The sequence below is a fragment of the Neltuma alba genome, unplaced genomic scaffold (assembly GCF_004799145.2).
Source record: "Neltuma alba isolate B1F8T4 unplaced genomic scaffold, ASM479914v2 tig00011396_pilon, whole genome shotgun sequence".
Lineage (NCBI taxonomy): Eukaryota > Viridiplantae > Streptophyta > Magnoliopsida > Fabales > Fabaceae > Neltuma > Neltuma alba.
The window spans coordinates 1723541-1795629 of NW_021636085.1; the positions used below are offsets into that span (position 1 = coordinate 1723541).

Consider the following 72089-nt stretch of genomic DNA (forward strand, 5'->3'; position numbering starts at 1 on the left):
ACAGACGAAGTGGGAAATGAGTGAAGATGATGAAGAGAAGCAGATGGAGAAGATGAAGGATATGAATATGAAGCTACCAAATCGAATTCGCGCAGCGTTTGCAAGATAAGGGTGATGGTGGTTGTCATTGTGGCTTCATTGGCTTTGACGGTGTTTGGATATGTGGGGGCTGTGCTGGGAAAAAGTCCCATTTTGAGATCATATGTGAGGATTGTGTCTGGAGGATTGGTAGCTTTGGGCATCACTTTTGTGCTAACCAAGTTACTGGACTCTTGTGGATTGCAGCTCTATGAATGAATTGTGATCACCCCATTCCCCTAGTTTCACTGAATAAGATTAGTTTCTCATAATGAGAATCTAACCAAGTTATGTTGTGTTCTTTTCCTGTTACTTGTCATTGAATTATTTTTCATCTACACAACAAGTGTTGATCATTGCCTGATCATTTGCTGATAAAGGGTTGATGTCTTTGAAAGATTACATCTTTGATGATTATTCAGTCTCTTAATGTAATGCTGCGACATACAAATTCACTTTCCCCTCTCATGATAGAATGCATCCCCCCACCCTCCTCCTGAGAAATAGAATTATAATGGGTGTTAAAGTGAACAGAGAAGTCATTATTTCAATGACCAGAGATAAAGAAAATCAAAGGAATGTGCCCAAAAAAAAAAAGGCCTCCCTTGGGTGACCGATATTTAGCATATAATTGTCCTCATTTGTAGTTGTCTTCATTTCTCATTTCTCAAGTATGTGGAAATCAAAAATCCTTATAGAAAAATTAAAATAGGTTTGTATGTATGTAATGTCCAGACTCACACATATAACTCAGACACTATAGGACATGGAAGTGAAAGATTGCAGTAGCTTTGCAAATCAAATATCATAGATGCTCTTGAAAACTTTCAAGTACGGTCAAGTACGGCTCCTTGAAACAGATGTATGAAGAAATTAATGGTCTCCAGAAAATTTAGAGCATTAAGCAGTCTTCATTTAGTATTCAAATAGAATTTTTTTCCCTGTGCGATGCACAGGATGGTACATATTGAAATAGTTGATACTATTGAAAAATATTTTATTATATTTTTCCCCTTTCAATCTATTGTAAAGAAGATTTATTTTTTGTTATTTACTCCCTCCAATTCAGGATATAATATAAAATTTATCTCCTTATTTATCGAGAAATTCGTTAAAATCAGTTTATAAAATAATAAATATATAAGACATGTTTTCCCCCCTAAATATGCCCTTACTAATAAAAAGAATAAGTAAAAGATGTAATAAATGAATCAAAAAGGAAAAAAAATACGTGTGAGTAAAATTAAAAAAACTCATTAAATGCCTAGACAAAAATAAATATTATCTTATTAAGAAAACCAAACCCTTCTAACAAAGTTTAGGTTATATTTTGAAACAGAGGAAGTATTTTTAAAAATATTATTTTTCTTATATATGAATTAGACAATAAAATATAAGATTCAAGTATTTAATGTTGACAATTTTACTACAATACTGATTGCACATAAAAATTTTCAGTAAAACTACCTATAATATTGTTATCCTTGATAAAACATCAATGTTTAGTTTCAAAGAAACCTGAAAAATGCAGCCACAATTATTGTGTCATTAAAATCAGATGTTAATAAATTCTGTAAATAATTTGTTTATGAAACTCTATTTCCGTTTTTTCTAATAGCGTTTGTAGAGCCTCTGTACTATCGGTATCATAATATTAACGATCAATTAAGTAGCCATTCAACTGCTTAACCTGACCCGTTTTGACATCATCGGGTATTACAAGATTTTATATATAAAGTAGATGAGACTATTTTTAGTGGGATCATGGCATGCAAAACAGCAAAAGAAGTTTGGGAGAAGTTGAAGTCAGAATTTCAAGGAAATGAAAAGACAAAGATCTTCAGTTTGAGGAAGGAGTTTGAACTTCTCAAGATAAAAGAGACTGAGAATGTTAATCAAGTAAGGCTGATGGTATAAAGTGAAACCTTTTATATAGTTCTCATCCCATTTTACTTTACTTGTGAAGACACACACGCTAAGATATGGATGAGGAAGATTACATAAGCATTGTAAATGAAATGTCATAATCACTCTTCAATATATTCAAATGGGCTCCTTGAAACAGATCTTTTCATTTTTGGTAAATAATGGCTCTGCATACCGTCCTTAAGAAGTCAATTAGAAACTGTAAGAGTTTAAGCAGTTATGCAACTGCACCTAATTAGTTATCAGTTCTACTCTGTAGTTATCAATACAACACATCATTTCAACCCACTCCTTCTCTCCCTCTCTCTATAGATATATAACTTTTACTGACAATCTATCTTGCTCCTCAAAACCTGTAGAGATAATGAGATTGCACCTATCGCTCATGGGTTGACTTTGGAACTGCATCTTCAGTGATTTAGAGTAGACCCGCCCTATTTTTGTCTCTCGTAAGGAAGTTACGGACCAAAGCTGGTTTGGGAGAGCAGTCAACTACTCGCACCCTTTAATGATGACCCTTTATGGAAAATTTCTGTTATTAAATTAGTAATAGATCAGTGAAGGAATAAAATTCTGTTACTAATTAAACTCCATTACAAGTCCATCGCTGATTCTGTCTTCAATGATGAGTGACAGAAATTCCGTCACTAATTTCTGTCAATGTTCTGTCACTAACTCCCATCATAAAATTTTTTGTTACAAAGTTAGTGACTAAATTCTTTTGTTACTAATTTCCATTGCAATTCCATCACTAATCAATTACAAAAAAATATAACATAAATATATAATAATTAATTTTTAAACTTATTATTAAAATAAAAAGATAATATATCATAATTTTTAAATAATATATTATACAAAAATTAAAAATATAAATATTATTAAAAAAAGTAAAAATATATAATATATAACATACTTGTTATTTCATTAAATATTTGAATGAAAATATAAATTATTAGAAATTTTTTTACTGAAATACAAAAATTAAATTCAAATAAATAATAAGGGTTAAAGTGCGCCCAACACTCCAAACTATTTTCCCATGTGCGCCCAGTGTTCTAAAATAATTTTTGGTGCATCCAATGTCCCAAACTAATTAAAATGGTGCATCTATATCCCGGGCTAACAAAAAAATTAAGTTTGACCGTTATCTTGCTGACTCAGCCGAAGGTTGACAGAAAAATCCTAAGTGGTAGACACGCAGGCATCTAATGTGTATTATTTTGATAGGTTACGATGCACCTAGCACCCCGAATTATTTTTCCAAGCGCGTCCAATGTCCTAAAGTAATTTTTAGTGCATCCAGTGTCCCAAACTAATTAAAACGGTGCATCCACATCCCAGGCTAACAGAAAAGTCTCGTTTGACCGTTACCTTACTAATTCAGCTGAAGGTTGATCGAAAAATCCTACATGCCGGACACACAGGCATCTGATGTGTATTATTTTGACTAAAAATTCAATTTATTTCCTTCTCTTCTAACATTTATCTTCTACCAATTTTTAAACTTAAAAAAAAAAAAGACCATCGATCCACCATCTTAAAGCTTGGTACATGTACCATCCATTCAATCCCATCCTCGTCTTTAAAATTTTATCTCATTTCTTCCACCACTCCAATTTGAAACCGCAACCACTGTCACAACACACTTCCATCTCCATCTCTGTCAACTCCTCATCCAACTCGCATTTGCTTTCCTCCTTGTAGAACACAGTTAACTTCCCCTTAGTCACTCTGTCGACATAGCCGTCGCCCCCTAAGAAAGCACCCACTGCCACCGGGCTCATCTCTGGAGCTTTAGTCAAAATAATACACATCAAACGCCTGTGTGTCTGTCATGTAGAATTTTTTGATCAACCTTCAGCTGAATTAGCAAGGTAACAGTCAAACGAGACTTTTCTATTAGCCTGGGATGTAGACGCACTGTTTTAATTAGTTTGGGACACTGGATGCACCCAAAGTTATTTTAAAACACTAGGCGCACTTGAAAAAATAATTTAGGGTGCTGGGCGCACCTCAACTTGTCAAAATAATACACATCAGATGCCTGTGTGTCCGCCACGTAGGATTTTCAATCAGTCTTCAGCTGAGTCAACAAGGTAGCAGTCAAACTTAATTTTTTTGTTAGCCTAGGATATGGATGCACCTTTTTAATTAGTTTGGGACACTAGATGGATTGAAAATTACTTTAGGACACTGGGCACCCATGGAAAAATAGTTCGAGGTGCTGGGCACACCTTAACTCTAAATAATAATATGTTAAATTATATAATATATATTAAATTATGTATATAATATTTATTATATATATTTGTTTTTTTTATTAGAAATATTATATATATTTATTTTTGCATAACAATTTCATAGGTATTTCTCAACTTAACTAGCAAAGGCTTTAGTATGCATGGAGGAAGTCTTTGGTTTGAACCAGCACTCCTTCACAAACTGAGCCAATTTGTCACATGGCGGATCACAATGATGGACACATGGTAATGATGTAGATGATTGGATGATGTGGCTCCATGGAAGAGAGGAGGAGTTGAGGTGGCAATCAATGATGACATGGCAAATCACAATGATGGACACATGGCAATAATATGGACAAAGAGATAACGTGGCAACATGGGAGAGAGAGGACAATTAAAATAAAAAAAATTGGCACAAATCCATCACTATTTTTTAACAGAATTTTTGTGGGATATCAGTCACTAATTAGCGACAAATTAGTGATGAAAAACTTCTGTTATTAATTTCTACCATTACTCTATCGCTAATTAGTTATGTAATTTTGAATTCCATCACTGAATAATTCGTGATAGTGGAATTAGTGACGAAAAAAATCCTGTCACCAACAAAATTCCGTCACTAATCCGTTGGTAGTTTTTTTATGAAAATTCCGTTACTAAATTCTATCGTTAATTTGATTTTTTTTTTTTTGTAGTGGTATTGCACTTCCATAAGGTTGCCTCAGAGACTAAAGGTCAAGACTTTACTGGCTTTTACTGTTGCTACTGCCTTGGTTCAGTTTAACAAATGTTTTGGAGTAACCGGCTGGCCCAAATTTTGTTTAAAATAACAGTCACCGGAGACAAAGAAGAAAGAGGAGAGAAGAGAAAGAAAACGTAGCACAAAAGAAGAAAGTACCAAACCCATTTACTGATTATTGTGGGTGAGTTTATCTTTTTTGAAAACTCGAAACACGTGTCGTCATTAAAAAAATAATATATTAATATTATCCGCGTTTTCACTGGGCAAAATGTGTTTTTAACCTTTTTTTTTTCATATTTGTTTTCTTACCACGATCATCTTTGCTTTCTTCACTCCCATGATTTTATGATATCTTTTTACAATAGGTTATTCTCACACATGCTAATATATTTGAAGTGCTAAACATTTTTAATACTATCTCATTTTTTTTATTTTACATAAGTTACAATATAATTATAATTATAAACCAGTCATTAAGTATACAAAAATATTTTTTATTTAATTATTATGTTACCAATTTGACTACCAATCTGACTGATCCGACCGAACGAGGTTTTTCTTGGTTTAACCTTTTGAGTGAAAGATATAAAAGAATGGTATAGTGGGATCTGAAAATGACAAAAGAAGCGTGTGGCTCCACTATACATATACCAGGCATGAAGTAAGGAAGAAGACTTTGAGAGAGAAGACTTCCTGTTGCTTCTCAAAGTTTAATGTGTATCTTGCATTCACTTCCTGTTTCCTTCTGTTTTCTTGTGTTTCTTTATTCAGGCCATCGAGTATATTTAAAAGTATCGCCTTGGGACAATGCTTTGGGTATTGTTCGCTGTTTAAATTGCATTTTCTTCTGGGAAAGAAATCCACAAATTCGCTTTTTATTTGAATCTTTCATTATATTGTTAACTTTTGAATTTATTGACTCCAACATCCATTAAAAGTTTACCCAATTCTTTAGTAATGTTATTCTTTTCGCTTTGTTGTTTCTTTTGTGAATTTCTTTTTCTTTTTTTTTTTCCGGTAAGATTTCTCCCACGTGCCTGCGGCGACAAATATTGGGTCAATATTTTATTGTTTTTTATTTTTGCTTTTGATAAAGAGGAGGAATGACGTGTGCGGTGTATGACGTGTGCGGGGTGATGAGAAAATAGTCGCTTTTGGTTGTAGAGTGTGCTGGCGGTTAAATGGTACCCTCTCCATATCTCCATAATTAATTTATAAATATTAAAAAGTTTATTTAATTAGGAGCAATTACAAAAACTCCTGAATATGTAAAATTATGATTTGGAACTATAAATTTGAAAAATAACAAATAAAGATCCGATGTCATTTTTGCAAATATAAAATGTGGATGAAATATTTGAAATGCCTTTCAGTCAAATTGTGATTTGGTCTATTAAAATTGTCATTCGCTAAAGTGAACTTGTTATTTCTCGTAATCAACTTGCTATTTGACATACCTTCAGCTAAGTTGTAATTTGGTTTACTAAAGTTGTCATTTGTTAGCGTAAACTTGTCATTTAGTTGAAGGACATTTCAAATATTTCACCACGATTTCATATTTACAAAAGTGAGACCGAGTCCTTATTTGGTATTTTTCAAATTGAGAGTCTGAAATCACAATTTTACATATTTGGCGGTTTTTATTTGTAATTTTTCTTTAAATTATTTATTTGTTAACTATTACTCTGGCCCTAAATATAAGACCATTTTTATAGTGTAATTTACATTATAAAAAAGATCTTATATTTAGAATGGGAGAAATATTAGATTTTATCAGTATTTAATTGCATAGTCATCACTTAAGTCTAATGAGGACACAGTTTTTTTTTTTGGTTAGATAAAACTAATGGCATTTAGACTTAAGGACAAAAAATGCACTTTATAAATTTCAGGAACTAAAATAAAATTTGATGCAAATACAAAGGATCAAATATAAACTTTAACTAATAAAAAATATAAAAGGAAAAAAATATTTCAGCGATAATAAGAGAAATATAGTAAATATTATGTCTATATCCCAAGCTGCATATCCGGAACAATTACATACAGTTTAAACTAAATGGGCATAGGTTTTTTTGAAAAAAAAAACTAAATGGGCATAAATTAAAAACAAGGCTTTCAAAATAATATGGTTTTACGATGACCCGAACAATACGGAAGAAAATTATTGGATATATATATATATATATATATATATATATATATATAACATTGGACAGCTATATATAGGCTACCATCCAAGAGGTTCAACAAATATTGAAATTCATTATAATAATAAATATTATATTTGAAATTAGGCAGAAAATGAAATTCAAATTGTAAATTCTTTTTAAAAAGCTACAGTGATTAAAAATTAGGTAAAAACATAAGGACATGTTAAAAAATACAAAGACATGATTATCAATCGACTAAAATTATAGAGTGTTGCATTGGTTCCATAGGTAAGGGAATTGCATCTTCTTAGATGGTGTTTGGGAATAAGCAAAAGTACCTTAAAAAAGTTTTAATATAAGTTGAGACAAAATTTCTCTTATATACTTATTTCATATACTAAAAATTAATTTTAAAATTATAGTTTCATTTCTACCCAAACACTTTTTAATAAAAAAACCTCGAGTTTATACTTGAAAATGCTCCAAGGCAAGTGGTTTGGCTCGATTTAGATTAGTCTAAGGTTCAATAAAGTCTTCAATTGTGAGGCAGGCTTCGGATATTGAGTGTTCAAAGATTAAGTTGATTATATTCAATGCAACTTAATTTTTATACTTTAATCATTTAAAATATTAGTTTTAATGTTTTAGAAAATAAAATTATACATGTTATGAAATTAGGAACTAAATTTTAAATTAAATGATCAAAACTGTAGAAAATAAATTACATTAAGTCAAAATTTAAGGTTACAATAGAGTCAGAACTAATATATATATATATATATATATATATTAATCTTCCCAAGTTTCTACCGGTGAAGGATAATATGGGGGAGCATATTGGTGATGGTTTCATCCGGACTTAATATAACTGGAGGGACAGAGACCTCAGCAGTAGCAGTGGAATGGGCAATGTCGGAGTTTCTGAGAAAGCCGGCCGGAGATATTCACGAAGGCAACGGAGGAGCAGTACAGCGTGATCATCGGAAGAGAGCGGTGGGTGGAAGAAAAAGACATCCTCAACTTACTAGAGAGTTGAGCAAAACATTGTTGAGTGTTAATAATAGAAATATAATATACTTCTCTGGTCCTTAACGCAGGACCCAATTATTAAGTTGGTTTTAGTTCTAAATATAAGGCTCATTTCTCATATTTATCAATTTTCTCTAAATTACCCCTGTGGATACTCTCTCAACCATAATCAAGTAGAAGAGGGAGAGGGGATATTAAGAAAGATGATTATGATATTTTATGAAAAATGTGTCACTTTTTTTATAATTAACTAACTTACCTAACTTCTTTAATCTAATCAAATTAGTTAAATGAGTCTTATATTAAGGACCGGAGGAGTATTTTTATATCTCAATTTGTGTCCGATAGATCAAAAGGAACAATTCGGGGTAAGTTAAACTACAGAAAATTATAATAAGACTTTAAGAAAAGAAAATAATTATCAATACCAAGTGAGTGGTTATCATTTTCTATTATGAAATTTGTTATTACAAACTGTTTTGCTATTATTAAAATCTTTTAATAATTATGTTGCTTATTTATGTTTTCATAACAATTCTCCTTTTAAACTATTGGCATAACTTTTCTTTTTGGAAGGAAAAAAAAGGAGCTTACAAAATAATATATTGTTACGATCACAATGCAGCTAGATAACGTAACGGTAGAAGGAACAATGGGAATAAAACTATGGAATATATGCATGCGCACAAAATTCAAGTTGCTCAGCAAATATTGAAATTTATTGTAATAATAAATATTACATTGGAAATTAAATAGAGAAATGAAATTGAAATTTATAAATTATAAGTCTCTTTGGAAAACTATAAAGACCTGACAGGTGAAACTTATAAGTGCATATTAAAAAAAAAAAAAGATGAAGACTTGATAAAAAAATTTGGATAAAATTTTAGAAACTTATATATTGATTTTCCCAATAAATTATTAGTCATAAAAAGGAACGCACAATAGGATACTTTTTTGTGGGGGAGGGGGGTTATCAACTTCCGAAATTAATGCAGCCTTTAATCATCATAAAAATGAACAGGATACATCTGAAAAGATGCTCCATGTACCATTACATTGTTTTTTAATCCTAAAAAGGACAAGTAATGAATGTTAAAAAAACATTAACTGAGGTTAACATTACATTTTCTTTATATCTTTTCTTAAACATAATTCTTTTTTTTTTCTTTGCTAGACACAACAAGTTACTCATTTGGTCCTAAATATAAGACTCTTATAATAAGGGTTTTATATTTAGAATCAGAAGAGTATCTTTTTATTGGAAGTAATTCTAATCAAAACACTGATAGCTGCCAGGCACTAAAATGTCAGCATTTCTCCAAATTAGAACTAGAATTATCCGGACATTAGTTTACTATGTTGTTAGGAATTATCTCATCACTAAGATATTGGGTGCTCACCAAAAAGGAAAAAAAAAGAAAGAGTCCTTTGCTTTCGCAAGTCAAGGTCGTGTTTTCATGGCATATAAATATACCCTTTGATTGGCCCACACAAAATCACTTCATCCACACTTCACATTCATACAAATCATCACTAACCATATGGCAATGTAATCGGGGGGCCTTCCAGCGGCAGCCGCATGGCTGGCAACCTTGGCCGTACACCTCCTCTTCGGCCGCCACCTCCGCCGCCGAAAATACACCCTGCCACCAGGCCCAACGCCCTGGCCCGTCATTGGCAACCTCAACCTCATAGGCCCCCTGCCCCATCGATCCATCCACGCCCTCTCACAAAAATACGGCCCCATCATGCAGCTCTGGTTCGGATCCAAGCTGGTCGTGGTCGGCTCCTCCGTGAAACTGGCCAGAGAGTTCCTCAAAACACACGACGCCGCCTTGGCCGGCCGACCCAAGTTCGTCGCCGGCAAGTACACCACCTACAACTATTCCGATATCACGTGGTCCCAGTACGGCCCATACTGGCGACAAGCTCGCAAAATGTGCCTCACAGAACTGTTCAGTGCGAAACGCTTAGAATCCTACGAGTACATCATAAGAGAAGAACTAAAAGATTTTCTGAAAGAACTTTACGATTCAGCGAACAAAGCCATCGTACTGAAAGACCACCTTTCTACTCTGAGCCTGAACGTGATAAGCAGGATGGTGCTGGGGAAGAAGTACCTGATAGAGAAGAAGAGCCAAACAACCGTGGTTTCGCCGGAGGAGTTCAGGAAGATGCTGGACGAGCTGTTCTTGTTGAACGGAGTGTTGAATATCGGAGACTTCATTCCATGGATCAATTTCCTGGACTTGCAAGGTTATATCAACAGGATGAAGGCTGTGAGCAAGAAGTTCGATAGATTCATGGAACATTTTTGGATGAACATAAAGAAAGAAGAAGAGGGAATCCAGATTATGAAGCTAAACATATGGTGGATGTGCTTCTTCCGCTTGCCAATGATTCCTAAGCTCGACGTCAAGTTTGAGAGGCATGGAATCAAAGCATTTACTCAGGTCTTTTTTTTTTTTTTTTTAAATTATTCTTCATTTAATTTTTTAACCAAAATTAGTACTCTATGTCACTTGTATGTCGTAAGGAAGAAAAAACAGGTGAAGGTGACCAAGAATTTGAGAGATGGATCGACTAAGTTTGTTTGTTTGTTTGTTTTTTTTTTTTTGGGGATACCGACTAAGTTATTAAAGGATACGGTATAGAGCTAGTAACGTACGTGTTGATGGTTATTAATTGATATTCCCTCGCTCCCTTTTTTAGTTTTTACAACAAATATTTGATCAAATCATGAGAGTTAAAAAAATTGGTTAAAATTGATTAAAAAATAAATATGTAAAAATTGTAAGTTTTTTTCCTCAAAAATATCTTTATTTATGGGGTGGCAGGAGGTATAAGAGAAAGAATTAAAAAAAAAAAAGGAATGAATACTATTTTTGACAACAAATATATTGATAAAATAATTAATTAATGGGAGCAAAATAGGAAACTAGTCAAAAAAAATTTGAGACATTTTGCTAATATTTCTTATAAACAGGAACAAGATATAGGGATGGCATAATAACGTACAAAGAATGTGCTAATGTCTTATTCTTTTTTAGTAGATATTTAAATATCAATTGAGCCATGTGATCGGTGGCCTTCTTAAAATGATTGCTTGCTACACAATGACCAGCATAAGATAAAAAATATTTTTCTAGCGGTTTTTTTTAATACGGATTAATTGTTACAAGAGCTACAAATATGGTTTGACATTATTGATCAACACGTATATATCAATGTATCATTTTGATCCGTTTTATTTGCTTCTGTTCTACGAATTAATGGCCTTTTCTTCACTATTTGATTGTATAATACTTCTCTTTTAATTTTAAATATAAAACTCATTTTATAGTATAATTTATATTAGAAAATGAGTGTTACGTTTAGAAAAGAAAGAGTAATAATAATCATTACGTGTTTGAAAATAAAAGGGAGGCCATAGTATGATGCAAATGTCTGAGACACTGTACGCTGGCTAGGGCTCAGGATTTTATTAAATAAAGAATGTTATATACAAGAGGACAAATTAGTTTGTTACAAAACAGGACACATTGTCTTTAGGATAAGGAAGAATCTGAGAAAGCTTCCTGTTTGCTAATTACAATTATGCTCTAACATTTGAGAAATTAAAGGATCCTCGTGGAAAGACGTACGGCTTGTTAGAATATGATCTCTAGCTCATTAGTACCTTGAATGAACAATTATCTGGGCAGTTTGCGACCTGGGACATTTTGATGATGATGATGATATACTCCTTTGGTCTTTAATATAAGACCCATTTAACTAATTTGATTAGATTAAGGAAGTTAGGTAAGTTAGTTAATTATAAGAAATGTGACACGTTTTTCCTAAAATACTATAATCATCTTTTTTAATACCTCATTTTCCTCTTCTACTTGATTATGATTGAGGAAGCATGCATAGGGTATTTTAGAAAAATTGATAAATATGAGAAATGGGTCTTATATTTAGAACCAAAACCAACTCAATAATTGGGTCCTATATTAAGGACCGGAGGAGTATGTCAGGACTTAATAGCTGGAGGTACAGAGAGCTCACCAGTAACACTGGAATGGGCGACGTCGAAGCTTCTGAGAAAGCCGGAAATATTCACGAAAGCGACGGAGGAACTGGACAGAGTGATCGGAAGAGAGCGGTGGGTGGAAGGAAAAGACATTCCCAACCTTCCCTACGTCAACGCCATTGCCAAAGAGACCATGAGGCTCTTCAGTGATTCAGAGGGCCCTGCTACTTGTTCCTCTCATAGGGAAGTTAAGGACCAGAGCTTGTCAGGGAGAGCAGTCACCTTCTCGCACTCTTTAATGATCAAACATCTGAGACATGGCATTACATCTTTACCTAATTCCTAGTGATAAAGCTTCTCCAGATCTTGCATCTGAAATACCTCTAGTTCGGGGAACCCATTAATGCAACAAAGCTCTAACTCAGGCCTTGAGGCTTTCGTAAACTCACAATAACTTAGTTTCAAAATTCTAAGGTTGGTAAGACTCCCCAAAGTGCTCATGACATCGTTATTTAAGTTGGTGCTTGAGATTGTTCGCTTGGTAAGGTTGAAAAGAAAGGCATTAGCAGTAGTTGGAATATTAGGAAAGTCATAAATTTTCAATGCATTCAAATGATTTAGGTTTGAAAGGTTTTCCCACACTTGGCCAACCCCTGTTTATGCTTGTCATCCTTATTTGCAAAACCAATCTCCTAAGTTTTGCTTACAGCAACACAATATAGGGATTATAGATTCCAAATGATGTTACTCTCTACATCTGGAAACTCAGGAAAAATCACAGGTCCAGCTGTATGAAGATGCCTCAATCTTTTGAGCTTCCACATCCCACTAGAGAAGGATACGGATATTCTAAATTCAATATGCCCCAAGTTCATCGTTTCCAGATTTCAAAGATTGCATGAAATTTAGGAATTAGTCTAACGAATCCTCCACAAAAGCTTGTTCGCAGATCTATTCTTAAGTACCTTAAATGCACTAACATGTTTAACTTTATTATGAATCCAAGCTCTATACAAGAATCTGAAACAAGTCACTCTGTTAATTTATGCCGATAGTTCGATGAATAAATATATACTCCTCCGGTCCTAATTATAAGACCCAATTGACTTATTTGAGGAGATTAAGGAAGTAAGTTAAATTGGTTATTTATAATAAATAAGTGTTGTCATTCCTAAAATATCCTTGCTAATTAAGTATATTGGCTAAAACTATCATTATTAGAAGGATTATCTTGGAAAAAATGCATAAATATAAGAGACAAAATGGATTGGGGTCTTATAATTAGGACCAAATAAAAAGTCAAATGGGATTTTATAATAAAGACCGGAGGAGTATATATATATAGTTCCTTGAAATCTCCGACGAGTTCATGAACTTGCTTGGTTCTTTACCACTAAAACAAATGTGCATATTTATAGCTTCTGACAGTCATAAAGGCCATTGGTGTAAGATGTCCAGCCAGAAAGATAGAAATGAAAAAGATGCTTAACAGTATTCCTTCCGATTTTATATATAAGCTTCAAGTTACCAAATTGTTAAGGAACTAGTAGTTAAAATTAGTTAAAAATAATAAATATGTTAGAAATGTATTTTTCTCCTCAAATTTGCCTTTATCTATTAAAAGAGTAAACGAGAGAGGCAATAAATAAAAAAATAATGAAAGAAAATATATGAGGGGTAATATTAATGAGAGAGGAGGCACTAAATAAGTCAACTAAGGGTAAAACAAGAGGTAAAAAAGTAATAAACGCTCAGACAAACTCAAAAATAAAGCTTATATTTTGGACCACAACCCCTCTCTAAAAATGAAGCTTATATTAATCATATTCTTTTATCTTATTTTCTATGCAATTATATCATTGTAAATGATTAAAGCTATATTTAGTGATTCTATCGACTCTGGAGAAAATCAAAAGATGATTTATTTTTTCAATTTCAAGAATCAAATTCACCTCTTCTATAAAAAGTTTACTTTCAAGGTGCTTTTTTTATTTGTCATTTGTACTAAACCTTTTTTTTTGTGTTTAAAATGAATGATTATTCAAACAAATTGAAAGCTTTATTTCTTTATTTTTTTCATTTTTTTTTCAATTTTGGTTTTGAAACCCTCATCAATATAGGATTTTGATTCTCGGGTGAGTGATGATTTTGTGATGTGTGTTGGCATAACGGAAGAAGGCAGGAGGCAGGAACCTAAGACAGAAGAGGCCAAAACAGAGGAGGGGAAGCCTCAAGAAGCAGAAAAGTCCAAAACAGATGAAGCAGAGGAAGCAAAGGAAGAGAGAAAACCAGAGTGATGAAGATGATACTGGAAATTTTATAGGCCACAAGGTTAAATCAATCAGTTGACGTAAAACCTAAAAGAGTTCTTTTTATTTCTTTCTCTGTTTCTTTTTTTGATTCTTCAACCTTCGGTCTTGTCTTTTTTCATCTGGATGGAATTTGCATGAAAATTTGGAGATTTCAATATCGGGGTCATGAGCATTTGTTCTTGGGGTAATAGTAATGAACAATGAATGCAACAAAATTCCGCAAAATTGATCTGTTTTGATCCGCAGAGAGGTAACTATTTTGTCTTAATTGTTTTATAATTTATTATACGCATTAGGATTTCTTCTGTCTCTTCAAGAAGTGCACCGGAAAAACGATGGCGGTTTGTCACTTTTTGATCAAGTTTTGGTCTCTGCCTTGTTAAGTACCTTCAAAGCTCTATATAGGACTCATTTGAAATGGCTTATAAATAGTTTTTAGTTATGATTTACAAAATAGAAGATAAGCATGTGAGAAAAATTTTGTCTCGACTCACGTGAAATATGTTTATAAGTAATTTCAATCATGATGACATGATCATAATCTAGTTCAATTAGCTCTGTCGCTTGCAAATTTTATTAGTGGTTTTTTATCACACAAATCAAAGCATGACCTGAATTTGTTATGGGGCAAAAAGAATACTACTTCTAAATTTTGTTAACACCTAAAAATTCAGACCAAAAAAATTAAAATTACGAGAAATTTTATGGTTACATCAACGACATAATAACTTAATTTCTCTACCGCCTCCTTTCTTGGGTGTAATAATTTGTTTCTTGCGCTTTGGTCTTCGCTATGTTTGAGATCGATATGTTTTATTTTGAGGAATATATAGTAGCACAAGTATAATGCATTTTCTCACTTTTCTAATATTACTTCTAATTGGAAATTAATTTGGTTCTAAATATAATATCTTAAGGGATAATTAATATCTGGATCCTTATAGTTTTATCTAATTTTTAATCAGGTTCCTATAAAATTTTTTCTTTTTATTAGATTCTTTTACTTTCATGTGTTTTTAATTAGGCCCCTCTACTTTTTTTTTTCCTTTTTACCATATCAGGTCCTTATAGTTTCACTTATTTTTTAATTAGGTCCTTTGTAGTTTTAAAAAAATTATTTATTAACTTTATTCTTTAAAATTAATTTCATTTTTAAATTAATAATTATATAATTGGACAAAATAATTAATATAATCATTTATTAATTAATGATTAATCATAATAATCAATTATACTTAATGATAAATTGTTTATAATTATATTCTAATTTTAGAAAAATTTTATTATTATAATTTGAATTTTATAATTATAAAATTAGAATTGAAAATAAATAATGTATTGTTTAACTAAAAATTTAAAAGAATATTAACATAAGATTATTATAATAATTTATTATTTATAGAATAAAGAATAAAAAATATAAGGATCTAATTAAAAATAAGGTAAAACAATAAGGACCTCATAAAAAAATTATAAGGACTTGATTAAAACATGTGAAATTATAATGACCTGATAAAAGAAAAAAAATTATAGGGACCTGATTAAAAACCAGCTGAAACTATAAGGACTTGCATATTAATTATTCCATATCTCAATATATTCTTTTTTTTTTATACATCATTTTCTTCAAACTAATTTATTTAATTTATAAATTGATATTAATATGCCCCAAATCATTTAAGTGCCTTATACATTAAGGATTAGAGGAGTAGGGTTTTAAGATAGTTTTATTTTCACAAGACTAAGATCATTTGAGACTTCAACTTCTCAATAGATATATTATTGGTGAATCACTTGGAGATTGAATTTACGTTTAATGAAGGGTATTTGTGTATCTAACCTTTTATAAAAACAAAAACATGATCGATGTTAACAAAAAAACTTCAAATTCATGTTATTATGTGTGTTTATCTGTGAGATTGTCACAGACATCCACATAAATACAAGGGTTAGAAGATACTTTCTGCGCGCACACGACACACGTACATATGGATAAATCGTGCGGTCTTGATAGTTAAATATTTATATACAGGTTTTCTACATAGATATAAAAGAAGTGGAACGTTCAATGTTGGACAACAATCACTACTACAAAAAACACATATAACGTTGGAGAACAACAGCGGTTAAAAGGAAAAATGTCATGAAAAAATAGGCAGTAGTATTTTTGTAAATAAAATCCATGACCGTTAACTTTTCATAGTGGTTATTAAAAAAACCGCTGTGGAAAGTACTTTTAATGGCGGTTATGAGCAATAACATCCGTTAAAAGTACTTTCCATAGCAGTTTTCTTAATAACCGCCTGGAAAGTTTAAAACTTAACCTTATCGTGCATTCTGTTTTTCACATTTTCACAGCTTCACAGTGCGCCGTGATCCCCCTCTATCCCACCACAGAATTGCAATACTGGCAAATCTCCACCGTTTCCTGTCATTTTTTTCCTTCCATTTCACTCGTGGTGTTGTTCCGTCGTGTCCGCCGTCTTCCGATGCCACTGTTGCATCTTCCTTCTTTTTAATCTTCTCCACTGAGTGAGTTTCCTGTTCTTTCATTATTTTTTTTTTCTTGGTGTCTTGGATGTTTTGATAATAGGATTCTGTGGTATTTCAAATGGGTTGATTAGTTTTACATTTTGGATGTCATGCATTGTTTATTTTGTGTTTCTTATATGCTTGAAGGATTGGTTGGTGACATTTGGAGTTAGAAAACTTCAATTATTTCCTATACACAGTATTAGAAACATGTTTAAATATTCAAAGTTGATTGGTTCTTAAGTTTTTAATTTTTTTAATAATTATATTTATTTTGAATTTTTGTCTATTTTTTGTAACAAATTTGAGAATTTTCTAATAAATAATATGTTGAGTGTTTTGGCCTTTTTTTTTTTTTCGTTATGAACTTTGATTGAAGATAAAGTGTTATGTAAAATTTTATGGCAAATGAATATCATTTGTGTTTCCGTTTTAGATTTAGAAGTTTTAGCTTAAAAAATATTTATTCATTGAATTGGTTTGAGATTGAATTGTTACTTTTGTTTTGTTAGTTATAGTTCTTCAAATTTATCTTGTATTTGTTTATTATATTGTTGGTTTGTTAATTGATTGATTTGTTTATTTTTAAAATAATTTTGGATTTGTTATATTTAAGGAAAAATTCTGTCAAAATTTTATAAAAATAAAAAAGATATTCCCTTTAATTTGACTAACACTTAATTATTTTATTTATTTGAAAATTTGAATTAAGCGGTTAGAATTGAGCCTGACAATACAACCATGCTTATTGACTCTATAGAATAATGGATCGTAATTGGATGAAAGCTAAGAGAATTAGCAAAGAATATAAGGATTGTGTTGAAAAGTTTCTTGATTCTACTTAGAGAAATGCCCCTAGTAAAAGAGATGGCTTGTATTGTTGTCCTTGTGTCAAATGCTTGTTGGAAAGCCAGTAGATAAGAAAGTGACAGCAAAGAAGGCGACGAAGACCGTAAATCCTGTCCTCCAACCTCTTCCTGATCATATTAGGGTTATGTATGGAAGTTTTGCTTCTCTTTATTCCATAGTAGAAAACATGGAGAACCCTTTTACTTTCAAGATGCTGCTGGGGATTGTGGGTTCAGATGTAACATATGACTTCACTATTGACAAGAAGGATCTCATTCAGTTCCTCGACTTTGAGGAGCTGGATATAGTCTTTATGCAGCTGTCTATTTTGTAAGTTACAATATCATTTTCTTATTTCATGTTATACTTATACATGTCTTAATATTTCTTATTTGAACAACAAGCACTTTACTTGAGTTTGTTGGCAGAGAGGACTTAAGGGCACATATGGCTTTATGTGTCCTCAAAAGGTGCAAAAAATAGTGGAAGCGAGGTCGATCTATATGATGACCACAATGACTCATATAAAAAAATAATTATATTTTACACCTTATGTGGAAGGGTAAGTATATTATTATATTTGAGATACACAAGTTATATATACAGGATTATGATTAATATGGTTCGTATTATGCAATTATCATTGGACCATAATTGTTTGTAACCCCTTTGATAACAAAGTCTACTGATTCGATTTCTTCTGTGGAGGTCCAATAGAAGAAACCAAAGATGTCATTGACACGTGAATTTAAGTTTATATATTTATTACATGTAAAGTTTATAAAAACGTGCTCTAATATCATTTTTTTATTGTTGATAGGGCTTTTCATAGTTTTGATGTTGTGGCCAAGCAGCAAAATAAGCAACTACCGACATGGATTCTCCCACAACTATGTTGTTTTGAGCTAAATATATGCTTATAAATCTTTTCAATAATCAAAGTTAATGTTTATAAATTCTTTTTAGATAATCAAAGTCAGATCTTCAATTTTATATTTTATTTTGTTAGTACCGTTGTCAATCCAGGGGTGTTGAATGTGGATATTATGTCATCCGCTATATGAATGACATCATTGAGACAAGAGTGACTGAGAAATTAAACAAGGTAAATATAGATTATATTGCATGTAATTCTTCAATTCTTTTCACATATTTGATCAAGTTGACTAATGACTATGTTATTTTTAATTTACAGGCATTCTAAGATAATGTGCCATATGACATGGAGGAAATCAAGTTCATGAGAGATACTTTGTCAACAATATTGTTAGAGAATTTTGAAAATGTGAAATAGTTAAGTCATTCATCATATTTTAGTTCATTGTTTGATTATTAACTAGTTGAGTATTTGTTGATTATGATGTGTAAGTGATTGAATAAAAATTGGATGTTAGTGTTAGGATAAACGTATTGAAATGGTTCTGCATATTTTTCTGCTTTGCTAGTTGTATTTGGGTCTGTAAATTTTAGGAAGGTTGTAAAGGAAATTCACACAGAATGTAAACAAAAAAAACTATTGTTTTTAACAGCAGTTATTTGTATAACAGCCGTTAAAAGTATTTTTAACAAAATAACCGCTGTTAACATTTGACTCTCCACAGCGGTTTTTTTTTAATAAAACCGCTGTGAAAAGTTCATTTTCCACTGCATTTTAAGAATAGAACTGCCATGGAAAGTTGTTTTTCACAGCTGTTATAAACCGTCATGTTTTATTTTCCTTTCAATGTCGAAGGAATTCACTTCGCCTCCGAAACTGCCATAGAAAGCTCATTTTAACCACCGTTAAAGACCATTTTTCTAGTAGTGAATTATGTGCAGAAGCAAAGGGATTTAGAGGAAATTATTAAATAGATTACGTCCTCTGATCCATTAACACAGCCTACTTAGGTTTTGCCATATATAACTTTCTTCCTTGTTTTGTCCGCTTTTAGTGACTGTTTGGAGTTAATATATGAATGTCAATGTAAGTGGAAATAGAAATCCCCTCACATATTTAGTCTGTAGTTCATAAATCACGATTAAAAAGTTACTGTCTCTTATCCTAAATATAAGATTTAATTTGCAATGCAATATATTTAGAACTGGCCGTAGTGCTAAAAAGCTGCTGTTAAAGGTAAATTGTCATTCCAAACAAGTCTTCTAATTAGCTTTCAACTTTGTTTATCACCTTATAGTTTAGATGCATGAAAATTTTCTTGCAAGAGGTATTGTTGAACCACTAAATGTTACTTCTCATGTTCTTAATGTAAGACCTAATTAACCAATGAGTAGATTAAGTATATTAGTTAAATTAGTTAATATGGTATGTTTTTCCTCCAAAACACCCTAATCATCTTCTTTAATTCCCTCCCTTCCTATCCCATTTGATTATCATTGAGAGAATAACAATAGGGTTAATTTGGAAAAAAAATTGATAACTATATGAAATAAGTCTTACATATAGGACCAAGATCAACTTTCAAATTAAGTCTTGCATTAAAGACTGTAAGAGTATTACTCCTCCGGTCCTTAATATAAGACCCATTTAACTAATTTGATTAGATTAAGGAAGTTAGGTAAGTTAGTTAATTGTAAGAAAAGTGACATTTTTCCTAAAATACCATAATCATCTTTCTTAATACTCCTCTCTCTCTTCTATTGATTATAGTTGAGGAAATATCTATAGGGGTAATTTAGAGAAAATTGATAAATATGAGAAATGGGTCTTATATTTAGGATCAAAACCAACTCACTAATTGGGTCTTATATTAAGGACCGGAGGAGTACTTTTTTTGTAATGGGAATTACCACATTATAATAGATTAGGCATTTCCGCTATACCCAACTTTCATAAGACATTAGTATATGATCACTATATGTGAATTTTATATGATTGTTGTTTTTTTTTTTTTTAACAGTGAGCAGTTCGATCTTCCGAAAAGATTGCAAACCAAAATTTGGGACATTATGTATGTACGTGTGTGTTTAAAATTTTATCTTTTCAGAAATTTATTTATGAAAACTTAAAATATGTGAACAAAAATATTTAAGCGACAATGAGTACCACTCAGTTTTTTATTATAGGTCACTTGTATCCCAAAAGTTTGTTTCAAAATATAAGTTACTTGTAGTATAATTAATGATCTTTGCCCAATTTTACCCCTATTAATTTAATAAAAAATTAACTAATTTAAGTTTGAAGCAATGGCTCCTCAAAACACGTCCATTTCCCTCTCCCTCTCCTTCTCCATCTTTTTCTCAACTTTTAATTTCCTATGCAGTCTGTTCGAATATCTAAGACAATACCACGTAAAACACATTTTTAAATATCTTTATTTAATAAGGATAAATGAGAAAAATGGTTAATTTAATATTTTTTAGTTTGCGATTTGAGATACAAGTAACTTATAATAAAGAATAGAGTGGTATATTCATTGAAGCCAGCCATCATCAACAAGGTCGGAGTCGTAGATAAATATTTTGAGTACTCTCTCTCTCTATACATCTATAAGCCGACGGACGTCTGATAAACTTACACATGCATCATTATGTGGACGGTGTGTGGCAGATGATGATCGATGATGGAAAGAGAAAGGATGAAGAAAGTGAGGAATGTGGTGAACGAGATGAAGGTGCCGCTGACAATGACGGCGGTGACGGCGGTTACGGCGGTTACGGCATCGTTTGCTGCGGCGGCGATTCTGTGCAAGATCGTCACTGAAGATGGCATGAACTTGGTTGGGCTCCATGCTTATCGTTTCATCCTCTCCACCGCCTTCCTGCTTCCTCTCTCTCTCCTCACTGACAGGTCACACATCATAATCTCGCCTTTCAATTCTCTCCTCTGTTTTTTTTTTGGTCAAAATCTTTCAATTCTCTTCTCAATAAACAAAGAGAATAACATGCACAAATTAAATAAAATTATACCCTCTTAGGTTCAACTAAGTTGGATAGATAAAAAATGTTAAATAAATTATTTAATTTTAATAAACATGACATTATCTTTTTAAAATACCCATACATAATATTAGATTATACATACATTTATAAGCCAGGCAAATTAATTTAAAGAGAAAATAATAAATATGAAAGATAAAATAAAAACTAAAGCATACATTTAATCTTTTAATTTTATGTAAGATTTTACTTTGGTCCTTTAACTTTAAAAAGTATATTTTTAGTTCTTTAATTTCAAAATTATTAGTCTTAAATGATGATTTTTTTAATAACAATTATGGTTGTTTTGAATATTAAATTTCATACGTTAGTATTTAGTCATGTTTTATCAGTATTCAAAAGCTCAATATTATAATTTTTATTAATGGTTTTAGGTGTAGAGAACTAAAAATTTACTTTTTAAAATTAAGGGACTAAAATGAAACTCTGTGCAAAATTAAAGGACTAAAAGTATACTTTAGCCTACAATAAATTAAGGTTTTACAATTAGAATCAAAACTATCTAATTAGGGACAAGAGGAATATATTTGAAATTTGAGGAGTATATTTGAAATTTGGTTTTTGTTGTTGTTGTGATTCTTGTAATCACTTTGTTAATGTAATTATTTATTTATTTATTTATTTTTTGGTTATGACAGGAAACCAAAACTGAGTTGGAAGGTATTTTTCATGACATTTATATGTGGATTATTTGGGTAAGTTTTCGAGCAAAATAAAAGTCAGTTTTCAGGATCAATTTTTTTTATTGACTTAGAAAAGGAAAAAACTATTTTAAAAGAAACAAGTGGATTCACAAAATATAGGGATTAGTAAGACTAATTAAGAAATAGGGATGCAGGGGAACGATATTTCAGGGGTTACAATTGGAGAGCCTGGTTTTAACTTCAGCAACATTTGTTTCTGCCTCCCTCAGTCTCATCCCCGCCATTACCTTTCTCACGGTCCCCTTTCTTTAGGTAAAATCTTATATATTTATATATATATATATAGACAGACACACACACACTCCTCCGCTACTTAATATAAAACCCATTTACCTAATTTGATTGGATTAAAGAAGTTAGATAAATTAATTAATTATAAGAAATACTCCTCTGATCCTTAATATAATAAGATCCATTTAACTAATTTGATTAGATTAAGAAAGTTAGGTAAGTTAGTTAATTATAAGAAAAGTGATATTTTTCTTAAAATACCATAATCATCTTTCTTAATACCCCATCTACCTCTTTCACTTGATTATGATTGAGGGAGTATCCATAGGGGTAATTTAGAAAAAATTGATAAATATGAAAAATGGGTTTTATATTTAGGACCAAAACTAACTCAAGAATTAGATTTTATATTAAAGACCGGAGGAGTATAACATGTTTTTTTAAAACATTATAATCATTTTCCTTAATATCTCCCATCTCTCCCACTTGATTATGGTTGAATGAGTATCAATATGAGTAATTTAGAAAAAATTAATAAATATGAAAATTATATCTTATATTTAGAATCACAATTAACTCAACTCAACGATAAGTTCCTATGTTAAGGACACGAGGAGTACGTATATAACATGAATCTTCTTTCAACGTGTTGAGCAATATTTTTATTTTCACTTTTTTTAAACTCTGGGGAGAAGCAGCAGGGTGGGCGAAGATGGTAGGAACGACAGTTGGAATAGGAGGAGCAATGGTGATGACTTTCGTCAAAGGTCCACGTGCTCACATCTTCCCCTCCCACTTGAATCTACGTCATCATCCCATGCCCACGTGGCACTCCACAACGACATCGCTCGCCCGGCTTTGGGTGTCGTTTGTGCCATTGGCATCTTTTTCTCTTGCGCCTTCTGGCTCATCATTCATCTTTCTAATTCCTTCCCCTTTTTTATTATTGTTGTATCTATATACATATTTCTTCAATTATATATAGATTATCCAGTTAAAAACATTAATGAATAAATCTTCTTATGTTGTTGAAAAACATGTTATAAATTATTGTCGTTTACAGGGTGTGCTGAGCAGGACTCCATCTTTCTTCGGCTTTCTTGCTCTTCATTGCTTCTCCTTCTTCTTATCTCCCATGTCTTCTATTTTAACCCCATGGCTCAGTATCCCTCCATGCCAATGAAATGAAGATGATCCTAAACGAAGAAACTGATTAGGTCAACTTCTCTCAAAGGGGTCAGCGGCTTCATGCGGCAATATTGGGAGCCAAAGAAGGTTTGGTTTTAATTGCTGTGTTGACGAAGAGATGCGGAGGAGGAAGGAGGAGGAGGCTTCATTGGCTTTGATAGTGTATGGATATGTGGGAGCTGTTGTGTTTGGGTTAACCAAGTTACTTGCTTTTTTGTGGATTGAAGCTTACGGGTGAATTTATTTGCTCTATTTCGCTGTATGAGGTTAAATAGGTTCTCAAAGTTCCTTATATAAGACAACTTAAGAGCAAAGGCAAGAATGATACAATTTGGTTGACTAATTTGAGTAAGTAAATTAAAAAAGTTTGTTAAATTAGTTATTTATAATAAATAGGTATTATCTTCCCTAAATCACATGTATTAGTTAGATTACCATTTAATGAAACTTTTAATATGTGCAACTGCTACAAGAACTACTTTGAAAAAAAATATATTAATATGAGAGACAAAGTAGATTGGAATATTATATTTAAAACCAAATTAAAAGTGAGACTAGCTTTTATATTAAAAACAGGAAGTGGTATATTATACTCCTCTAGACCTTAATATATGACCTAATTGTTGAGTTGATTTTGATTCTAAATATAAGACATATTTCTCATATTTATCAATTTTCTTAAATTACTCCTATGGATACTCCTTCAACCATAATCAAGTAGAATAAAGAGGGAGGAAATTAAGAAAGATGATTATGATATTTTACAAAAAATATGTCGTATTTCTTATAATTAACTAACTTACCTAACTTTCTTAATTTAATAAAGTTAGTTAAATAGATCTTATATTAAATATTGAAGGAGTATATATGATTTCTCTTTTCTTGCCTTTTCCTCCCTATCTGTGGGCAAAAAAACAGATGTATTCAATTCATGTGGCCGAAGCCACAAGATTCAAAGTAAACCTCAACAGATAAGCATTTTTATTTACAGTTTGAATAAATGCTTTTAAGCCTTGGATCTTCACTAGTCATAATCTTGATTCCACAAAAATAAAAAATAATTCTTAGCATTTTTCCTTTTTTTCTTTCGAAGTTTTTTAAAATATTAATCTTATCAGATTAAGGAATATTCACCAAAATCTTTCCGTTTTTATAAAAAATAGATGCAATTAATACATATTCTTTGATTCTTAAATTGCCAAAAAAACAAAAAAAAAACATCCTATTGATTTAAGGCGTTGATTAATAACAAAAAAGAATATAATAGGACTTTGGTTTATGATTGTGTTTCTGTATAAAATATTGTTTGAGATGATTATTGATCATGTCGTGACACACACTCCCGTTTTTGCATAAATCCATATTCCTTTAGCAAGATATTCTGATTCTGAACAATTTTTTTTCCTGCATACAGACACTGCTTTTTGGATATTTTATTGTCAAAGATGTATTGAGATAGTAGTTAGCTTCATTTATTTTAAAATAACTCTGTTATTGTCCTTTGAGAAAGTCAGAGTGAAGAACTTCGAAACAATATTCCCAATCCTACATCATTTGATTGATAGAATAACCTTAAAAGCATCAAGAAATGAACCTACAAATAAATGAATCACTTCATCAATAACCAAAATGTTCAAACTCGCACAAAGAAACGCACACACTGCAGGACTTGGAAGTGAAAGATTACAATTTCTTTGCAAATGAAATGACATAAATACTATTGAAAACCTTCAAATAGGGCTCCTTGAGACAGATGTTTTCTCTTTTATTGTTTTGTGGGTAAATAATGACGTGTATCCCCAAAAGTTCACAGCCAACTGATGAAGAGATTGCACCCATCTCTCATGGATCGACTTTGGAGTTGCATCCTCAATGAGTCGGAGGGCCGTCTCACTTGTACCTCCCGTAAGGAAGTCAGGGACCAGAGCTGGTGAGGGAGGGTTGTCAACCCCGTGCAATTTTCAATGATCAAACATCTAAGACATGGCATGGCAACACTGCCTAATTCCCAGTGACTGACGTTATCGAAACATTTCATTTTAAATACCTCTAGTTGAGGGAACCCACTAATGCAACGAAGCTCCGACTCATACCCATCTGTAACCTTACAAAGATATAGTTTCAAAATTCTGAGATTCGCAAGACTTCCCAAAATGCTCATGACATCACTATTTAAGTTGGTGCCTGAGATTGTTAGCTCGGTAAGGTTGGAAGGAAAGGCATTGACGGATGATGGAATATCAGGAAAGTCAAAAATCTTCAATGCATTCAAATAATTTAGTTTTGCAAGGTTTTCCCACACTTTACCAGCCCCTTGTTGATGCATGTCATCCTCAGAAAAACGCAAACCCAATCTCCTCAGTTTTGGGAATACGCCTTTCCCTATTAGAGACATAATAGCTGACTTTTTGTTTATGGCAACAGGAGATAGAGTCTGTAGATTCCGCATGGTTTGGCCTTTCACATCAGGAAACTCTGGTAAAATCATAAATGCAGGGGTGTGAAGATGCCTTAGTCTCTTGAGCTTCCAAATTCCAATGGGAAAGGACACCTCGCAGTAATATATTGGCCAACGCCCTAAGTCCAAAGTTTCTAGATTCCAAAGATTGCATATGAATTCAGGAATCGCTCTTAGAAAACCCCCACCAGAAACATTTTGGTGGTCTAGTTCTATTTTTAAGTACCTTAGATGAATTAACATGCCTAAATTGGCAGGGATCTTATGCTGGATGGAACTTGCTAGATCCAACACTCGAACAAGTTGTAACCATTTGAAAAACCTTTTTGACTCACTTGAATCAAAAAGGCAGTGGGAGTTGTGGCCAAAGCAGAGCATAGAACGAGTGCCTGAATGGTCTTTGTTGCTTGAAGCAAAATAATCAGACATATTACATTGAATGGAGAGCCTACGAGGCTTGCTTGGCTCTGAAATGTCTGCATCCCTACAAACTTCAAAAAGCTTCTCCTCCATGCTCTCAGATATGCAAAGTTCTCTTAGCAAATCATGGATCCGACACGTCTTGATGCCCCCATCACTTCTTTGTCTCCCTACCTGGATTAAGCTACGATCAATGAGCTCATCCAAGTAGTTCTCAGCAACATCCTCTGTAATTCTGGAATCACTATGAAGAATGAATCCTTCGGCAACCCATAGTTGGATCAATTGTCTAACACGAATCTCATAGTCTTCGGGAAACATACCAAAATATAGAAAGCATTGCTTCAATCTTGGAGGCAAGCTATCATAACTAAGTTTCAATACTATATCTTGTACTTGTGTTTCTGGTCCAGTGAGATACGAGTTGACATGGTCCATAATCTTGGACCATTCTCGGTATGACTTTTCTCTGTTTGCTAGAATTCCTGCAAGGACCACAATAGATATTGGCAAGCCACCACAACTTTTTACCATACGCTCACCTAGTGGCTTGAGATTAGAAGGCACACCCTCTCCTCGAAACACCCTCTTTGAGAAAAGCTCCCAACTTTCTTTTTGATTAAGAAAAGGGAGATAGTAGGGAGGAGATGAGCTGGCATGAGAAGCCACCTCTTTCAAACGACTGGTAATAAGGACCCTACTACTTTTATTATCATCCGGAAAAACGCAATTTAGGTCATCCCAATGTTGAGTTTTCCATATGTCATCCAACACTACAAGATACCTCTTCCCTTTCAAACAGTCTCGTACCTTGTCTCTTAATTCTTCCTCACTCAAACTATAAAAATCATCACATTCAGCTTTACCTGCCCACTTTGATTTCTTTCTGTGTTTGCTACTTATATTGTGATTGTAATGACATGCATTTGTAGAGATTGACATCAAGCGTTTAAGAAGGGCATGCAAAAGCTCTCTAGGTCTATAGTCATTAGACACATAAACCCAAGCATGATACTCAAAGTAATTCTTAACATGATCGCTCTTATAAATCTTGCGGGCAAGAGTAGTTTTACCTAAGCCGCCCATACCTATGATGGACACCACATTGCGACGCGAACCCCCCTGCTCGAGGCGATTGATTACTTCATCTGAGTCATGCTGAAAACCCACCACGTCATCTTCCTCCACGTCCCTTCTTCGCTTGTGCAGTAGCTGTAACTCCTGCTCTGTTGAAGATCCTGCTGCTTCTTGGATGACGTATTTGATTTTGTTCTCATGAATCTCATTGATTCTGGCTTTGATGTTGTCTATTTTCTCTGCCACGTCGTGTCGCAGCCTTGCATGGTCAACAACATGGAGCATCCTCGACAACCAATTTCTCCTTTGATGCTGGGCAACGTTGGCAACAAAGGTGTCGATGACATCCTCAGCTTCATGTGCGACTTCTGTGATTTGACGAATAAGCTCTTGTTCGGTCTCCTTCTTGCGCTGGTTTTGGTTGTAGCTCTTAAGGAAGACATTCATCATTCTGAGCTCACTCTCAAGGGACCTCACTTTGTCCTCCACCCCATGCAGCAAGTTGGCTTCGTGTGTCACAAGCCGAGACAGGTTTTCCAGCGCAAAACTAACTACGCTATCTGCCATGGAGTCTGCACGATCAACACAAGAACACGGAAACAATAACAGAAGCAAAATTTGATGCACAAGACGTTCAAGCCTCAAGGATATAAGATAAGATAGATCGAAACGAGTGGCTCGCAGGACCTGAAGGGTACAAAAAAAGCGCGTGGGTCCACCAAACATTAACTGTGAAGTTTGGGAGAAGACTTAAAAGTTGGGTCCTCCCTCCGATGGTATTCTTCTCCCTCTGAATCAGAGGCTCTAATGAACGATATCCGCTCACTAGTAATTTTTGGGAATTTCGTTGTCATATTCTTTTTTCCTTTGGATAAAGAATTTCGTTGTTATATGGTTACGTTGTTACGTTCTATGATACCATCGAATATTCAATTGCTTTCTTAAAGAAAATTTCATCGATTAAACCATTTACTTAAAGAGGAAGTTTGGTTCTTCAATGGTTGAGAATTAAAAACGTGTGGGGCTTTTTTACCTCCTTTTTCGGCCTTGAAACGACGTGTGGGGCCAGACCATGTAGGAGAAATTGAGATGTAATAAAGGAAACGCGTGGGCCCACCTCACATGACCTCAAAGACGTTTTACCTGTTTCTCTCTACATTGACTTTGGGTCACATGTGTAAATTTATTTATTTATTTATTTTTTGGACCGGGCATGTAAATTTAAATTTGAAGTGATGGATAAACATTAAAATGCCAAAACCGCTTGCGCTGGATGGCACTCTTGTCCTCCAACTCCTTCCTTATGTTTTTTGATGAGGTTAATTCAGGGTAATGGTTCTTGCATTACAATAGACCCCCAAAACTTTTCTGTAGACCATGATTTTCTTCAAAGGTTTTTCAATAATTATCCTTTTAAAATGAGTTAAGCTGAGGACTTGCTTCCAAATCCTTGCAATAGCTTTATTGGTAACATAAACACAAAATAATATAAGATTTAGCTGACTAATTAGAAAAGAATAAAAAAAGTTACTTAAGTGTATTTAAATTAATGTTGTTTTTCTTAAAATATCCTTATTAGCCATATGTATTTGAATTACCCATTAATAATAATTCCTTAGCATTTGCAATTATTATAGAGATTACTTGAGAACAAAATAAATAAATATTAGAGATAAAATAAATTAGATATTATATTTATGACCAAATTGAATATCAAGCTAGTTTTTATATTAAGAACTAGAAGCAGTATCTAGAGAGTTTACAATTGAAAAAAAAAAGGGCACACTCAAAACGCAAAAAAGAACAAATAAATTTATTAATTTAATTTTAATCATATTAAATAAATTAGACTAGATAGGATTCTCCCGCTGAGGTGTTTCTTTGCATTTTCTGGCCGCAACAACAATGGCGGTGACTAAGGTGGCTCTAAGTAGAGCTGAAAATGGCAGGCTCGGGTTGGCATGCCAAGGTGCGGGCTAGAGTAGCCCGCACAGCTTCTAGCTTACTCTGCCACAGGCTGGTCCGTATCTGCACCACCAACCTGTATTACCAACTCTAGTCCTAAGTGTGGCTTACTGTTAGGGTTTGTGCTGATGGTGTTTTTTTGGGCTTAGGGTCTTTGTTGTTTGGGCTCCAGTACCTGTTGCGTTTTGGGTTTTGTTGAATCTCTTTGTTGGTGTTTTTTAAATTGATATTTCTTCCGGTTGAAAACAAAAAACAAAAGATAGGATTATCCTGCGCGTTGGCAAAACGAAAAAATCTCCTGCTTGAAGACAGGGAATTCTAGCACAACGGACCAACACAACCAAGGATTGTTCCATATCATCCTTGCCATTGATTCAAATCTCGACTGATTTACCTTGCAAATTGATTTGCCCGAAAAGTAATACTACTTCCAATTCTTACGAGATCTAATTTATAGTGAAAGATAGGAGTAGAGAAGACAAAACAAGCTTATACTACCTCCAAACGTTAATTATTTTCCCAAAAAATTTATTAAAAGAAAAAGCCATGATGTCTTCTTATCAGTGCTAAGGTTAATTAACGAAGATGATCCTAAACATAACATCCAAACTCCAAACAAAGAAACTGATAAGATCGACTCCTCTCAAAGGGTTCAGTGACTTCATACTGCAATATTGGGAGCCAGTGATGATTTGGTTTCAATGGCCATATTGATGATGGGTGTAATTAAAACAGATCCCAAATCCATGGTGCTTTCTGGTTTTGCAGGGTCAGTAGCTAAAGCTTGCAGTATGATGTTGAAGTTTCACAGATGAAGTGGGAAATGAGTAAAGATGATAAAGAGAAGCAGATGGAGAAGATGAAGGATGTGAATATAAAGCTACCAAATCGAATTCGAGCAGCGTTTGCAAGATAAGGGTAATGGTGGTTGTCATTGTGGCTTCATTGGCTTTGACAGTGTTTGGGGGTGTGGGGTCTGTGTTGGGAAAAAGTCCCATTTTGAGATCATATGTGAGGGTTGTGTCTGGAGGATTGGTAGCTATGGGTATCAATTTTGGGCTGACCAAGTTACTGGACTCTTGTGGATTGCAGCTTTCCCTATTTTCACTGAATAAGATTAGTTTCTCATAATGAGAATCTAACCGAGTTATGTTGTGTTCTTTTCTTGTTACTTGTCATTGAATTATTTTTCATCTACATAATAAGTGTTGATCATTACCTGATCATTTGCTAATAATGGGCTGATGTCTTCGAAAGATTACATCTTTGATGGTTATTCGGTCTCTTAATGTAATGCTGCGACATACAAATTCAGTTTCCCCTCTCATGATGCAATGCATCCCCCCACCCTCCTTCAGAGAAATAGAATTATAATGAGTGTTAAAGTAAATAGAGAAGCCATTATTTCAATGACCAGAGATAAAGAAAATCAAAGGAATGTGCCCAAAAAAAAAGGGCCTCCCTTTTGTGATCGATATTTAGCATGTAATTGTCTTCATTTCTAATTTCTTAAGTATGTGGAAATCAAAAATCAACAACAACAAGCCTTATCCTACTAGGTTGAGTCAGCTACATGAGTCACACTATGCTATCATGCTCTGTCAACAACTCGTTCCTTAAATATATTGTTGACCAAGAGGTCTCGTTTAATGACTTCATTGAGCGTTCTTCTCGATCTTCCTCTGTCCCTTTTTATGGGACTCCATATTGTCTGATCTATCCTTCTCACCGAGGCCTCTAATGGCCTTCTCTGCACATGTCCAAACTTTCTTAAGCAATTTTCAACCATTTTCTCTTAGATAGGTACCATACCGACTCTTGCTCTGATATTTTCATTTCAAATCTTATCTTTTTTTGTATTACTACACATCCATCTCAACATTCTCATTTATGCTACCCTAACTTTGTGCTCTTGCTTTCCCTTTATTGCCCAACATTCATTATTGTACAACATAACTAGTCTTATAGCAGTCTAATAAAATTTTCCCTTAAGCTTCTCAGGTATCTTCTTATCGCAAATAACTCTAGTAGCCTTCCTACACTTTAACCAGCCAGCTTATATTTTATAAGAAACATCTCCATCAATTTCCCCATCGTCATGTATAATGGATCCTAGTTATTTAAACTTTGATACTTGAGAAAAATTTTGATCCCCCATTTTCACCTCTAAATCACCATTGCCTTGCCTCGTCCCAAAATTACAATACATATATTCTGTTTTGTTCTTACTCAAGCGAAAACCTTTCGACTCCAAAGTCCTTCTCCATAACTCCAATCTAGATTAATCTCTTCTTTTGATTCCGTCATGAGAACTATGTCATCCGAGAAGAGCATGGACTTAAGGATTTTTTCTTGAATAAGTTTAGTTAGAATGTCCAGAACAATATTAAACAAGTAAGGACTCAAAAAAGATTTCTAATGTAGACCAATCTTAATGGGTAAGTCCTTTGTCTCACCTCCAGGCATTCTTACACTAATAGTTACCCCTTCATACATATGTTGTGTGGCTTTAATATAAGCAACCCGTACACCTTTCTTTTCCAAAGCCTTCCATAGTACTTCTCTTGGCACACGATCATAAGCTTTTTCCATGTCAATAAAAACCATATGTAAATCCCTTCTTTTACTCCTATATCTTTCCATTAACCCCCTTAGTGAATCGATTACTTCAGTTGTGGATCTCCCCGACATAAATCCAAATTGGTTCTCTGAAATAGAAACCTCCCACCTCAACCTATATTCAATCACTTTTTCACACAACTTCATTGTATGACTCATATGTTTTATCTCTCTATAGCTTGCATAGTTTTAAATGTCACATTTATTCTTGTAAATAGGAACTAAAATACTTCTCCTCCAATCATCTAGCATATTCTTAAAGCGTAAAATTTCATTAAAAAGCTTGGTTAGCCACAATTCACCCTCATTATCCAAATATTTCCAAACTTCAATAGGAATACTATCAGGCCCGACAACTTTACCATTGTCCATTTTCTTGAGACCTGCCTTAACCTCTCTGATGCTGATCCTACAATAAAAAGCCAAATTCTAATCATCTTCGTTAATTAGTAAGTCCTGTAAATCCTAAGTCACATAATCACTTCTCTCGTTAAACAACTTGTAAAAGTAAGCCTCCCATCTATTCTTAATATCACCATTAGTAACTAGCACTTTATCATATTCATCCTTTATACATTTCACTTGGTCCAGATCTTTCTTTTTTCTCTCCCTTTGTTTTGTAATCTTGTAAATATTTCTTTCTCCCGTCTCTGATAAAACCCCTCATAAGCTTAGTAATGCTTCGCTTGCTCTCTTTGTCTCTTTTTTAGCTAAACGATACTTTTCTTTGTTTTCTACACTATCGCACAAATGTATGGCCTTAAAGCAATCTCTTTTCTATCTAACTTTCTCTTGCACACTCTTATCCCACCACCAAGTCTCCTTATCTCTCTAACCATGACCTTTGGATTCTCCCAAAAGCGCTTTAGCTACCATATGAACCCTTATAGTTATCTCTTCCCACAGCATGTTTGTATTTCCCTGCAACTCCTAAATCCCTTCCTCCAAAAGGGTCCTTTTGAATAACTCCGGCTTTTCACCCTTTAACTACCACCAATTAACCCTGGGTTTTACCACTTAATGATACTTTTGTCTAATACTCTTAAAACGTACATCGAGGATAAATATTCTATGTTGTGCAGTCACCCCATCTCTAAGAATCACTTTGCAATTAATACACAATCTTCTGTCTAAATTCTTAACCAAAAAGAAATCAATCTATGATTTTGAGGTACCACTCTTGTACATGATTAAATGTTCCTCTCGCTTCTTAAAACAAGTGTTGAGAATTTTAAGATTGTATATAAGAGAAAAGTCAAGAATAAATTGTCCTCCATTATTAAGTTCCCCAAAACCAAAACCACCATGAGCCCCACCAAATTGTCCTGCTTCCTTGTCGACATGTCTATTAAGATTCCCACTGATAAAAAAAATTTTCTTCGACTGGCATGCTTTGAGCCAACCCCTCCATATCTTCCCAAAACTTATTTTTAAGGTGTGCCTCTGCCCCAATCTGAGATGCATAGGCACTAATGATATTGAAAATATCCTTTCCGACAATTACTCTTAAAGATATTATTCTATCCTCAAATCTTTTAACCTCCACCACATTCTTTTTCCATATTTCATCAACAATAATACCAACACCATTCCTTGCACTCAGCTTTCCTGTGTACCAAAGTTTATACTCTCTAAGTTCCTTGGCAACTTCTCCGGTCCATTTGGTTTCTTGGAGGCACAAGATATTAATCCTTCTGTCCCTTATAACTCCTACTACCTTTATAGATTTCTCATTCAACGTCCCAATATTTCAAGTGCCAAATCTAATCTTGGTCTCATGAACTAACTTCTTTAGCCGCCTCCATCTAAGAGAGTGTGGTAGCCCTTGTTCATTTAACACTACATCTGGGTGATGATGTAGTGGCTCTAGCTCATTTCTCACTTTACTTGAGCCATACAATGTGTCACTTCTGGGCAACAACCTAGCATTAGCATAATTACTTCGTTGATTCATGTTCATGAGATTTGACGGGTTTTTACGTTGGCTGTCGAGGGCCTAACACAACCCTCCTTCTTTATCCGAGCATGGGACCGGCTGTGCAATATAAGTGGAGTTGTGGAAATCAAAAATCCTTATAGAAAAATTAAAATATGTATGTATGTAATGTCCAAACTCACACATATAACTCAGACACTGCGGGACATGGAAGTGAAAAATTGCAGTAGCTTTGCAAATGAAATATCATAGATGCTCTTGAAAACTTTCAAGTACGGCTCCTTCAAACAGGTGTATGAAGAAATTAATGGTCTCCAGAAAATTGAGAGCATTAAGCAGTCTTCATTTGGCATTGAAAGAGACTATTTTTAGTGGGATCATGGCATGCAAAACAACAAAAGAAGTTTGGGAGAAGTTGAAGTCAAAATTTCAAGGAAAGGAAAAGACAAAGATCTTCAATTTGAGGAAGGAGTTTGAACTTCAAGATGAAAGAGACTGAGAATGTTAATCAAGTAAGGCTAATGGTATAAAGTGAAACTTTTTATATAGTTCTCATCCTATTTTACTTTACTTGTGAAGACATACACGCTAAGATATGGATGAGGAAGATTACATAAGCATTGTAAACGAAACGTCATAATCACTCTTCAATATATTGAAATGGGCTCCTTGAAACAGATCTTTTCATTTTTGGTAAATAATGGCTCTGCATACCGTCCGTAAGAAGTCAATTAGAGACTGTAAGAGTTTAAGCAGTTATACAACTGTACCTAATTAGTTATCAGTAATCACCCCTCTATAAATAGTTCTACTCTGTAGTTATCAATACAACACATCATTTCAACCCACTGATTCTCTCCCTCTCTTTATAAGTATATAACTTTTACTGACAATCTCTCTTGCTCCTCAAAACCTATGGAGATAATGGGATTGCACCCATCACTCATGGGTTGACTTTGGAGCTGCATCTTCAGTGATTCAAAGTAGAGCCCTCCTATTTTTATCTCTCGTAAAGAAGTTACGGGCCAAAGCTGGTCTGGGAGAGCAATTAACTTCTCGCACCCTTTAATGATTACCTTCTATAGAAAATTTTCATCGCTAAATTAGTGACAGATTGGTAATGAAATTTTATCTCGTCATTAGATTCTGTCATAAATCCGTCGCTAATTCTGTTTTAAATGATTAGTGATGAAAATTTTGTCACTAATCCATTACTGTTCTATCACTAACTCCCATCACAAAACATTTTATGATGGAATTTGTGATGGAACTTTTTGGTTTCATCATAATTCCGTCACCAATCCGTTACAAAAAATATAACATAAATATATAATAATTATTTTTAAACTTATTATTAAAATAAAAATATAATATATCATAATGTTTAAATAATATATTATACAAAAATTAAAAAATAAAAATATTATAAAAAGAAAATAAAAATAAAAATATATAATATACTTATTATCTCGTCAAATATTTGAATAAAAATATAAATTATTAGAAATTTTTTGCTAAAATACAAAAATTAAATTCAAATAAATAATAATATATTAAATTATGTATATAATATTTTATATATATTTTTTATTAGAAATATTATATATATTTATTTTTGCATAAAAATTTCATAAGTGTTTCTCAATTTAACTGGCAAAAGCTTCAGTATGCATATAAGAAGTGTCAAGTTTGAGCTAGCGCTCCTTCACAAATTGAGCCAATTTGTCACATGATGGCTTATAATGATAAACACATGGTGATGACATGGATGATGGTATGGTGTGGCTATATGAGAGAGTGAAGGAGTTGAGGTGACGGTCAATGATGACATGGCAAATCACAATAATAGACCCATGGCAATTATTTACCATCACTAATTTTAATTAGTGACAGAAATTCCGTCACTAAATTTTGTTGCTAATTTTATTATTATTATTTTTTTGTAGTGGTATCCCACTTCCACAAGACTGCCTCGGAGACTAAAAGTCAAGACTTTATTGGCTTTTATTGTTACTACTGCCTTGGCTCAGTTCAACAAATGTTTTGGAGTAACCGGCTGGCCTAAGTTTTGTTTAAAATAACAGTCATTGAAGATAAGAAGAAAGATGGACAAAGAAGAAAGAGGAGGGAAGAGAAAGAAAACGTAGCACAATTGCACAAACGAAGAAAGTACCAAACCCATTTAATGATTATCGCGAGTGAGTTTATCTTTTTTGAAAACTCAAAAAACGTGTTGTCTCTTAATGTGAATTCTGTTCTTTTTTATTTTAGTTATATTTAGACATCTTGCAAACAAAATGTATTTTTAACCTTTTTTTCATATATGTTTTTTTACCACGATGATCTTTGCTTTTTTCCCACTCTCATGATTTTCTTATATCTTTTTATAATAGTTTATTCTCACACATGCTAATATATTTGAAGTGCTAAACATATTTAATACTATATCTCCTTTTTTATTTTACATATGTTATAATATAATTATAATTATAAACAAGTTTAATTTATATCATTAAGTATATATAAAATATTTTTTATTTAATTATTATGTTACCAATTTCACGACCGATCTGACTGATCTGACCAAACAAACTGTGACCTGTTAATTTTTTCGGTTTTTCTTGATTTAACCTTTTGAGTGAAAGATATAAAAGAATGGTGGAGTGGGATCTGAAAATGACAAAAGAAGCGTGTGGCTCTACCAGACATATACCAGGTATGAAGTAGGGAAGAAGACTTTGAGAGAGAAGACTTCCTGTTGCTTCTCAAAGTTTAATGTGTATCTAGGATTCACTTAATGCCCTGTTTCTTTCTGTTTTCTTCTGTTTCTTTCTTCAGGCCTTCGAGTATATTTAATGGCTTTCTAAAAGTATCGCCTTGGGACAATGCTTTGGTTATTGTTCGTTGTTGTTTTTTTTTTTTTTTACCAGCGTTATTTTTCGTTGTTTAAATTGCATTTTCTTCCGGAGAAAAAATCCACAAATTCGCTTTTTATTTGAATCTTTCATTATATTGGTACTTTTTGAATTAATTGACGTCCAACATCCATTAAAAGTTTACCCTATACTTTAGTAATGTTATTCTCTTCATCTGTTGTTTCTTTTGTGATTTTTTTTTCCCCTTCATAAGATTTCTTCTACGTGCCTGCGTCGAACACTATTGGGTCAATATTTTATTTTATTGTTTTTTATTTTTGCTTTGGATAAAGACGAGGAATGACGTGTGCGGGGTATGACGTGTGCGCGGTGATGAGAAAATAGTGGCTTTTGGTTGTAGGGTTAATTAATTTATAGGGAAAATTAATCTTTTGATCCCTCAACTTTTAACTCAGTTATGACTCGATCCCTCAAGTTTGACTTGGTATGACTCAGTCCCTCAATTTCTAACTGGGTTGAAACTCAATCCCTAATTTTTTCCTATTTAATAAGTTAATCCATGTCATATACAACTCACCTTGAATCATCACCCAATCACCCTATATGTGCTGACATGGCTTCTAAATAAGCTCTGCATTCATCAGTTGTGACTCTCCCCTGTTTCATTATCATTTTCCTTCTTCTGCGAATCATTTGTGAGGCCAAGGTGTAATTTACAGTATGTATGCAGTGTAAAATTACACACACACCTGCGCAAATCAATCAAAATTAAAGTGGGGGGAGGAGTTGTGCTTGAATTGAAGGAACAGATTTTTCTTGTGAAGATGGAATTGCATTTGCACAGCTTAACATGTTCCTTCAGTTCCATTCCATGAGCTTCAGCTTCGCTTTTCCCCTGATTTTCATCGTTATTATATCGGTTCTTGGTGTGATACTTAGATATTGTGAAGAATAATAATATCTTATTGTAAATCTTTCTCCATGTCATGTTAAACCCACTGCATCTACTGTCTGTATAGCCTCTCCATTCATAAATTTAATTACGACTCCCCTACCCACACTTTAATTTTGATATATTTGGGCGGGTGTGTAATTTTTCGCTGCATATATACTGTAAATAATACATTCGACTCTGAGAAGAAGAAAGAAAATGAGGAGTAGGAAACAGGGGAGGGTCGCGGCTAATGAATGCAGAGCTTATTTGGAAGCCATGTCAGCACGCATAAGGTGATTGGGTGATGATTCAAGGTGAGTTGTATATAACATGGATTAATTTATTAAATAGGAAAAAATTAAGGATTGAATTTCAATCGAGTTAGAAGTTGAGGGACTAAGTCATACTTGAGGGACTGAGTCATAATAGAGTTAAAAGTTGAAGGACCAAAAGATTAATTTTCCCTAATTTATAAATATTAAAAAATTTATTTGTTGAATATTATATTTTATCAGTATTTAATTGCATAGTCATCACTTAAGTTTGATGAGTAGACAGTATTTTTTTTTTTTGTTAGATAAAACTCATAGTATTTAGACTTAAGGACAAAAAGTGCACTTTATAAATTTGAGGGACCAAAATAAAATTTGATGCAAATGCAAAGGATCAAATGTAAACTTTAACTAATGAAAAATATAAAAAGAGAAAAATATTTTCAGCGATAATAAGAGAAATATAGTAAATATTATGTCTACATCTCAAGCTGCATATCCGGAACAATTGCATACAGTTTAAACTAAATAGGCATAGGTTTGGGGGGAAAAAAACTAAATGGGCATAAATTAAAACAAGGCTTTCAAAATAATATATTTTTACGATGACCCGAACAATACGGAAGAAAACTATTGGATATATATATATATATATATATATATATATATATATATAAACCATTGGACAGCTATAGGCTACCATCCAAGAAGTTCAACAGATATTGAAATTCATTATAATAATAAATATTATATTTGAAATTAAGTAGAAAATGACATTAAAATTATAAATTCTTTTTAAAAAGCTACAGTGATCTGATTAAAAATTAGGTAAAAATACAAGGACATGTTAAAAAATACAAAGACATGATCATAAATCGAGTAAAATTATAGAGTGCTTGGTTCCATTAGCAAGGGGATATATTGCATCTTCTTAGAGGGTGTTCAGGAATAAGCAAAAGCACTTTAAAAAAGTTTTCATATAAGTTGAAACAAAATTTCTCTTATATACTTATCTCATATACTGTAAAATTAATTTTAAAATCATAGTTTGATTTCTACTCAAACACTCTTTAATAAAAAATCTCGAGTTTATACTTGAAAATGCACCAAGGTAAGTGGTTTGACTCAATTTAGATTAGTCTAGGGTTCAATCAAATCTTCAAGTATGAGGCAGGCTTAGGATATTAAGTGTTCAAAGATTAAGTTGATTATATTCAATGCAACTTAATTTTTATACTTTAATCATTTAAAATATTAGTTTTTATGTTTTAGAAAATGAAATTATATATTTTATGAAAATTTTAAATTAAATGATTACAACTATAAGAATTAATTTGGAGTGAGTTAATGCCAAGAGATTAAGTTTCAATTAAGTCAAAACTACAGAATATGAATCGCATTAAATCAAAGTTTAAGGTTATAATCAAGTCAAAACAAAAAAAAAATACTCCTCCGGTCCTTAATATAAGACTCATTTAACTAATTTGATTAGATTAAGAAAGTTAGGTGAGTTAGCTAATTATAAAAAATGTGACACATTTTTCCTAAAATACCATAATCATCTTTCCTAATACCCCATCTCCCTCTTCTACTTGATTATGGTTGAGGGAGTATCCATAGAAGTAATTTAGAGAAAATTAATAAATATGAGAAATAAGTCTTATATCTAGGATCAAAACTAATTCAATAATTGGGTTCTATATTAAGGACCGGACGAGTAATAATAATAATCTTCCCAAGCTTCTACCGATGAAGGATCATATGAGGAGGCATTTTGGTGATGATTTCATCCGGACTTAATATAGCTGGAGGGACAGAGAACTCAGAAGTAACAGTGGAATGGGCAATGTCGGAGCTTCTGAGAAAGCCTCCCGGAGATATTCACGGAGGCGACGGAGGAGCTGGACAGAGTGATCATCGGAAGAGAGCGGTAGGTGGAAGAAAACGACATGCTTAACTTACTATATAGTTCAGCAAAATATTGTTGAGTGTTAATAATAGAAATATAATAGATATTGTGTCTATATCTTAATTTGCATCCCATATATCAAAATAATTTAAACTGGAGAGAATTATAATAAGATCTCCAAAAGAAAAATTATCAGTAAGCCTCAATAACAAATGAACGGTTATCATTTTCTACCTTGAAATTTATTACTCATTATATCCTTAATATAAGACCTAATTGTTCAATTGATTTTGGTTCTAAATATAAGACCCATTTCTCATATTTATCAATTTTTTCTAAATTACTTCTATGGATAATCCTTCAACTATATAATAAAATAGAAGAGGGAGAGAGGATATTAAAAAAAATAATTATGATATTTTAAGAAAAGCATGTCATATTTCTTATAATTAAGTAGCTTATCTAATTTTCTTAATCTAATCAAATTAGTTAAATATACCTTATATTAAGAACCGTAAACTGCTTTGTTATTATTGAGAGTTTTTAATAATTATGTTTCTTCTTTGTGCTTTCACAGCAATTCTCCTTTTAAACTATAGGCATTATAAGAAAACAAAAAAATAGAGCTTACAAAATAATATATTGTTACGATCACAATGCAGCTAGATAACGTAACGGTAGAAGGAACAATGGGAAGAAAACTGTCGAATGCATGTCCGCGCACACAACTCAAGTTGTTCAGCAAATATTGAAAATTTATTGTAATACTTCCGGTCCTAATTATAAGAGCCAATTAATTAATTTGAGAAGATTAAGAAAGTAGGTTGAGTTAGTTATTTGTCCTAAATAGGTGTTGTCTTTCCTAAAATATCTTTATTAATCAAGTATATTGACTAAAACTATTATTGTTAAAGAGGCTACTTTGAAAAACATATATATAAATATGAGAGATAAAGTGGATTGGGGTCTTATATTTAGGACCAAAATAAAAGTCAAACAGGGTATTATATTAAGGACCAGAGGTAATAATAAATATGACGTCGGAAATTAAATAGAGAAATGAAATTGAAAATTATAAATTATAAATCTATTTGGAAAACTATAAAGACCTGACAGGTGAAACTTATGAGTGCATATTAAAAAGAAATATACATATATATATATATATAAACACTTGATTAAAAATTGGACAAAATTTTAGAAACTTGTGTATTAATTTTCCCAATAAATTAATTAATCATACAAAGGTATGCACAAATAGGACACTTTTTTCTGGGGGAAAAAGATATCAACTTCCGAAATGAAGCCTTTAATCATCATAAAAATGAACAGGATACATCTGAAAAAGATTCTCCATGTATCATTACATTTTTCAATCCTAAAAGGGACAAGTGATGAATGTTAAAAAAAATTAACTGAGGTTAACATTACATTTTCTTTGTATCTTTTCTTAAACATAATTCTTTTTTTTCCTTTGCTAGACACAAGTTATCTTTTTATTGAAAATAATTCGATTCGAGACATTTTTAGCTACTGGATACTAAAATGTTTGTATTTCTCCATACTGAAATTATTTAACCATTATTTTATCACGTTGTAATGAATTATCTTATCACTAAGATATTGAGTGCTCACCAAAAAGGGCAAAAAAGAAAGACTCCTTTGCTTTCGCAAGTCAAGGTCGTGTTTTCATGGCATATAAATATACCCTTTGATTGGCCAACACAAATCCCTTCATTAACACGACAGATTCACACAAATCATCACTAACCATATGGCAATGGAATTGGTGGGCCTTCCCACGGCAGCAGCCGCATGGCTGGCAACCTTGGCCTTGCTCCTCCTCTTCGGCCGCCACCTCCGCCGCCGAAAATTCAACCTGCCACCAGGCCCAACGCCCTGGCCTATCATTGGCAACCTCAACCTCATAGGCCCCCTCCCCCACCGATCCATCCATGCCCTCTCACAAAAATACGGCCCCATCATGCACCTCTGGTTCGGATCCAAGCTGGTCGTGGTCGGCTCCTCCGTGGAACTGGCAAGAGAGTTCCTCAAAACCCACGATGCCGCCTTGGCTGGCCGACCCCAGTTCGCCGCTGGCAAGTACACCACCTACAACTATTCCGATATCACATGGTCTCAGTACGGCCCATACTGGCGACAAGCTCGCAAAATATGCCTCACAGAACTGTTCAGCGCGAAACGCCTAGAATCCTACGAGTACATCAGAAGAGAAGAACTGAAAGATTTTCTGAAAGAACTTTACGATTCAGCGAACAAAGCCATCGTACTGAAAGACCACCTTTCTACTCTGAGCCTGAACGTGATAAGCAGGATGGTGCTGGGGAAGAAGTACCTGACGGAGAAGAAGAGCCAAACCGCCGTGGTTTCGGCGGAGGAGTTCAAGAAGATGCTGGACGAGCTGTTCTTGTTGAACGGAGTGTTGAATATCGGAGACTTCATTCCATGGATCAATTTCCTGGACTTGCAAGGTTATATCAAGAGGATGAAGGCTGTGAGCAAGAAGTTCGATAGATTCATGGAACATGTTTTGGATGAACATAACGAAAGAAGAAGAGGGAATCCAGATTATGAAGCTAAAGATATGGTGGATGTGCTTCTTCAGCTTGCCGAGGATCCGACGCTCGACGTCAAGTTCGAGAGGCATGGAATCAAAGCATTTACTCAGGTCAATTTTTTTAATTATTCTTCATTTAATTTTTTTAACCTAAATTAGTACTCTATGTCACTTGTGTGTCGTAATTAAGGAAGAAAAAACAAATGAAGGTGACCAAGAATTTGAGAGATGGATGCGACTAAGTGATTTATTAAAGGATACGGTACAGAGCTAGTAATAACGTACGTGTTGATGATTATTAATTGATATTCCCTCGCTCCCTTTTTTAGTTTTTACAATGAATATTTGATCAAATCATGTGAATTAAAAAAATTAGTTAAAATTGATTAAAAATAATAAATATGTAAAAATTATAAGTTTTGTCTCAAAAATATGCTTAGTCATGGGGTGGGAGGAGGTACAAGAGAAAGAATAAAAAAAATGAATGAATACTATTTTAAAAAATGAGAAAATAAATATATTAATAAAATATTTTTATAGCGGTTTTTCTTATGCCGATTAATTGTTACAAGAGCTATACATATGGTTTGACATTATTGATTGAGACGCATCATTTTGGTCCGTTTTATTTGCTTCTGTTCTACGAATTAATGGTCTTTCCTTCACTATTTGATTGTATAATATTCTTTTTCGAATTCCAAATATAAGACCCATTTTATAATATATAAAATGAGTTTTATATTTTAGACAAAAAGAGTAATAATTATGACGTGTTTGAAGATAAAAGGGAGGCAATAGTATGACGCAAACGTGTGAGACACTGTACGCTAGTGCTCAAGATTTATTAAATAAAAAATGTTGTATACAAGATGACAAATAACTTTGTTACAAAGCAGGACACGTTTTCCTTATAGGATAAGGAAGAATCCAACAAAGAATAAAGGACATTCCTCCTATTTGCCAATTACAGTTATGCTCTAACATTTGAGAAATTAAAGGATCCTTGTGGAAAGACGTACGGATCGTTAGAATAAATTCTCAGGCTCGTTACTCTTGAATGAACAATTTTCTGGGCAGTTTGCGACTTAGGACATTTTGATGATAATGATGATATGTGTCAGGACTTAATAGCTGGAGGTACAGAGAGCTCAGCAGTAACAGTGGAATGGGCGATGTCGGAGCTTCTGAGAAAGCCGGAGATATTCACGAAAGCGACGGAGGAGCTGGACAGAGTGATCGGAAGAGAGCGGTGGGTGGAAGAAAAAGACATCCCCAACCTTCCCTACATCAATGCCATTGCCAAAGAAACCATGAGGCTCCACCCGGTGGCTCCGATGCTGGCTCCCAGACGAGCCAGAGAAGATGTCAAGGTCTCTGTTTCCGCCGGCGGCTACAACATCCCAAAAGGAACTCAAGTCCTGGTTAACATCTGGACCATCGGAAGAGATCCTGCAATATGGAAAATCCCAAATGACTTCGAACCAGAGAGGTTCTTATCAGGCAAGAACATCGACGTGAAGGGACATGACTATGAGCTGTTGCCATTTGGAGCAGGAAGAAGAATGTGTCCAGGTTATCCTCTGGGGTTGAAGGTGATTCAGACGAGCTTGGCCAATCTGTTGCATGGCTTCCATTGGAGACTCAAGGATGGTATGAAGAAGGAGGATTTGAGCATGGAGGAGATTTTTGGGCTCTCTACTCCCAAGAAACTGCCTCTTGAAGCTGTGGTTCACCCCAGACTTGCTGCTCATCTTTATTATTAAATCAACGAGCTCCCTTATTATCATGTTTAGTTTCATCATCTCTAATAATAAGATTCTGGGTTTTTGTTAAGACCTGGATAAGTTGTTTCAAACCAAATCCTCCGTCAAGTCCAAAACTTGTTTTAGGTTGTCGTGTCCTGGTTGACCTGGATGCATTTATCTTAATTGGGACCAAAATCATCGTTCTCAGATAGCTAGCTTGCTTCTATTTTTTTCTGGCACCAGAGAGGGATGTCCAGATATTCTTGCTGGACTTGTCCTACTACTGAGTTCTGTGACCGTACCTCCCACAAGAGAAACATATCAAACTTATCACCCCTTCATACTAAAATGTTAGAAGTTGAGTTCTGAAAATAATTACCTTATCAACTATTTATTTTCTTCTGAAGTTTGCATATTATCTCTCCCTCTTTTCGTTCTTGTGTTCACCTTCTCACTTGCAACTTCAACTTCATTCAGACTACTTCAGTCAATCCTTAATTAGTCCTTCCCACTCTACCTTCTATCCTCTAAACAATAGAGAGCGTCAGTACAGTTGTAATTAAACAAAGCACGGCTTCATTAATGGCATGTTTGGTTTGATTACATAATAAAAGATATTGTTATATTATGCTTAATAACAGAGAAACGAATGATGGAAAATTTTAAGCCCAATTAAGACGTTGCCAAAAGACATTCAAGGATTTAAATACTAGCTGTTATATCAGTATCCCACTTCCATGACGAAGTTGCCTCAGACTAGAGATGAAGACTTGATCATTGAGTGTATGAAGTTTGGGAGAAGACTTTGAGATAAGTCTTCCTGTTTTTCATGTCTTATTGTTCCGAAAACAAGTGATGAAAGTAATTAAGATGTTGAGTTTGCCGTTGTAAATAGCAACTAGGAAGATTTGTTATGAACTCCCAAGAAATGAACATAATTATTAAAAAATCCCATCAACAACATAGTAGTTTCTAATGACAAGTTCCAATATAAAAAATGACCACTGTTTATTTATTATTGAGACTTACTAATAATTATTTTCTTTAATTGCTCCCAGCAATATTAGTACTAATTTCACACTTGGCCTTCTCACGCAAAATGACATTACACGTCAGGTCATGGGCGTCGTTTGCGCTTTAGCGTGCTGCTTCTCTCTAACGCTTTCTGGTGGCTTCTTATTTAGTTTTCTTGCTATTCATAGTGCAGTGCATAACGTGTGTCGTTTTGAACGCGTTGTTTGTTTGTGTCGTTTACTGGGCGCAAAAGGGAATTAATTAACCAAGTCATGGGTTTGGCCAAAAAAACAAATTAACCAAGTCATGGCATGCAACGGTGGCAGAAATAAACTGTACTTGTTTGCTTTCTGCTTTGAGAAGGATCAGAGAAATTATTGGAGATTGGGTAGGAAAGTTAGGCTTCTAATATTGTCGTACGTTCGAATGGTATCTGTATTTTTCTGATTCTATTTACAACTCAATTCCAACAGCTCTTCAACGTTCTAATATATGTTAGATTATTCAGTTCTAAGTTTTTTACACCCTTAGATAACTCCATTGCTCAAATTTTATTACACATTTCAAGTTGTTTCTAACCAAACCCGTCAAGTCCAAAACTTGTTTTAGGTTATGTTCAAAATCATCAGTCTGAAATTGTTTGACAGATTCTGTTTTAGGTTGTCATGTCCTGGTGGTTGTCCCGGACGCAATCATCTAGGTAGCTACAGACCAAAATCTTCTCCCATAGGTAGCTTGATTCGTTTTTCTGGCACCAGAGGCATGTTCAGATTCTTGGTTGGCTTGTCCTACAGTTCCATGACCGTACCCTGCTCCCACAAAGAGAAACATATGAAACCTATGCCTTCGTCCATACTAAATAACACAGTTTCTGTTTCAACAGAAAATGTCATATATTGGGATTGCCCTCTCTACTACCCTTTCAGTTTTTCCCCACTTTTCAAATGTGTTTTTTTCGTTTCGTTTTATATTCTACCTAAACGAGTAATATTTTGATATTTCATAAATAACAAATAATGCAATTTTTAATGTTTTTATGATTATTTTAAAGAATCTGTATGTAAGTTAAAAAGAAACTAAACATAGTATCTTGTTGTGTTCATCTGTATCAATGATAAATGACATATTGTCCTCGCAACTTTGTTGTCAAAACCGAAGATAGAAATGATCTCATATTCATATTTAATATGCTACCTCCGTGTTAATTATAAGACCTTATAGAAATAAATTCTTATAATTTGGATTGGAGGTAGTATAAATTAAAAGCACCAAACAAGGCTAGGGGGAAATCTGATTTAAACTTGCAAATATCAATATATTTAATCACACATGTGCGTAACATATCCATATTCGTTGCTGTATATACGATCTTCTGGGGTCAAATGTTTTCTAGAACTTGTCAGACCAATGCGCTTTATTGATACTTCAAAAATCAAAAGCTTTGCTTGTGAACTGAAAGCCTCTTCAACGTTCAATGTTCGCAACCTCTCCTCTTTTCATGTCATCCTTTTCTTTCTTTTTTTAACTGTTAAATTAACATATTTTAACAATTCAGATTTTAATTTTTATAAATTATTTATTAAAAAATTTTAAAAATATTTCGTGTACTTGCAAATCATTAGAATTAAATTTTAATATAGTTTGTAATTTATTATTTATTTATTTTTATAATTTAATATTTTAATAATAGTTTTAAAAAAATTAAAATCCGAACCGTTAAATACTAATCTAATAGTTAAAAAAAAAAAAAAAAGAGAATGGGAAGAGAAGAGAAGTGGCTCTAAATTCAACGCTGTCAATAAGCACTAACAACTGACAAAATAAAAACATGGTTTCGACTTTCAACGAGGTAAGCCTTTTTTTTTGGGGTGTATATAGGCTCATCTGAAACTCCTAAAGTACATAGGATATGCTCATTTAAATTAATTTAATAATCATAAGGTCGTCTTTTAATTATTTTATTAGAGAGAATTAAACTCTCACCAAAAAGAAAATTGATGGCAAAAAAACGAAAAAGAAAATGAGTGAGGGTATTTCGTTAAATAGACAAATCAAAACAGTGTCTTTAAAGTATTCCAATCTTTTTCAGGTAGAAAAAATCCAATTTTTTAAAATATCCCTTCTTTAGGTACATTTGACTTTCTTAATGAAGAATAATAAACCAAATTGGTGGGGTCACGTAATTTTTTATTTGTGTTGGGATATTTTTTAGATAAGTACGTTAATTAATTACTCTTAATAACATTTCGTAAAATAACTTATGAACGAAATATAAAATCCTTCTAAAAATTTACTTATAAAAGTAAACGGAGGGATCAATTATTATTTAGTCAGTTCCTTTTTACTTGCTTCCCCCTTTAAAAAATCTTGTCATATATAATTATTAATCTGTGGGTGTTTTTTATAGTTTAATATTACATACTTTTCACATTATATAATATATCCTATGTAGCGAGGTAGATATATAATGTTTTTAATTGGTAAATTAAATAAGAAATAATATTAAGAGAAAGATGATGAAAGATATGGAAAGACAAATTAAAGCAAGCTTATACTAACTCCAAAAGTTAATTATTTTCCAAAATTGAAACCATGTCTTGTTTTCAGTGATAACGTTAATTCATGCCTTCCTGATGAACCAAAAGGACCCCAGCCAATATTTTTCTCTTAAACAATTATATACTGCCACTGATTTCTGGACTATATACTATAGTGTGTATTTATTTCCTTCTTCTTCTTCTTCTTCTTCTTCTTCTTCTTCTTCTTCTTATCCAAGTATATATTATGGCTAGCTTAAGCGATAGCAGAGTTGAAGTGAGAGATGGTGTGAAGGGTGCGGTATTAATGGTGATGGTTCAGATTATATATAGTGGGACGAACGTATTGTATAAAATGGTAGAAAATCGTGGAATAAGCATGACTGTGGTCGTTGCCTACAGATTTCTCTTTTCAACCTGCTTCATTGTTCCTCTTGCTCTCTTCTTTGAAAGGTTCATCACCCTTCCATCCCTCCCTACAAATCTATTCTCTTTTTATGAATATTACTTTAATTTTTAGAGTTGATATCGTACGTTTTCAATTCTAATGTTAGCTGTTATATGTTTTGCACAGGGAAAGCCTCAAAGCAATTAATGGGACAGTTCTATTCCAAGCTTTCCTTTGTGGGTTATTTGGGTATATATTAACTACTGTACTATCAAATGCTTAGCTTGGTCGAGTACATATTATAGTTCATTACTTTTTCATCTCTCTAATTTCCAAACATGAAACATTCTCATATCAACATTTTCAGGGGATCCTTGCTGCTAAATATGTTTCTTTATTCCTTGAGCTTCGTATCAGTATCTTACGCCACAGCTATAATGAACCTTGTTCCTTTAGCTACCTACATCTTGGCTGTCTCATTTAGGTACGTAACTCTACTTAAACCCATCCCCCCCCCCCCCAAAAAAAATTCACACATATATAGATATGCATCTGTGAGTGCTCCTGTGAGTTTTGGAATCTCTTAAAAGACACTTTGCCTAAAGCGCAGAGAAAAAGAGACATAGAGAGTTGGATTTCACTGGAAAAAAGTCATCCTTTTCTCTATCCTCCCCCTCTCTTCACCTGTGCACTTGAAGATAAATTCAGAGATCCACAACCACATGTGCGCATTATGTGAATGAATCACCAAAGTTTTGATAATTCAAAAGTGGGAATTAATATTATATAAATTTATCAGACTGGAGAGGATGAATTTAGGAACAGCAGGAGGGAAGGCAAAGATAGTAGGGACCCTCACAGGAATCTGTGGAGCCATGATCCTTACTTTCTCCAGAGGCGAAAGAATCCAAATCTGGACGACTCATATTAATTTGATGAAGCACCACGTGGCAGCATCACATGGCACCTCCATTACTCCTACCATTTGGGGCTGCATGCTTGCTTTTGTTGCCTGCCTTAGTTACTCCTTGTGGTTGATAGTCCAGGTCATCATTATATATAATCTTAATGGGCATTTTCTTTTGCTAATTTTTTCTGCAATATCTTCTTCTTCTTCATGTAAGATGTTAAAGCAAATAATGAAACTAAACAGGCAAAGATGACACGGAGATTTGCATGGCATTACTCAAGCACAGCTTTAATGTCCATCATGGGCTTGTTCCAAAGTTTCATCTTTGCATTTTGCGTTGAGAGAGACTGGAATCAATGGAAGCTTGCCTGGGACCTTAAGCTTCTCACTGCAGCTTACACAGTATGTCCTTCTCCTTCTTTGTGATGACTTGTTATATATTCATCAGATCCATCAACTGAATCTAAATCTTTTGAAAAAAAAAACACTGTGTAGTAGAAAAAATAGAAATAAACTAATGCTTTGAGTCTTATATCACTGTGCATACCCACTATTTTATTTTCTTCCTACATATGAAGTATTGCTTCAAAGAAATGACTGCAAAAATCTGAGATGATTGGCGTGAGTTTAACTTGTTTTTTGTTTTCGTAGGGAGTAATTTCTTCTGGGGTGGCTTTTTCCCTAGTAGCATGGTGTGTGAAGAAGAAGGGACCTGTGTTTGTGGCCATTTTTAATCCTCTCATGTTAGCTCTAACTGTCCTGGCAGGCTCTTTACTGCTCGATGAAACTCTCTATATTGGAGGGTGAGTTTACTAATAACTAAAATCTGCTTTTACTTTTCTTTTCACATATTAATGAGATCCATCTACATGTTATTGACAAAATTGTGAGCCTATGAGTTGCACTAATCTATGACTGATATAAATGTTGCCGCAGTTTTTTTTTTTTAATAGGTTTAAAATGCTATGCACAGATATGGATTATTGATCATTAAATGAAAGCTTGTAATATACTACCTCCGGTCCTAATTATAAGAGCCAGTTAACTAATTTGAGGAGATTAAGGAAGTGAGTTGAGTTAGTTATTTGTCCTAAATAGGTGTTGTCTTTCCTAAAATATCATTGCTAATCAAGTGTATTGACTAGAACTGTTATTATTAGAAGGGCTACTTTGGAAAAAAAAATATATAAATATGAAAGACAAAGTGGATTGGGATCTTATATTTAGGACCAAATAAAAGTCAAACAGGGTCTTATATTAAGAATCAGAGTAGTAATAATCACAGTCATGTTGGGAAACTAAGATCTTTATTAATGTGCATGGTATGTACAATGAAGGCAATGGATCCAGATGGACATTTATAGTTAAGATCTTTCTTAAACTAAAAACTCAGAGTGCAATAAAAATCCAAGTCTGATTGTTAAGTGCTTGGGTATAAATCCAAGCCTAATTGTTGCTGCGGGTTTGTGTGCAGTATAGTAGGGATGGTGTTGATTGTGAGCGGATTGTACATGGTGCTATGGGGTAAAAGCAAGGAAGCAATTAACAAAGCATCATCAGAGAATTCAACAGCCTCTCTTCCATCTGATGATTCCATCCAGATTATAAGTCAACCAAATCCTACAAAGTGATTATTTGCTTCTTTTTCTGCTTTTATCCTCTCTTCTGCTTTGATCAATTTCCTTCTGGCATTGCTCCCAAATAAAAGTATTTATAAATATTGATGTTAGTTGAGATAAAAGTCTCTTCAAATACTTACTTTATATTCCTTAAATCACGATTAAAAAAAGATGCTTTTGAAGAATCCCATCGCTATTTCAATTGAGCATTTAAACGATGGATGGTAGGTACAGCATTAACGGTAATAGTTCACACTGTTAAAAAATGACATCAAATGATGATGCCATAAGCTTCACTGTGTTGCCTACACATTCCTCTTCTCCTGATCAGCTATTTTCTGTGCTCCTCTTGATAGATGGCTCAATTCCTAAACAAAATTATCATTTTCTGGGGATCTTTACTACATATATAATCTCTATGATCAACCATTGGTCTTGCTAGTTTGCACGTCGCTTGAGTTTGGATTCGTATTATGGCTACGATCAACTTGAGGTAGACAAAAACATAAACATATATGTCTGATTGATTCAATAATAATTTTAATTTGGTTATTAATTCCTTTTTTTTTTCAAATTGAGAAGTTAATCAGAGTTGATTTCTCATCTCCTGATGGAAAGGTTGGTGAATCCAAAAAAAAGGTGAACTTAAGTCAAAGGCATATAGATATCTTTAGATGCCACAAAGCCCGCACCATCGTCTGGGTGGTGTAGTTGGTTATCACGCTAGTCTCACACACTAGAGGTCCCCGGTTCGAACCCGGGCTCAGACACTAGTAACGTTTTCCTTTCGGTTTTAAGTACTTTTTTTTTTTTTTTTTCCAGTTCCAATTTTGACCTTAGAATACTGCTAGTAGACGGAGGAAGAGAGCACTGTAGTTGGCGTAGGGAGAGGAGCAGGGAATCCTAGGCTCAAAGTAGTAGGTACTAAGAAGGTTCAAGATTAATGAAGCCTGAAGCGTCGTCGAAGTCAGACTCTGACAAGCTTAAAGGCAAGCAGGTCCCATGCCTGCAAAGCAAACCCTAACTAAAAAAAATACATATATATATAATATTTATATATCATGGCAGTTTGTGGGATGCCTGTGGACGTTACCTTTATTGCATTTGCCTCTCATGATGTTGATCCCTTTTCTTTTCGTTACTTTTTTTTAACTAAAGTCTAAAAGATCTTGGCCAAAAAAAAACCGCCTAAAAGATCAAATTAATGTCTTAGGATTTAAAAAGAATGGATGAGATGAAACATTATCATTGATACCAGAATTAATTTCCAAAAGGATTGGCAGGTGGTGATGAAATACAATCCAAAAAGCAATCGTGGGATCTTATGTTTTTTCGCAGATTTCTCAGCCAAGTCCTCTCATGACATGAGGGCTGTTTTTGTGTTCTTAGTCAACCTTTGCCTTGTGAGCAATGGGCAATGGTGGAACTGTGATGAGGAATTATTGCAATACTTTTTTTGTGAATAAAAAATTTGGTGAGTTGAGTTTTCAGGGCTTGTCAGAAAGCATGCTTTCAAATTTAAAGAATACGTATGAAGATATTTATAAATTATAAATTGCTTATCAACAAAACTCTTGTCAACAATGAGACGAGTCGACTCGTTACTAATTGAATAAACTTTTATTAATAAAATTGTTGTAGTTTTATATTAAGAAAGAAAAATCACAAAAAAAGATTGTTGAAATAAAAAAATTAGATACAGGGACCCGTTCACAAAAATTATTGTGAAAATTCATATCATTGTTATCAAAACTCATCCTAATATTATCATGAGTCCCAATTTGTAATTTTTTTATTTTGGTGGTCTTGTTTACCATTTTTCCTATTAAAAATTGAGGGACGTGCAAAATGGTTTTTATGAGATATTTTTATAAATTTTAATTATATGATATTATTTTAATTATGATTGGGTTTCCAATTCAATTCAATTACAATTAAATCGCTAACCCTTAAACTATTGCATTGTTTGGTTCAATGATCAGCTCACTTTTTTATTAATATAGACAATAATTAATCTTATTTTTAAAAAAAATCTCTATGTGGGAGAGTGAGGGAGGGAGAATGTATTTAATAAAGAAGTATTTATAAAAAGATTATAAAAGTTCAAAGAGAAAATTTGTGAAAAGTCCCTATTTGAAAATTTTATTGGGTGAAAGAATTTCATATTTTTTTTTTCATAAAAAAATGCACTCTATAAGATTTTATATACAGAAACTATCGATACTTGAATTCAAATCCTTCTGGCTAATTAAATTTTTAAACATGGACTTTTTACTGATTTTCCTAAATTTAAATACATTAATCAATTTTCATATCCAAACTATAAGCTCATAGCTAATACAATTTATTTATGAGGGTAAACCCTAGAGTGATTAAGAGAATATTCAATTTCACGCACTTGCATGTTTAGGAAACTTTAATTGTTAATTATTGAGGTTTTATATTTATAAAGAACCAAAAAAAATTATTAAAAAAGATAGAAAGAAAGAAAAGAGGGAACCAAATTGATTTTGATTATTCGAATTGGGTTGTGCAAATTTTAATACTTGCAGTCATAATAATGGCAGACGCAATAACCATCCAAAGTCTAACCATTTCAGACATATCCATTCAATTGAATAATTGCATTCATGTGAAACCATCTCAATAATTGCTGACATTTAATTGGAGCATGAAAAATTAAATTAAAATAACTTTTTCCTCTTTAATGGATTGAGTAAATCTTAAGTAATTAAACTTATTAAGTGTATCACTTAGGCATATTAAAAGATGAACATCGTCCCACTCCCACTTATAATTATACAACCAATTATACGATTACTTTATGTTTAAGCTACTGTTATATTATTCAATATTCTTATATTGTAATGTATTGCATGATCTGAAATATAATATTTTGTTAATATATGTTGTTGGGCTTATTATTTCTGACTTAGTAGAGTTTATCTACCTATATAATTTCTAGCATTTTTAAAATAAAATTAGAAGCTTTTTTTGCCAACTAAAATTAGATGTTTTTATTACTTCGTAGCGAGAAATAATTCATAAATATATAGTTGGATAGGTTAGGTACATAGCAATATTATTTAATTAAACTTATTATGACAAAACTTTAACGTTTTTTCATAATTAATTCAATCTATCAATTTATAAATTTTTTTAATTTTGGTAATTGCAAAAAAAAGGGTAGAAAAATATAGGAACAACAAGATCCTCTATACTTTGCGAAACAAAGATTTACTTGCACGTTATCTATAATTTTCTTTTATGCCCTACACGTTATCTAATATGCAAAGTGAGATACAAAACAATTTTGTGAGTAAAAATGTTTTCCATATTTTAAATAACAACAATAGAAATATTAGGCATCTCACGTTTTGATAGAATGATAAAACATTGTTTTTACAAGAAAGGCGTATTGAAATTGTTTCCTTATGTTTAATTTTTCAATTATATGCTAAAATTTTAAAATAAAAATAGTCTAATGAAAAATTGTGCAACTCAAGAGGAAACATGTTGAATCATATCACCTTGTTTTAATTACAACAAAACTAACAAAAATTGTTTTCTAGGGTTTATTACAAAATTTTAAATGACAAAATGATTAAGTTAAAAAAAAAACAAGAGAAAACTTCAGAAACTTTAAAATTTTAACATTTTAAGTCTTAGTATTTTCTTATAAAAGAATCTTGGAGAGCTTTATTATTTTTGCATAAAAATGGATTTTTACCCTATGATAAAATCATAACATGCTAATTGTGTCACTTAACAGGTTAACTATTTTTTTGTTACTTGTTTTTTTTAAAAAAAATCTTTTGAATTTCCACTTTTTAAATTTTGTACTTATTAATGTGGCATCCATTATCTTAAAATGAATCTTACTCCTTAAAAACCACATATGTAACACGTTAACTTCTATACATCTTTTGTCACCCAAAAAAAAAAAAAAACTCCCATACATCTTTCATTATTCTTCATTTTTCTTTGTACAGCTTTTAATGTGTTAAGGCCCCCACCACGTTAACCAAAACTTTAAAGTCAAAATTTAACACTATGTAAACTTTCATTTAACACGTTAATGAGCTTATTATAAATTTTTTTTAAAAAATCTTTACACTGCACTTAGTCAGTTTCATTCCACGTAGGAAAATTTACTTCCAGTTTTTACAACGCGTTAACGAACTTGATTTTCCAAAGATTGCCCTCACGTCTCCTTATACAATGTGTTCATCTTCACATTTAACGTAAAAGAATTGCAATATTTATAAGAATGAAAAGTGCAACCTATAAAATTAAAAAAGAATTAAAATATGGATTAAAAAATATTAGCAAGCAAGTAATTCTTTTATTACAAATTATACTACGAGTCTCACTATTGAGTCGAGTAGAGAATAAGTAGCTATGTTGAGAATTTTTTACGAGTTTTGTCACCTTTCTTACTTTACCTGACTTCATTTGCATTAATTAAAATTTACTTTTTCTGGAAAAAGGAGTTAAAATTTAATTTAAGGACTAAGATATAAATTTATTTTGAAAGCTGTCACTTAGAAGCAAGACATGAAAGTTTTTTTTTAAAGGCAAATTTACCTTAAAAATTTAAAATCGTAATAATATTATTTTTTATACTTAAAAATGCTAACAGTTAATCTTACTATTTTAATGATTAACATTAATTCTAGTTTTTTAACAATAATTTGTTTCCTAAGAATTTTTTGGATGCCTAGTAGTCTGGTACTTTTGGATGGGTAGAAACTTTTAGGACATATTTGCAACTTAATTCTTAATTTAATTTTAATATATTAAATAACTTGGTAAAAAACCTCTAAATAAAAAATTAAATTAAATTAAATTAAGATAAAAATCCTAAATTGAGAAGACATTTTTCTTTCCTGATAAAATTTGAGAAGAGACATTGAAAGAACAAATCCGCGGAAACAGATTGTAATGCTGGGGTGAGTCAGCGTGGACGGTGGTACAGTTTGATCTCGCACTGTGTCCGTTCCTTGCAAGCTTTGTTTCATGGATGGGAAAAAGTCAAACCCCATTCGGTCATCGGCATTCATTACCATGTGGGTATATTAAATTAAATCCATTCATGAGGAAAAAAATAAAATCTTTTCAATGTTTTCGAGTTAAACCCAAGGAATAAGCACTCAAAATAATGATCCCATGTTAATAAATTAATAATTATCAATAATTAATAATTCAACTTCTTAAATCATAGCTTTTTCCACCCCTGGTTCGTGAACTAGATTTAATGCAGCATTGGAGTCCGGGTATGAGAGAGAGAGAGAGAGAAGGGCGAAAGGAAAAGCGAATGAGCTGAGAAGGGATCTCGCTCGGTGAAAGAAAATATATTTAAGGATTTTGACCAAAAGGCTCTTGAATCTCTCTTTTTCACATGATACTGCTTTAGGTTTCATCTCTGCAAGTTGTGTTGTGCTTGAGCCACAGATCTCTTCAATCTGGGTGAGTTCATCTTCTTACCCAAGTTTTCTTTTTCTTTTTTTTTGTTCTCCTTTATTTTTTCCCCTCTTTCTTTCTTTTCAACTGGAACATTCTCCATAGGTTTTTGCTTCGAATCTAAACCTTTTTTTTTTTTTTCTGGAACTGGGGTTGTGTTGGAATGCTCGGGGAGGATGCTTGATTTTGGTTTTTACGAGTCCTTCTCTATCTGGGAAGTGGGTTTGATAATGGAGGCAAATCTAGAGTGGGATTGTGGGTTTTTGACCTAAAGAGAGCTTTTGAGTCCTGAGGTTTCTGATCCTGACATTTTCTTCAGATTTGCAGGTAAAGAGCGCCTTCTGGTCCTGCCATGGAGATTTTAGCAGCTTAAGTTACATTTACATCTAGGTCTTGAGAGGTAGTCTCAGTCTCTCCCAAGTCTGTTTTACTTGAGCTCTTTGACTTCTTTTTGGTAAAATAGCCAAGAATATGAAAGATATGGAAAGTATTTTTTTTCCCGTAATTTGCTAAATTTAACTTGCTAAATAGTAGCCCTGAAATTTTTCTTTTTGGGAAATAATTTGTGTACGCAAGAACACATCCTATGTAAATCCCTGACAGGAACTTAGTTATAAGGTTGCATTTAAAGGTAAAATAATAAGGTAACAATATTTAACACTGTTAGCTATGTATTTGTCACTATCATCATGCTTATTTTCTATTGAAGTGGTTGATGACAATGGGAAATTGCCAATAATTGACTTCAGATATTTTATTATCCTCTGTTATTTGACTCATCGTCTGAATATATGGATTTTTAAACGGAGATTCAAGATCTTAAAATGTTGATCAGATGAAGTGATGATAGTTAATCTGGATTCTTAAATATTAGTGATTATTTTTCTAAGGAAGAGAAGGATAATAGAGAAAGGAAAAGGAATTATTATCTTTGTGTTGAACTGAGTCTCTCCTTTCCATGGCAGCCATATGTGCATGGTGCTCGTATATAGTCCACCAGAAATTCTAAGAACAGAGATATATAGTGGTCTTTCTGGGACTGTGCTGGAAGATGTCATTCCGAAGCATAGTTCGTGATGTAAGGGATAGTTTTGGGAGCTTATCTAGGCGGAGTTTTGATGTCAGGCTGACTGGCCACCACCGAGGAAAGTCTCATGGATCTTTTCAAGATTTGCATGATCAGCCTCTAGTTATTCAAAGCAGCCGCTGGGCAAGCCTGCCCCCAGAATTGCTATATGATGTTATTAGAAGGCTAGAGGAGAGTGAGAGCACATGGCCTGCTCGAAAGCATGTTGTTGCATGTGCTGCAGTTTGCCGATCTTGGAGGAACATGTGCAAGGAAATTGTGAAGAGCCCAGAATTCTGTGGAAAGCTTACTTTCCCTGTGTCCCTGAAGCAGGTTTGCTTCACAACGTCTGCATTACTGATTGACCTGTTTTGGTTGACTTATTGGTTACATTTCTGCGGAAGTAATACTTTTGGCTGAAGCAAAACCCTGATTCTTTTTCATTTTGACCTTTCAGCCTGGACCAAGAGACGGAATGATTCAGTGTTTTATCAAAAGAGATAAATCTAATTTAACATACCATCTATTCCTTTGTCTCAGCCCTGGTAAGTCTTCCTTTGATACATTTGGTAATCTCTTCCATCCACATGCAATGACGTGCATACAGATCATGTTGTTTTCCAAGTTGTGATTCAACTGTTGTCCCTTTTTTCCTTGTTTTTTCAAACTTCCAAATGACATCCTTAGAGATGCTTAAAGCATGGCATGTATACATTTGACATTAAGTCTCATATCAAGGTTTTTGACTCAACATGATCATGAATTGCTTAGCAGCAAATTCATACTGTTGCTTCTCTTGATGCCTAAAATGGTATTATTTGGATGCCGAAGGGAAGTAGTAGAGAAGAGTTTTGAATGTGTCTTACTTCTGTCGTGTTTAAGTTTGTATAGCATTCTCTCTTTTGCTGGCATTCACTCATGTCACTGAACATGAGAATCAGAGAAAGCTAGAATATGTCTGCATGTAATTTGATTTTTCCTACCATATTCTAATGCATGCTGAACTCATTGCTTATGCCTTTTCTTTCCTTTTTTAATATATTTTTGTTTCTTATTCTTTATTGCAGCTTTGTTAGTTGAAAATGGAAAATTTCTTCTATCTGCCAAAAGGACGAGAAGAACAACTTACACAGAGTATGTTATTTCCATGGATGCTGACAACATCTCCAGATCAAGTAGCACTTATATTGGAAAGCTGAGGTTAGTTCACTACTCTTATAAAGTGTTTAACATCGTTATGCTATTCTGTTTAAAACCGTTTCCTGAACTGACCTAAAAGGAAATTCTTATGGATTTAAACTTTGTCTTGTATCCTTGACCCCATATATGATAAAACTGTTAAATTGAAAAATCTGTGATCATGACTTGTGAGTAATAACCGAAGAAGACGATCTTTCATTTGGCATATGCTATCTCGTGTATGAAGGGTATTTTAGGATATTTTATTTGTTGTTTCAATAAATTATTTGCCAATTTTTCTGAGTTCGTTTACTAATCATGTTTATTAATTTTTTGTTGTTCTGATTTAAAATTGTTGGTCCCTCACACTGATTGGGAATGTTCTTTTGCTTTCATTCGTCAGATCAAATTTTCTTGGTACAAAATTCATAATATATGATACACAGCCACCATATACTACTGCCCAGATACCCCCTCCGGGGACCGGAAGGACAAGCCGAAGGTTCAATTCCAAAAGGGTCTCACCTAAGGTCCCATCTGGTACCTACAACATAGCTCAGGTGACGTATGAATTAAATGTGCTGGGGACACGAGGCCCAAGGAGAATGCACTGTATGATGCATTCAATTCCAGTCTCTGCACTCGATACAGACGGCACAGTTCCTGGCCAGCCAGAGCTGCTTCCTTGTGCCCTTGAGGATTCATTCCGTAGCATTTCCTTCTCAAAGTCTCTAGACCACTCCATTGAGTTCAGTAGTGCACGATTTTCTGACATTGGGGCATCCTGTAGCAATGATGAAGAGGATAACAAGATGAGACCCTTGGTTCTGAAGAACAAACCTCCAAGATGGCATGAACAGCTTCAATGCTGGTGCCTCAACTTCCGAGGACGGGTGACGGTTGCTTCTGTCAAAAACTTCCAGTTGATCGCGGCCACCCAGCCAGCTGCTGGCGCACCCACACCATCTCAGCCGGCCCCACCAGATCATGATAAGATAATTCTGCAGTTTGGCAAAGTTGGGAAAGATATGTTCACCATGGACTACCGATACCCTCTATCTGCTTTCCAGGCTTTCGCAATATGTTTGAGCAGCTTTGACACCAAACTGGCTTGTGAATAGACCAATCAAATCATGAAGCAAAGCCTCTGATAAGAGAGATGGTATCCTTCCCTTTTCTTTTTCTTCTCTCTCTTTCATTTATTTTTTTCTTGCTAGTTGCTACCATTGTGATCAGAATTGGCCATTGTCATCACTCTCAGTTGTATTATGACTCCATTGGTCTAGTGCAAGCCCGATGATGTAGCAAGGGTTTTAGATCATTCTTAACCCCAAAATGTTCCCTTAAATCTCTGGCTCTTCGAACAATGTATCAGAAATTAATTTTAGGTCGTGGTTGCTTCCTTCATAGTCCTGATGTGAATGAACACTCCTTTAATATGAATGTAGGCTCGCTTGTGACTCGCTAATCAGTGTGTTGGTCACACATAATTCAAACTTCCTTATAATATTTAGCTTTTATCTTTTACTCTTGTGAGAGTCTTTAAGGAAGTTTCAAATTATGATCAAATAAATAATGCTTGAGGATGCATGTCTGGAAGTTTAAAGTGTTGAGATTTTTTGGAAATTGTGGTGGTTTGGAAATTAATGGAGGTTGGATGTAAATTAAGAGTTTCTAATCTGAAGTTTGGATACTAGGCCATTGAAAACTAGCGACGGTTGAAATGGATTGTTCTTCATGGACAAGATCTAGGCAGTTTTTATTTGTTTGCTTTTATTTATTTTTAATATACAGTGATCCGTTTCTATATAAATGTAGCTTCGCAATCTTGTGTATAAATTAAATTGAGGGTCCTGTGCATAGTTCAAAGATGAGTTACCCTTTTATGGCTTATGAAGGGTGACATTTGATTTTATAGATTCTATATTATACATAGGTGTCAATTTAGAATTATTACAATTTAATATCATTGTATAGAGTTTATTTAAAGAAATCATTGGTAAGATGTAAAAAATCAAGGGAAATTTTGTATGAGGTTTCAAGAAAAGGAAAAAAAAAAAATTATAAAAAAGTTCTAATAATTAGTGAGTTGTTATTTTATACACTAAAATTTGTTATTATGTTGTTATTGGCATTTTTTCTGTAATTATATATATTTTTAGAATTTTATAGCAATTTTCTGAAAAATTCAATCATCAATGAATATATCAGGTTATGGAAGTTATATTGTTTATTAGTCATGAATAACAATTTTTTTTCTAGGACAATTATGGTATGAAAATATCCAAGTTAGATTTTCTATCCACATGATTAAATCATTTCCTCTTTTTTTTTTTTAAAAAAAAGAGGGATTAACAGTTGGGGGAAAAAAAAATCATAATGCCTGTGTATCTTTCTCCAACCCGTCATTATCAAAGCTTATAGAATGTCTAAATTCAGTTAGTTGACAAAGCCCCTTTTATTTTTCCCATTTGAAATTTGAAACACGTGTTCATACATGATTCATTTGATCTGGATCCAACTTTGACAGCCTTTCTTCTTCACGTAATTATCACCAAGATGTCAATTCATTGAAGTATGGTCTCTTACGGCAGTAAGATTTTTTCATTAAAAATGATTTAGACTATAATGGATGAAATTGTCAACACAATTGACATGTATTGTTAACTGGACTTGAAATATTTGGTGGGGAAATAGTAAATACTACACGTGAAATGGTTCGGAAAACAACTTTCTGAGAAGTATTATAAATTAAAATTATTTAAAATGACAACAATTAAAAAAAAAAAAAGGAATCACCAAAAAAGAAAAACCCCAACCTAATCTACAAAATTATGAGCAGGCTGAGTTTCTAGGTGAGCAATAAAGGAAAACACACAAAATAATTGAATTCAAAAGTTTATTCCGTTAAATGAAAATATTTTAAAAATTTTAATAATGCAATCTTTGATCAGGCCTCCTTCTTCTTTTCCCCCTATTATTTCTCCAATTATATATATATATATATTAGTCTATATACTTATAATTTTAAGAAAAATGATTTTAATAGCTGCTGACTTGATTCTTACCCATCAAATTGTAAACGATTATGATCCTAATAATCTTTTTAATGACGATAGTAAATAAATTTTATTCTATTATTTTTTTATTTTGTAATTTGTAGTGGCTAACATATCTCTTAGCAAGCATCCACACGTCAGTCATAATTAACAAATTATGAATATAAAAATTACTGCATGTTTTGAGAAATTGCAAGTGCCTAATTGAAAAAGAATTACAGGGGACTTGATCAAAAATCAAGTAATACTATAAAGACCGGCAAAATTAAACCTTTTTTTTTTCATATTTTTATTATCAAATTCATGCAGCTGAAAAGAGTAAATAAAAGTGATTATACATATGTGCGTGTGAATTTTAAAATACTATTTTTTATTTTAATTATAAGATACTCCTCTAGTTCTTAATATAAGACATAATTATTGAGTTGATTTTGATTCTAAATATAAAACTTATTTCTCATATTTATCAATTTTTTCTAAATTATCCCTGTAGATACTCTCCCAACTATAATCAAGTAAAAGAAAGAAAAGAGGATATTATGGTGTTTTAAGAAAAACATGTCATATTTCTTATAATTACTTAATTTAATCTAATTAAATTAATTAAATAAGTCTTATATTAAGGATTAGAAGAGTATTATTTATAGTTTATAAACGACTGGAGCTAGTAATAAAATAAGGATTAGTGGAATGGAATATTGATGGAAACTGGAGACAAGTTCATAATTGCTGTCTCTTGGTTGGGTTGAAGAGTCAGGAGTTTGTGTCTGCCAGGCACTGCCTTCCATGATAGCAGCATCTTCTTCCTTCATGGATAATGTTTCACGCAATCATTTTCTTTTAAATTAAATTAAATTAAATTCCTTAAAAAGTCATGGCTCACACATCTGGAACAATTTTGATTCCCTCTAATTTCCTATTTTCATTCTTATCTTTTTTTAACGATTCTTATTAATTTATTTTTGTTGTGACGTGCCAGTTGACTTCAATATTTTTAAAACTTGTTGTGATTTATTTATTAGTACAACAAGCAACATGACACGACATGCAACAAATTAAAATAGATAGTCTTTTTTTTTTTTTAAAGAAAATTAGATTGAAAAAAAATCACATTTTTTTCGTTCTAATTTAAGCTTTTGCTGTTTATCATCTAGTGAGATTAATATAAATTATAAAACAGGAACAAGTTTATTGTGGGGGAAATCACACTCTAGGGCCCTGGTAGAAACATATTTATGCTTTTGGACTTTGCCTTAAAGAAATTACAATAAAACTTTGGGAGAGAAAAATATCCATATATATTTTTTATTACAATCAATTTAAACACATTCACACGTACAAAGTATAAACATAATAATATTAGGTGCGAACTCAAAACCTCATTTAAGTATGATAGATAGTATTGTTACTAAAAATTAAAAATTAGTAACGAACATGGAAAACTAAAATTTCAAATGATCCATATATTACATAGTTTTCTGTAATTTATAAGTGAAAAATATATAATTCCCAACTCTAGTTTTATAATACACAGCTGTAATTATATCAAATATATCAAATTTGAGACTGGATCGGTGAATTGGTTTATTAATTATTACTGAGCTTCATCCCATAATTTGAGTGAATTTGACATACTATAATTAAAAGTTTTGCCTTCTTTTTTTTTGGTGCATAATTACATGCATGAGTCATCACAAATTTAGATTTGATGTAGATAATTTACTATTCTTTCTGTTCTTAATATAGGACCTAATTATTGAGTTGATTTTAGTTCTAAATATAAGACATATTTATCATATTTATAAATTTTTTCTAAACTACCCCTATAGATACTTCCTTAACTATAATCAAGTAGAAGAGCTAGGGAGAAAGGATATTAAGGAAGATGATTATGATGTTTTAGAAAAACATGTCATATTTTTTATAATTAACTAATTTACCTAACTTTCTTAATGTAATCAACTTAATTAAATATGTTTTATATTAAGAACCGGAGTATCATGAATTGCAGTTCCACAAATATAAATACAATACTGTCAGCACTTCTGTTATGAAATCGTTTGCTTTAAAAGATCTCCCATGAAAGAATATTTATGGAAGAACCGGTTCTTTTTCCCATATGTTTAACGACTTCACTTTTCAGGATTCACAAATCGGAGCTAATAGAAACAAGGGGAAATTTCACTGTAGGACCGCAGAAGACAAATAATTCAAAGAGCCCCAAAACTTTCTGAAACCTCACTGCAGGACCAAGGGACCAATATGATATTAATTTTTAGAGTGAGATTACAATAATACCCCTCCCTTTTTATTTTATTAAAAAATAAATATTTACCGGAGTTACTGTTCCGGCCACCGGAGGTCGGAGGTCCGGCCACCGGCGCTCAGGTGGCCGCCGTCGGGGTCCGGTCACCGGTGGCCGCCGTCGGGGTCCGGTCACCGGTGGCCGGAACAGTAACTCCGGGGGACCTCCGGTGGCCGAAGTTTTTTGTTTAAAACAAAGTGGCCAAAGGGAAGGTTTGAACCCAGGACCCCTTGGCACACCAAAAGACTTGTAACCACCAAGCCAAGCAACCCATTCAATCATAAAATGCAAATAAAACTATATATAAACAAATAAACGCAACAGTCCAAATGTAAGTGAACAAGTGAAATTAGACGATTTACAAATGGAATTCAGAAATTTGCAACAAAAATTAGGCAATTTACAAATAACATAATAGAAGTCATAACCCCAAATGCAAGTGTTTAAGTGCAAATGAGTAAGTGAAATTTGAAGATTTACAATAAAATTTTATGGATTTACAACCCAAATTTGGCAAACACAAGAGAATTCACAACCCAAAATGTAAGTGTTTGAGTGTAAGTGAACAAGTGAAATTAGACGATTTACAAGTGTAATTCAACAATTTACAACAAAAATTAGACAATTTACAAATAACATAATAGAAGTCATAACCCCAAATGCAAGTGTTTAAGTGCAAATGAGCAAGTGAAATTGTCGAATTTCACTTGCAAATCTATAAACTTTTGTTGTAAATCTTCAAATTTTATTTGCTCATTTACACTTAAACACTTGTATTTGGGATTGTGAGTTCCATTATGTTATTTGTAAATTGTCTAATTTTTGTTGTAAATTGCTGAATTTCACTTGTAAATCGTCTAATTTCACTTGTTCACTTACACTCAAACACTTACATTTTGGGTTGTGAATTCTCTTGTGTTTACCAAATTTGGGTTGTAAATCCATAAACTTTTATTGTAAATTTTACTTGCTCATTTGCACTTAAATACTTGCATTTTGAGTTATGACTTCTATTATGTTATTTGTAAATTGCCTAATTTTTGTTGCAAATTTCTGAATTCCATTTGTAAATCGTCTAATTTCACTTGTTCACTTACATTTGGACTGTTGCGTTTATTTTGTTATATTAGTTTTATTTGCATTTTATGATTGAATGGGTTGCTTGGCTTGGTGGTTACAAGTCTTTTGGTGTGCCAAGGGGTCCTGGGTTCAAACCTTCCCTTGGCCACTTTGTTTTAAACAAAAAAACTTCGGCCACCGGAGATCCCGCCGGAGTTACTGTTCCGGCCACCGGTGACCGAACCCCGACGGCGGCCACCTGAGCGCCGGTGGCTGGACCTCCGACCTCCGGTGGCCGGAACAGTAACTCCGGTAAATATTTATTTTTAATAAAATAAACGGGAGGGATATTATTGTAATCTCACTCTAAAAATTAATATCAGATTGGTCCCTTGATCCTGCAGTGAGGTTTCAGAAAGTTTTGGGGGCTCTTTGATATTAATTGTCTTCTGTGGTCCTACAGTGAAATTTTCCCTAGAAACAAACTCCAAACCAATGCCAACTATCCATTAATTTTGCAATGCCTTCATCTTTACTCCAATCTCCTGAGTTCGGTTTGGGTGCTTAATTGCTCATCATCAGTGGATGAGAAATCCGAACTGTCCAGATTTGATATTAATGATATTGCTTTAATATTGTTAATCAATTATTTTTAACTAACTTCTTTTTTTTGAAAAAAATAATGGTTAAGATATTCATTATTTTTAATTTTTATTCTACACCCATTAAAATAATTATTTAAAAAATAATTAAAAAAACTAAATTCAGATCATCTAAATCAGATCTGAACGGTGCAAATATAATGAGTTGATGAGTACCAAAACTCATTTCCAGACTCCCATGTTTTAACTATAGCTTAGTAGAAGATTTTGTCACTGCTTCATACATTTTCTCTTTCAGACGTTAAAATTGTTTCTTAGCCCTTCCTCTTTGGCTTCTTTAGTAATTTTATTTGTTTATTAACTTATTGTAACATTTAACATTTTTATGTATTTAATACTCCTCCGGTTCTAAATATAAGACTCATTTTGTAATGTAAAATTTTTATACTACAAAATGAGTTTTATATTTAGGACCGGAGGAGTATTAAATACATAAAATATTAAATATACTATAAAATAGGTCTTGAAGGGAGTATCATTTTGTCATTTGCCAAAAAATATTACTGCGAATTGAATATAACTCAATTAAATTTCCGTAACTTAGAAATATATCCGTGATTTAAAATTAAGCTTATATAGCACTATGTTTTCTCATAAAGGTTTTATAATTTACATGTGCACGGTTTATGATTTGTAGTTATGTATTATTTCATTCTTTTCGGCTAAGCGGCAAGATCCTTCAGTGTGATTTCTCGGATTCAAAATTCCCATTAATAGTCCACTGAATCGACCAAAAGTGACTTCTATAAAAATAATTATGGGTATTGTGAACAAAATAAAAGTATTTTTTTTCATCATCATTTAAAAAATATATATATGTGAAAGCTGTTTTCGTGTCATGTCATTTTTTTCTTCGTTGATTTTTTAAATAATAAATACATTATGTTTCAGTGGTCAATGATGTTCCACGTCCCAGCTACTGCATCTCTCTTATTATTATTATTATGTCCCATTTTCAATCCATCCACTTGTTATTATAAAAATAAAAACAAAATAAGGTATCCCAATAACAAGCTACCGACTTCTCATGTTTTAATTTATTTTTTAAATTCTAAATATAAAATGCAATAATTGAATTATATAAATTAAAATAATTATAATTTGCACATCACATTTTGTTATTAAAAAATAATTTTCTAGATTTTCTTAAAGGAGACTACTCGTTTCAATAAAATATTAATGTATTGAATATCTGTTAATGAAAAAACAATTCTCTCAAAAATAAAAACTACACAGTTTTCTTTTAAAAAAATCTCTTAAGCTAATTATGATACTCCTCCGATTCTTATATATGACCTATTTAACTAATCTGATTAAATTAAAAAAAGTTAGAAAAAGTTAGTTAATTATAAGATATATGATATGTTTTTCTTAAGACATCATAATCATTTTTCTTAATATCCTCCTTCTCCCTTTTACTTGATTATGATTGAAAGAGTATCAATAGAAATAATTTTAAAAATTTAATAAATATTAGAAATAAATTTTATATTCAGGACTAAAATTAACTCAATAATTAAGTCCTATATCAAGTATAGGAGGAGTATGTTGCAAGGATGTTCGAGCTTGCAAGTCATACAAATTGTTAGGTGCATTATATTAGATTAGACGGGCGTATATTTTGGGATTATTGGTCTCATGTTGGTAAGGGCTTTTTTCTACAAAATGGAGTCTGATTGGAAATCCAACTGGAGTATTTTTAATTTCTGATACAAATGATATTTTGATAAAAAGTTATAAAACAGGAGATAAAAATAAATTAAGATTTTATATTGAAGACTTAAATCAATCTCCAACTTATTCTTACATTCAGGATGTGAGGTAATAATATGGTTATTGTGCTAACTTTTTTTCATATGGTATAACTAACTACTTTATAAGAAAAACTAGCTATTATCTTGATGTATATAATTAATAGGAGAATTATAATCAAATCCCACAAAAGAGAAATAATTACCAAAAGATCCCAATAACAATTTCAACAGCTTATAATAACAAGTCCTATAATGAGAATGACAACTTCTGAGATTTGTTTTTTAATTTTTTTTTTTGTTTGAAACCTCATTGTAATTCGTCCTAATCAATAATATAGCCTTGTACTTTGATTGTAACTTTGGCTGTCCAATTTATCCATCTCATGTGCCTGTTAGTCCACCTAAAAACATTCATGAGTTGGCTTAGGTCAAGTATTGACCCGCATTGCACTTGATTTTGCGGGTGTTTTGGCGGTAGGGGTGTCACGGGACGGATCGGGACCGGGACAGGCCCGTCCCGTTCCGTCCCGGTGAACAGTAACGGGACAGATTTTCTATCCCGTGTCCCGGCCCGTCCCGGGGTGTCCCGGTCCCGGTCGGGACGGGACCGGGACGTCCCGAAATTATGATTATTTTTTAATTCTTTGTTCCCGGCATTTTGTTGACATTTTCCAAATTATATTTCTTTTTTTTTTTTTTAATATTTTTTATTTTTTTTTTAATAAAAACAAATATTTTTAATTATTTTGTTTTGAGGAAATCTTAATACAAACCTCTTTTTTTTTTACTCTTATAACAATACGTTATTTAAATAAAAGCTTTTAACACAATATATTATAAATTCTAATCATCAATAATCTCAAATCATTAACAAATATAAAACTCTAAATAAATATTATCCATAGTTCCATACAATAGTCTTAAATCTTAAAAAAAAATGAAAAAATGATATTATATAAAAATTAAAAAAATTAATTTTTTTTTTAAAAAAAGGAACCGGGACGGGACCGGGACGAGACGACTTCCGTCCCGTGTCCCGTCCCGTCCCGGTCCCTTTTTTGTCCCGTCCCGAAAAATTTCGGGACGGATCCGTCCCGTCCCAATAAGACCGGGCCGGAAACGGGCCGACCGGGACGGGCCGGCCTTGAACACCCCTATTTGGCGGTGTGGCCTTATTTAATTACAAATTACATTTAAACTAGTAAAAATCTTGTGCTGTTTTTTTTTTTTTGGGTTTGCGCACGAAGTGAATGTATTATTTATGACTTAAAAATTTTTTATATTTTTGGGTCAAAAAAATTTATTATTTGATAGAGTGTGTGTTATATATAATACTACCTTCACTCACAAATATAAGAGCTAATTTATAGTACAATTTATCCTAAAAACTAGTTTTTATATTTAGGACCGAAAGCAGTATTAATTATAATATCATTAATATGATTTGTAAAAATATTTTATGGGTTCTTGTAAATTGTAATTCTTCAATTTTGAATGTACAAGTCATTTAATTAATTTGGTAGATTAAGAATGCTAAAAAATTATTTAATTTTAATAAATATGTCCTAATCTCTTTAAATATTAAATTATATCTTAGTTTATGTGTTATATAAATTAATTTAAAAAATGATAAATATAAGAAGCAAAGTGAATTAAAATCCTAAAATTCAACTCCAAAACAAGCTCCTCATTTAAAATCGAATGATAATTTTTCATAAAATTATTTGGCATATAGTGTTATTTAACTAGATTTAAACATTTTTTTTCCTTCCTGCCAACGAAATTTAAGCATTGTTTGGTCTACACAAGAAATTGGTGTCATAAATTATATTTTCTATCTGTAAGATTTAAACCTGGTAAAACTAGTCCTTGTTTGCGGAGAATTGGTATAGAATATTAAAATTGAAATTATATAGATTATATTTTTCTTCTGAAAGAAAAACAATCAAAATTTTATGTACTATTTAGTCCATGAAAAGTAATAAACTAATTTTTTTTTTCAAATTCATACGGTCTGGTCAAGTTGTGCTGAATTAGTTGGTTGGCTCAACTTGATCATGTGGTGTATGTCCCAATTTGTCAAATATATATTTTATCTCATGTTACAAATAAATGTACCATTGAACATAAAATAATAATATATCATATATTATTCTATAAAATATCCCACTAAGTGCCACCTAATATTAAGAGAAAATGACACAAAAATGATACTTAAACTTGGAAATGATAAAATGGTTATCTGAATTTGTAAAATCATAATTTAGTCACAAGTGATCAATTTGGTATTTATAAATTTGCTGAAATAACTATATTACCCTTCATTTTATTTGTTGTTTTTAAAAAACCAAAAACCCCCACTGACCGGCCAGTCGTTGGAGCTCAACGACTGGTCGACAATTGGTCTTTAGAGCTCCAGTGGCTAGAAACAATTATTTTGAAAATTTTTACAACTTCATTATAATGGTTAACAACTTTTGTAATGCTATTAACAATTTCAGTATAACAGTTAACAATAGGTTTATTAGAAAATTCAACAATTGGTCGACGAAACTCTAGTGGCCAGAAACAAATTTTTAAAAATTTTTTTACAATTTCAGCATAATGATTAACAACTCTTGTAATGCTATTAACAACTTTAATATAGCAGTTAACAAGAAGTTTTCCGGCAAATTCAAAAGGTAGCATTTTTACAACTTCAGTAATGCTGTTAACAATTCCACAGCTCTATTAACAACTTCGGTATAGCATTTTAATAATAGGTTTTTTTTAAAAATTAAAAAAAATGGCATTTTTACAACTTTAGCAACTAGTTTTTTTTTAAAAATTTTTTTTACAATTTCAGTATAACGGTTAACAACTTTTAAAACCTTGTTAACAACTTCAGTATAGCAGTTAACAGGTTTTTCAGGAAATTAAACAATTGGTCACTAGAGCTCCAGAAACAATTTTTTAAAATTTTTTACAATTTCAATATAACAGTTAACAACTCTTGTAATGCTATTAATAATTTCAGTATAGCAGTTAACAAAAAGTTTTTTAGAAAATACAAAAAGTAGCATTTTTACAACTTCAGTAATGTCGTTAACAAGTTCCGTAACTCTATTAACAATTTCGGTATAGTATTTAACAACAGCTTTTCTTAAAAATTTAAAAAAAATAGCATTTTTACAACTTTAGCAACTTTTTTTTTTAAATTTTTACAATTTCAGTATAATGGTTAATAATTTTTGTAACATTATTAACAATTTCAGTATAGCAGTTAATAATAGATTTTTTAAAAATTAAAAGTAGTATTTTTACAATTTTAGTAACGTCGTTAACAACTTATGTACGTCTATTAACAACTTTGATATAGCATTTAACAACAAGTTTTCTTAAAAATTCAAAAAAAAACATTTTTACAACTTTAACAATTTTTTTTTGAAAATTTTTACAACTTCACTATAATGGTTAACAACTTTTGCAACGTTATTAACAACTTCAATATAGCAGTTAAAACAAGTTTTTTTGGAAAATTCAAAAAGTGACATTTTTACAACTTCAATAATGTTGTTAATAAATTCAAAAACCTATTGTGAACGACTATACTAAAATTGTTAATAGCATTACAAAGTTGTTAACCGTTATATTAAAGTTGTAAAATTTTTTAAAAAAATTGTTTCTGGTCGTCAGAGCTCCGGCGACCAATTATTGAATTTTCTGAAAAATTTGTTATTAACTACTATACTGAAGTTATTAATAGCGTTATAAAAGTTGTTAACTGTTATTCTGAAGTTGTAAAAATTTTCAAAAAACTTGTTTCTGGCTGTGTTTAGAGTTTCGGCGACCGGCTGACTAATGAGGACTTTGGTTTTTTAAAAACAATAAATAAAATGGAGGGTAGTGTGATCATTTCAACAAATTTATAAAATGTCAAATTGGTCACTTATGAGTAAATTAGGATTTTACAAATTCAGGGTGATCATTTTGGCATTTGCAAGTTCAAGTATAATTTTTGTGTCATTTTCCCTAATATTAATATTTAAACTTAATTGAAAGATATCTTATCAAACGTCGTGCTATTAACATTTATTCCATTAAAACTGATGCTGCGGTTTCTGTACATAATTTTATTCTATCCGTAATCCTCCTCCGGCAATTTATTATTTAAAAAAAATTTTTTAATGCCTATATTATTATAAATCAAAGAACTGTAAGGGAAATTGATGTGCTACCCAATTATTTTAGTTTAGTTCACATGATTTTTCAAAAGGAAACAAATATTGTTGAGGAAGTTGATGGTTTTAATTTTATTTTTTAAAAAATTTGGGCGTTTTCAGTTTTCACGTTATTTTCGTT

General features: G+C 32.6%; 4 protein-coding genes, 1 non-coding gene and 1 pseudogene across 6 annotated transcripts; 5 read left to right on the forward strand and 1 right to left on the reverse strand.

Moving 5' to 3' along the window:
• Positions 1-7988: 7988 nt before the first annotated feature.
• Positions 7989-14489, forward strand: LOC114712770 (flavonoid 3'-monooxygenase-like; annotated as a pseudogene).
• Positions 14490-25468: 10979 nt separating this feature from the next.
• LOC114712777 (disease resistance protein RPP13-like) lies at positions 25469-28495 on the reverse strand. Its single transcript, XM_028897314.1, has one exon. The coding sequence runs from the start codon at positions 28464-28466 to the stop codon at positions 25752-25754; it is 2715 nt and encodes a 904-aa protein (XP_028753147.1). The 5' UTR covers positions 28467-28495; the 3' UTR covers positions 25469-25751.
• A 13689-nt stretch (positions 28496-42184) lies between these two features.
• LOC114712823 (flavonoid 3'-monooxygenase-like) lies at positions 42185-44924 on the forward strand. Its single transcript, XM_028897372.1, has 2 exons — positions 42185-43099; positions 44110-44924. The coding sequence occupies exons 1-2, from the start codon at positions 42185-42187 to the stop codon at positions 44749-44751; spliced, it is 1557 nt and encodes a 518-aa protein (XP_028753205.1). The 3' UTR covers positions 44752-44924.
• A 3607-nt stretch (positions 44925-48531) lies between these two features.
• On the forward strand, positions 48532-51213 carry LOC114712771 (WAT1-related protein At1g25270-like). Its single transcript, XM_028897309.1, has 7 exons — positions 48532-48737; positions 48859-48921; positions 49040-49156; positions 49472-49718; positions 49826-49984; positions 50234-50385; positions 51057-51213. Exons 1-7 carry the CDS (start codon positions 48532-48534, stop codon positions 51211-51213), a joined length of 1101 nt encoding a protein of 366 aa, XP_028753142.1.
• A 684-nt stretch (positions 51214-51897) lies between these two features.
• On the forward strand, positions 51898-51971 carry TRNAV-CAC (transfer RNA valine (anticodon CAC)). Its single transcript has one exon. It is a non-coding gene; the product is annotated as a tRNA-Val (tRNA).
• Positions 51972-56465: 4494 nt separating this feature from the next.
• On the forward strand, positions 56466-60212 carry LOC114712833 (tubby-like F-box protein 8). 2 transcript variants are annotated; one of them, XM_028897387.1, is made up of 6 exons: positions 56466-56670; positions 56984-57064; positions 57630-58063; positions 58188-58275; positions 58798-58930; positions 59313-60212. In XM_028897387.1, exons 3-6 carry the CDS (start codon positions 57716-57718, stop codon positions 60028-60030), a joined length of 1287 nt encoding a protein of 428 aa, XP_028753220.1. In that variant the 5' UTR covers positions 56466-56670; positions 56984-57064; positions 57630-57715; the 3' UTR covers positions 60031-60212. The 2 variants fall into 2 exon arrangements, with proteins under 2 accessions (XP_028753220.1, XP_028753221.1); XM_028897388.1 differs by having other exon boundaries at positions 56992-57064.
• Positions 60213-72089: the final 11877 nt, after the last annotated feature.

What these genes read in the sequence shown, in the direction of transcription:
- LOC114712777 (XM_028897314.1), bottom strand. Translation starts at nt 28,466, where the DNA reads ATGGCAGATAGCGTAGTTAGTTTTGCGCTGGAAAACCTGTCTCGGCTT.
- LOC114712823 (XM_028897372.1), top strand. Translation starts at nt 42,185, where the DNA reads ATGGCAATGGAATTGGTGGGCCTTCCCACGGCAGCAGCCGCATGGCTG. An exon ending in GAATCAAAGCATTTACTCAG is followed by an intron (nt 43,100 to 44,109) that starts GTCAATTTTTTT and finishes GATATGTGTCAG; the next exon opens with GACTTAATAGCTGGAGGTAC.
- LOC114712771 (XM_028897309.1), top strand. Translation starts at nt 48,532, where the DNA reads ATGGCTAGCTTAAGCGATAGCAGAGTTGAAGTGAGAGATGGTGTGAAG. An exon ending in CTTGCTCTCTTCTTTGAAAG is followed by an intron (nt 48,738 to 48,858) that starts GTTCATCACCCT and finishes TGTTTTGCACAG; the next exon opens with GGAAAGCCTCAAAGCAATTA. An exon ending in TTCTCACTGCAGCTTACACA is followed by an intron (nt 49,985 to 50,233) that starts GTATGTCCTTCT and finishes TTGTTTTCGTAG; the next exon opens with GGAGTAATTTCTTCTGGGGT.
- LOC114712833 (XM_028897387.1), top strand. Translation starts at nt 57,716, where the DNA reads ATGTCATTCCGAAGCATAGTTCGTGATGTAAGGGATAGTTTTGGGAGC. An exon ending in TCCCTGTGTCCCTGAAGCAG is followed by an intron (nt 58,064 to 58,187) that starts GTTTGCTTCACA and finishes TTGACCTTTCAG; the next exon opens with CCTGGACCAAGAGACGGAAT. An exon ending in ATTCCTTTGTCTCAGCCCTG is followed by an intron (nt 58,276 to 58,797) that starts GTAAGTCTTCCT and finishes TCTTTATTGCAG; the next exon opens with CTTTGTTAGTTGAAAATGGA.